General features: G+C 43.3%; 11 protein-coding genes and 4 pseudogenes across 12 annotated transcripts in view; all 15 read left to right on the plus strand.

Moving 5' to 3' along the window:
• si:ch73-233f7.1 (uncharacterized protein LOC100537710 homolog) overlaps window positions 1–5,185 on the plus strand; it is a 6,308-nt gene extending 1,123 nt beyond the window's left edge. Inside the window, exons 1-5 of one of the 2 annotated variants that reach the window (XM_057043619.1) lie at window positions 1–1,474; window positions 1,565–1,678; window positions 3,973–4,031; window positions 4,139–4,266; window positions 4,411–5,185. The exon at window positions 1–1,474 is cut by the window's left edge and continues 1,123 nt beyond it. In XM_057043619.1, coding sequence (XP_056899599.1) covers window positions 1–1,474; window positions 1,565–1,678; window positions 3,973–4,031; window positions 4,139–4,266; window positions 4,411–4,715 — 2,080 coding nt within the window. In that variant the 3' untranslated portion in view covers window positions 4,716–5,185. Of the gene's footprint in view, window positions 1,679–3,972; window positions 4,032–4,138; window positions 4,267–4,410 lie in introns of both variants that reach the window. The other variant, XM_057043618.1, reaches the window with a different exon arrangement.
• A 5,181-nt stretch (window positions 5,186–10,366) lies between these two features.
• pcdhb (protocadherin b) lies at window positions 10,367–12,951 on the plus strand. The gene has a single exon (XM_057044104.1). It carries the CDS (start codon window positions 10,471–10,473, stop codon window positions 12,934–12,936), a length of 2,466 nt encoding a protein of 821 aa, XP_056900084.1. The 5' UTR covers window positions 10,367–10,470; the 3' UTR covers window positions 12,937–12,951.
• An 83-nt stretch (window positions 12,952–13,034) lies between these two features.
• Window positions 13,035–15,736, plus strand: LOC130531893 (protocadherin alpha-C2-like). Its single transcript, XM_057044070.1, is given in 2 exon segments — window positions 13,035–15,693; window positions 15,696–15,736. Coding segments are annotated over 2 exon segments (2,493 nt in total). The 5' UTR covers window positions 13,035–13,241.
• A 2,736-nt stretch (window positions 15,737–18,472) lies between these two features.
• On the plus strand, window positions 18,473–21,706 carry LOC130531913 (protocadherin beta-15-like). The gene has a single exon (XM_057044103.1). The coding sequence runs from the start codon at window positions 19,063–19,065 to the stop codon at window positions 21,664–21,666; it is 2,604 nt and encodes an 867-aa protein (XP_056900083.1). The 5' UTR covers window positions 18,473–19,062; the 3' UTR covers window positions 21,667–21,706.
• Window positions 21,707–22,554: 848 nt separating this feature from the next.
• Window positions 22,555–32,877, plus strand: LOC130531917 (protocadherin alpha-C2-like; the record flags this gene model as incomplete). Its single annotated transcript, XM_057044105.1, has 2 exons — window positions 22,555–24,949; window positions 32,861–32,877. A coding segment is annotated over one exon (2,298 nt), but the record flags the coding sequence as incomplete, so codon positions are not given.
• LOC130531894 (protocadherin alpha-C2-like) lies at window positions 25,793–28,530 on the plus strand (annotated as a pseudogene).
• Window positions 29,522–35,141, plus strand: LOC130531914 (protocadherin beta-16-like; annotated as a pseudogene).
• A 2,188-nt stretch (window positions 35,142–37,329) lies between these two features.
• LOC130531918 (protocadherin gamma-A5-like) lies at window positions 37,330–46,176 on the plus strand (annotated as a pseudogene).
• A 1,337-nt stretch (window positions 46,177–47,513) lies between these two features.
• LOC130531646 (protocadherin gamma-A11-like) lies at window positions 47,514–50,545 on the plus strand. The gene has a single exon (XM_057043731.1). The coding sequence runs from the start codon at window positions 48,170–48,172 to the stop codon at window positions 50,528–50,530; it is 2,361 nt and encodes a 786-aa protein (XP_056899711.1). The 5' UTR covers window positions 47,514–48,169; the 3' UTR covers window positions 50,531–50,545.
• Window positions 50,546–50,972: 427 nt separating this feature from the next.
• Window positions 50,973–53,576, plus strand: LOC130531896 (protocadherin alpha-3-like). The gene is given in 2 exon segments (XM_057044071.1): window positions 50,973–52,753; window positions 52,756–53,576. Coding segments are annotated over 2 exon segments (2,421 nt in total). The 5' UTR covers window positions 50,973–51,153.
• A 626-nt stretch (window positions 53,577–54,202) lies between these two features.
• On the plus strand, window positions 54,203–56,772 carry LOC130531612 (protocadherin alpha-8-like). Its single transcript, XM_057043689.1, has one exon. The coding sequence runs from the start codon at window positions 54,376–54,378 to the stop codon at window positions 56,755–56,757; it is 2,382 nt and encodes a 793-aa protein (XP_056899669.1). The 5' UTR covers window positions 54,203–54,375; the 3' UTR covers window positions 56,758–56,772.
• A 676-nt stretch (window positions 56,773–57,448) lies between these two features.
• Window positions 57,449–60,341, plus strand: LOC130531653 (protocadherin alpha-8-like). The gene has a single exon (XM_057043738.1). The coding sequence runs from the start codon at window positions 57,903–57,905 to the stop codon at window positions 60,324–60,326; it is 2,424 nt and encodes an 807-aa protein (XP_056899718.1). The 5' UTR covers window positions 57,449–57,902; the 3' UTR covers window positions 60,327–60,341.
• Window positions 60,342–60,752: 411 nt separating this feature from the next.
• Window positions 60,753–63,322, plus strand: LOC130531652 (protocadherin alpha-8-like; annotated as a pseudogene).
• A 1,659-nt stretch (window positions 63,323–64,981) lies between these two features.
• LOC130531897 (protocadherin beta-6-like) lies at window positions 64,982–67,055 on the plus strand. Its single transcript, XM_057044072.1, has 3 exons — window positions 64,982–64,987; window positions 65,821–66,684; window positions 67,041–67,055. Exons 1-3 carry the CDS (start codon window positions 64,982–64,984, stop codon window positions 67,053–67,055), a joined length of 885 nt encoding a protein of 294 aa, XP_056900052.1.
• A 222-nt stretch (window positions 67,056–67,277) lies between these two features.
• On the plus strand, window positions 67,278–69,841 carry LOC130531711 (protocadherin alpha-8-like). Its single transcript, XM_057043821.1, has one exon. The coding sequence runs from the start codon at window positions 67,454–67,456 to the stop codon at window positions 69,824–69,826; it is 2,373 nt and encodes a 790-aa protein (XP_056899801.1). The 5' UTR covers window positions 67,278–67,453; the 3' UTR covers window positions 69,827–69,841.
• The last annotated feature ends 823 nt before the right edge of the window (window positions 69,842–70,664 follow it).

Below are 70,664 nucleotides of genomic sequence, written 5' to 3' on the forward strand. Positions count from 1 at the left end.
CGCGTTTAGCGGCCACGCACCGCTCAAGGTGCGCGAACTATTCAACGTGGACCCGTACACGGGAGAAATCCGAGTGAAAGGCGTTGTGGACTATGAGAAAGCCAGCGTGTACGAGCTGTTCGTGCAGGCTAAGGATCGGGGACCCTCGGCGGTGGCGGTGCACAGTAAAGTATTGGTCGACATCCTGGACGTGAATGACAACGCACCTGAGGTCATCCTCACATCGGTGTCCACCCCCGTCCAGGAGGACGCGCCACCGGGCACGGTGATTGCCGTGATCAGCGTCATGGATCGCGACTCGGCGGAGAACGGGAACGTTGACTGTCAAATTCCGAGCAACGTCCCCTTTCAGTTGCACTCATCTTTTAGAAATTATTACACCCTGGTGACAAGCGAGTACCTGGACAGGGAAGCGGTGCCTGAGTACAACATCACGCTGACAGCCCGAGACCTGGGCGCCCCCTCGCTCTCCACCAGGAAAACTATCCTGGTCCAAGTGTCTGACATTAACGACAATCCCCCGCGCTTCTCCCAGCCTTCATACACTGTTTATGTGACCGAGAATAATGCCCCCGGCGCTTCCATTTGCTCTGTGAGTGCGTTCGACCCCGATTCCAACCAGAACGCGTATCTGTCTTATTCCATTCTCGAGGGTCAGATTCAGGGCATGCCCGTGTCCACTTATGTCTCAATCAACTCTGACAACGGCAATATCTACGCACTGCGCTCTTTTGATTATGAGCAACTTAGAAACTTTCAGATCCTGGTGCAGGCGCAAGACGCCGGCTTCCCCCCGCTCGCCAGTAACATCACAGTCAACGTCTTTGTCTTGGACCAGAACGACAACGCGCCTGTTATTGTGTCCCCGCTGCCTAAAAACGGCTCCGTGGCCACAGAAGTGGTTCCGCGTTCAGTCGACGCTGGGTATCTTGTTGCTAAAATCACGGCGTTAGACGCGGACGCGGGGCAGAACTCCCGGCTGTCCTACCAGGTGTTGCAGGCTACAGACCCGGGGCTGTTCAGCGTCGCTCTCTACACCGGGGAAATCAGGACTATTCGCCGCGTGGTGGAAAGAGACGCGACAAGACACAGACTGGTCATAATGGTGAAAGACAATGGGCAACCACCGCTCTCTGCCACCGTCTCCATTGTCCTCACGGTGGTTGACAGCGTGCCGGAGTCGCTGTCAGATTTCGGCGACCTCACGCTGAGCCCACAGCCCCCCTCGAACCTCGCTCTGTACCTGATCGTGTCGCTGAGCACTATTTCTTTAATATTCCTGGTGGCAATAATCGTGCTGGCTGCGATCAAGTGCTACAAGGACAGGGAGACCATCAGCGGCTACAACCTGCCGCCGTTCGCCTGCTGCTGCTGCGGGGGATTTCAGCCCGAGCCGCCCCCGGAGGTGTTCAAAAAATCCAACCTCAACCTGCAAATTTCATCCGCCACCAAAGTGCCCACGAACTGCATGGAGGTGAATGGAAACAGCACTCTCTCACAATCATATTGTTATAAAGTGTGCCTGACTCCCGAATCAGCCAAAAGTGACTTCATGTTTCTGAAGCCGTGCAGCCCCGGCAGCACACCGAGGAACAACGAGGCCAAGAGCGCGGAATGCTCGTGGAACGCGCAAAGCCGCTGCTCGTCTGTGAACAATGGGGCGACTACTCCCAACGAGGTACAGTCAGAGAAGTGCAAAAACACCGTGTGCATGCTCTTGGTGTCATACATTCCAGACTGTTCGGGAGAACAGCATCTGGGCTGTGACATTCTGCCGGGAAGGTCACAGCACGCATGCCCTTCAGACTTCTACGCAACTTGAGCAAAACAAGCCCCGCGTTGCGTTCTCAGCCTCGTTGATTGCGTGAGCACGTTGCCTCGGCTGCTGTATTCCAATCATTTCATCTCATCCCAGTGCAGCCTGTGGTGATGTTTGGCACCGGGGACTCGCAATGCGAACGTGCCAGATTATTTTTTAAATTGGTATGTTAATGATGGTGTTAAAGCCTGTTTGGGGATCCTGAGTGCGTATCGCGCCTTATCACCTCCAGAGAATGAAGTGAGATATCAATTACTGCGTGAGAGGGAGGGAGAGCAATCCAAGCGGAGTCCTCTATTTGCTCTTGGTAGCGTTTTCACAGAGACACGTTTAAAAAAAGGCACGTGGAAGCGTTTTTAATAATTCATGAATTTAATTATAGTGTGTAATAAGGGTGCTCGGAGTCATTCCTCACATATGTTCCGCGCGACAAGGGAACGGGCGCCTGCCTTCGGCGCACCCACCCGAGTTTGAACAACAAGTCAAGGTTATCTACCCGTGATTGACAAGGTGGATGGCAGCTGCTGAATTCATCCTTCCTGACGCTCAGACAAATGCTGCGCGAGGAGTCGGGTCTGTGACCCGCCCGTCTCGCTCCCGCACTGACAATATAGGACAGATAACCTCGGTAACTACCCCTCAAGGGCAGGAGCGCCGCCGAACCATTCTATTACATACAATGTGGTGTATTCACAGGGGGACTGGCTGTCCATTATTGATGGAAAATGGCAAATGACCGGTTTTGGGGAGACAGGAGAGGGCGTCGATAGGGGGAGGGCGCGGGGGGGGGGGGGGAGGATGGCGGTGCAAGGACACGGCTGGACTGAGACGTGGGCCGCCTGTAGATGGGCTGTTGATGGAGAGAAAGAGGGAGGGAGAGATTCATTTTTGGTGAGGGGTGGGAGGAGGGGGTGCTGAAGAACGCGGGGGATAAGGAGAAAGGAGATTTACAGAGGAGGGATCAATGTTTTCTATAATTCTCGGAGACGGAGCAGCAGAGCGGAAATATGTTGATTCACTATTGTTTATTATCACCTTTATGTTTCCATACAACACAATGACGCCATCACACCGGGCCCCACCAGCGAGACGGGCAAATATCATGTCTCCCTCGCACACCCGCACGCGCGCGCGCACGCACGCACTTGGTTACCAGAGGGATTTCTGGGGTCACAGGGATGGTTCTGCCTGCAGATGCGCTCCTGCAGGAGAAGGTGTCCTTCCTCTCGTTAATTGGTTTCCAGAATTCGCTCGGCGGCGTCCCTCTGCGCACCCACGTGAGTCTTCCTGAGGTCGTCAGTGACACATTAAACCTTGAATTAAGCTGCAGGGGCGCCACAGAAGGAAGCGCGTGGGCTCCGCTCCATTTGACGAGGCGGAGGTGAAAAGGAGATGAAACGCAAATGCGGGCGCGGCTACGCGACGTGCATGAAGCTGTTGAGGGCTGTGTACACTTTCAAAGAGCTCAAAGTTTTCGAGGCTCTCCGAGACTTTTAATTAAAATCCTTGCTCAAGGAGCATCAGGCAGCATTAATGTAAAACGATGCACAAAATCCACAAAACAATGACGTGTGTAATTTTCTTAATTTCCTCTCCAGCGCGATTCTCCTTTGAAGATTAAAATCATATTTCGTTTCGTCCCGGTGGGGTTCTAATTGGTTCCGTGCATAGCTGGCTCAGGGTATATTTTGAAACCCGAATCTAATAATACGCTTACGACGCGCTCTCCTTGTTAACAGCTTCGTTTGAATTAACGCAGCGTGGAATGAAACGTATTAAACAGCGAACAACCACCACGCTGGTGCTCTTCCTCACTCATACTGCGGCCCCACTGGGGACAAAACACAACTCGAAACGAGAACTCAAAGATTGAGGCGGTGGCGTCCTTCTGCTAAATATCCACAAGGTGGCGTCCAAAATCCAGGCAAAAGAGCCGCGTGTGCGTGTGCGGAGGAAGAGCAGGGCGGAGGAAGAGCAGGGCGCAGGCTTCTCCTCAGGTCAATTATCCCTGATCCTCGCTGATTCAAGAGGGTGGAACGAGCCAACGCTTGATGCTGAGCCTTAATATGAAGACGGAGACGAGCTGCTCAGTAATCAGCTATATGTGCTGCTATTTTTATACAGCAGGAACTAAATATAGTTTCTCTTTGCAGCTGAAGCAGGCAAACACGGACTGGACCCTCACAAAGAACCAGAACTCTTCCATTAAAAGGTATGGTGACTTGAATAATCTAGTCCAGCTGCACCCTGAGGGGATCATTGTTTGATTAAAGCTGCACTCAGAAGGGAGGAGTCCTGATCAATGCTTCTGGTTCGCAGTTATAATTCCATCAACATGGACGGCACCCTCATGCGTAAGGCCATGCACGCGGACCCCGAGAACTACGTGACTTCCATGGCCCCCGGCCAGTACTGGACCTGGGGTACTCACATGAGAGGCATGAAAGGTGAGAGGTCAATCCTTTCTCTGTAAGCTCACAGGCCTGCGTGCTGTCGTGGCCCCCACGCGCAGGCTCGTGCACGTCCCTGCTGTCCTCATGACCAAATCAGCGTTCTGAAATAAAAGCAGCTTTATCTGTGTTGCACTACAGAGTACAAGATGTCTCCCTCCTCTAGCGGGGTCGCGTCTCGTCCTTGGACTCCAAGGTGCACTCCTCCCCCGCAGCAGCAGCAGCCACCAGTGCCCCCCCACCCTCACCCCCACCCGCCGCCCGACTACCACCACAACGTGTACATCCCCGGGACACCGTCAGGCTTCTGCACGCTGAGGCCCGCGGCCCAGCGAAGTGAGCTGGACGTGCACAATTCCTTCTCCACCTTTGGCAAGAAGCGACGCCTCCAGATGTCCCCTCAGGGGGAGGCAGCCATCATAAATAATGACCTTTACAATGACTGACCATGCTGACGGAAAGGTGGATGACTTGTGATATTCTCCTGAAGACGGCTGGAGAGCAGACGCAAAGGAAGTTAAAGTAATGAAAGAAAAAGTAAGGGAGGACTTCCTTGTGCTTCTTAAACTGAAGGGAAACAAAGAGCTGTTGGCTGTTGATGTGACGCGCTACTGTAATATGGCCAATTTCTGTTCCTGCCTACTATTAATATTATTTAGACAATCACAGAGCAGCAGTTATATCCAAAATCTAGCAGAACAAAATTCATAAATTGAGATTTATTTGCACATCCTTTGGATTTTATGTACTCGGTTTAATGACATTTGCTTTCTGTCTGTGTGACTGTGCCGCAGGAGCTTGTGTAAATACGCCCAAGTGTATGAATACTGCAACCTGATGCAGGCAGCTGTATAGAAGGGGGGGGGTCCCCAACATGTACTGTATACATTTATGAAAATAAAGTATTTTTTCCATACCCACTGTCTATGAATCATACACGAGTGACCTCCTTATGTGAAATTTAAAATCAGATTTAGTCATTCCACATGCATGAGGCAGTCAGTTTTGTGTTCATAAGTTTCTGTCACTTATTTGTGGCTGGAAAAGTTCTGTAACTCACTCTGATATGAGGCCACGAAGCTTTTCTGCCTCCGTAAGCTGTTTTCCACAGAGGGAAATAAACAGGGCGAAATGCTAACATATGCTAATTGGAATGCTTGCATATCCATTTGCCCGCAGAGAATAGTGGGGTTCATTAACTGAACAAACAGAACATCCCTCTCTCGAAATATCACTTTAATTAAGACAACGAACACAAATGCAAGCATCAAGGGACGAGGGATCAGTTCCAAATGTCACACCTGGATGCGAGCAGAGGGGCCTGTGACTCCTCTATCTTTGCCCTTTTCCATTCTACCTCTCTGGGAATTAGTTCCCAGCCATCAACAGATGCAAGCTGGCCACTGGCCAGGAGGCGACATCTTAATTAGGTCATGGTATGACTCAGATTGAACATAATTTCGTTAATAGGAAAATGGGTGTCCACAGAGAGGGTTGCAGGGTAACCTCTGTGATGAGGTGAACCACAGGGATGACGAGAGGGGAGAAGCAGCCATTTTTAGCCTGGCTTACTTTCACATGAGAGAGCAACAGGGCTCCATCTTTTCTTCATTGATTTAAATGTCAAATAGAAACTATTTATCATGAGCAAACTAATATCATGAGCAAAAGAGAGATATATAAAAACCATGAATATTGAATACGTTTTCATCTATTATGAAGTTTTGTTCAAACTATCGGTTTGTATGGTGGCATTAATTAAATTGTAATTCATATTTTTATCACGTGATCTGTGGTGAATCTCTGCTGAAATGGTACAAGCCGCCTCATTTTTGTCTACTTGCACTGTTAAACTGTGTCCACCAGAGGGCGCATTTGACAGTGTAAAATCTAATAAGTCTACGATACTGTAAAAACATTCTTCTTTTATTCTCTAAATAACGTCCACGTGTTAAAACCTGTCTTTCACCTGTATAATGGTGGAGCTATTTAAAAAATGTAACAATGTTACAATGAAGCAGAATTATGATTCCTTCTGCACGGCAGGAGAGTTAAATTAAGTCACGAAGGGGCTCCGTTTCAACACGACAGGTTCTATAATGTGGGTTCTACCTACCAAGGGTTCTCTACAGTATGTACAGAAAGACTCAATTTCAATGTACACAAGTAACTTCAGATATGTGAAATGTTGAAGAGGCTTTAATTTGACAAATAAATAAATAAATAAATAAATAAATAAATAAATAAATGCATACATACATAAATAAACAAACCTGTTATATCAAGCCAAACGTTTGTTCGTTGACGGTATAACACATTTGTCCAGCAGATGGCATCATTGAGTAAGATTATGGCGCAATGAACCGTTAATGGGAGAAAAAAAAGCTTGAATAATGAAAACTAAAACGAAAGCTGTAAAATCAAATTAATGAAATAACTCATTGTAAAGCTCCTTTTCTCATGGAGCATATGTCTAAAGTCGTCATACAGAGGACAGAAGAACAGAAAAATAATCTCATTTACAAGAGCAAGCAAAGGCTCTGTTCCTTCGGTCCACCACTAAACCTGCTGGTGTCAATGGAAAGAATCGAAGTATCTGAATGAACTTGGGCACAGAGGGATCTCTCTGTTTATCCCAATATTTGCTTCTTCAATTTCAGTCACCAGATGGTTAACGATTGATGACTGATTTGATGAGCCTGTATTGCAGGAGTTCTCTGCTGACCAGGGCGAGTGGCTTCAGAAAATAGATGGAACATGCAAAGCATGAATTGTTGATCTTATAATAGAAGAGACCGAGCACATGTGGTCTATACAGGCCCTTGACCACCAGCACTCACCGTCCTAAATGACAACTAATCTATTAGATAGAAGTGCAAAATCGAGTTTAGAAACATTAGTGATAAAACTTATACCTCTGTAGTGAAGTGGTGATTTAGGGATGTTTCTAGATGGTGTAGGTTTAGGCTGTGCACAAATGTCCAAAAGAAAACGGAGGGAAAGGAATTAAATAATTTAGTGAGGCCACTTAAAATGAGGAAAAGGTGAGCTTTGGAACAGCTGGACCCTGATCTTGCCTCCAGGGACAGCACAGAAGCTTTGACATTTTGTCTCTCAGTCATCAAAGTTGGCTAATTGATGGAATTTTAGATTTGTTTTCTCGTTCACAGAAGCCGAAGCTGCTCACAACTAGGATCATCTCTATGTAGGAGTCATCTTTACCTTTACCTCATCTTCCTCTTCATCACATCTCATTGAACCTGTGAGTGAGACGCTATTAAGCTCATTGTGCTTAGTTTTACAGCAGCAGTTACACAATGTTGCTACGATTGTTAGGCTGCTCTTTCTGTCGCTGGAGATGCAAACCTCTACGAGAGAATCCTGGAGCATAACAAGATTGTTTAGGCACTCAATCTTCCCAACACTACTCTAGACCTTGTGAGAATATTAAAAATTGCACTATTATAGCATTTAACCTTAAGTCAAATGCTCATATGGGGCCCTGCGATGAACTGGCGACTCATCCAGGGGTGGATCCTGCTTTCAACCATTGTGGAGCCTCCCAGTGACCCCGAAAGACAAAAGAAGACAAGAAAATATTAAGTCTCAGGCCACAAAATAAAGAGTTTGTAAGTGTGAGCTAATTTTCTCTTCATGGTCGCAGATGACGTCACCACCAGAGTCGACCTAATCCTCTGGTTTAGAGAGTTTAACTTTCAACTGTTGAAAGTCCAAGAGAATGTGGACGGGCCACATAGTTGACAATGATACGGAGCCCCTGTGTGAGCATCACCTACTCTGGAATGTTTGTTGTTGTTTACAAGCTACGTTACTGAGCAAAGTTAGAATATATTCAGTTCATCTTTGCAATGCACTGATTCTCCTCTCACATTTGTCTCCCCCCATGACGGCTTCTGGGAGGCACGAATACACTTAATAATTTGATATTGGCTGCAATATCTAGCATATATATAACAGCACTTTGAAACCAAGAACTCCCTCACACACAGTATGGAGGGAGAATCCAGCCAGCTCAGTTTCATACATGTTCAGTGTGCATGAAGGTGCATTCTTGCCTGTGCTTCCTGTCAAGGTCAGCAGAGCAGATTTAATGGGGCCATAAAAGTGGTCAAATACACAAGCTGCTCCAAGGTTGAGATGTCGAACCATTGGCCTGTGAACCCGTCATCAGGTCAAAATCTTCTCTGTGGCATTTTCAGGAACTCTCTGGATGTGTTGTTGTTAGTCCTGGTGGAGGTTTCCAGGCATTACTAAGCATATGAGACATGGTGACAGCAGCAGTCGGTGCTGGAGGGTGCTGTGGGACCTACTACTGTAGCAGTGCTCGTAATAAATGTTGAGATGCCTTGAAAACTTGTCATGAGTAAAACTTGCCTTATAAAATTAATGCTTCAGGGGGATTTTAGGATTTGTATTTTTCTTACACTTTAGGCTAAACTGAAACACAGTCCGTTGTTGTTTGGAATAAGGTTTAGCCTCATGCTTAACAATGAGATTCATTTTACTGTCTAACTGTCTGATGCCCCAGACAGTTAGGCCCCAGATCGGCACCAGGCCCCAGATCGGCACCAGGCCCCAGATCGGTACCAGGCCTTGGGTTGAGGGGGCTATAATTGCCACAAATATACTATATTGTGTTTTGATTCCAATTGCTTTACCACATATCATCAAGCAGATTACTATCATTAGACAGTTTTATCCTTTACTGCCTATTTATGCCAAATGACAATGTTAAGATTTGACATGGCTGAGCTGAGTTTCACGTCTGCTTGAGCAGCATGGACACTAGCAAGGAAAGCTAGGAAATAAACTGACCTCTTTAGCAAGTTTTCTTCATGAGGCTGCTGGAGAACAAGCCACAGACAACGAAAATAATGAGAAAGTAGAAAAGGAAAGAAAGTAAAGGAAAGAAATCGAAACGCAACCAAAACTATGATGACTGTCACATTTAATTCGCTTCTGGAGAGCAGCTGCTCCTAATCTGGTGAGCATAGTGTGCAGGAAATAAAGTTATGACAGTATCAAAGTTAGTTTGGCACCTGAAAACAAAACATCCCGCTCTTAATGACAAATTATTTGACTATTACGAGAGAATAATAGAGAAGAGAAAATTGGGAAACAGTTAATTCTACCAGCAGCCGAGGACATTTATTATATGGTGACACTGCAGTAAAGCTGGACAGGTTTTTCTATCCCATAATATGTTTAAGAGGAGAGTAGATGACATGGCAGATGATGTTTAAAGCCTGCTACTAGAAAGAGTAGATGCATCCCCGTTGTATGTCCTGAGAAAAGTAGGGACAGTTTTTTTGTTTGTCAGATACATCAACCAAGGTGATCCTTGGATCTGCTCACCAAAACTATGGAAGAGCAGATATACAAGGCCGACCAGGTGAACTCTGAGCTGTGTGCTGATGGAGCAGGAGGAAAGGCTATGAAATGTCTGTTCTAGCTCCCATTAAAATGATCAGTACTGTCTAAAGGGGATTTTTCAGATGATTAACTGGCTGAACAGTTTAGGATCCACTGGCTAAAGGTCCACAACAAAAGACTGATTTCATACATTAAATGATGTGAGGTTTTACAGCACAAATCACCCCCAAACTACAGCTTGTGCATAGCTTAGCTGCCAGCATCAACTGCAGAACCCCCTCCTCTCAACACATCACCCTTCTTTATATGCCTTTAACATGCTGCTCCATACTCCCCCCCCCCGCCCCCACCCAGATCTCAGCGACACCAACATTCACTGTCGTACTGTCAGGGCAGCCTCAGCCTCATCCCTCTCTCCTTATGCCTGGAATCCATCTTCTTTCAAGTTTTACTTGTTTTTTTCACCTTCAAAACTTCAGTGAAATAAATTAGAATATAAATAATAGTATGAGACATAAATTATAACAGAATTGAAAGATCTTTACAGCAGCATTTTAGTTATTCACTCGCTTCTTTATTTTTGCAATCTTTGTTGTCGCATATCAGAATAATCTGGTACTCCCATTCTACCACATCTTCTTCTCTACCACATGGTGTCGCTGTTGACCACTGCAACGTCATCCATCTCTCCGTTATAACGGCACACCCATTCACAAACGGTTCAGATCAACCTGGGACAATGGTTTTTCCTCTCTGAAGGATTATTGAAACAAAAAATCTGTATTTCTGACTCCTGCAGAGGAAACGATGCGGCTTTGGGACACAGTCTTGGTCTTGGGTGCTGTATGGCCCGCTGCTTTGTGTGTGACACGGTACTCCATAGCCGAGGAGATGGAGAGAGGGGCTGTGGTGGCCAACCTCGCTGCGGATTTGGGACTTGAACCAGGGGGACTGGCTCAACGGGAGGTAAAACTTGATATCTTCCATAATAAAAAATATCTAGATGTCAATAAAAATACAGGGGAGTTGTTTATAGTGGAGAGCATGGACAGGGAATATCTCTGTCCGACCAAAACGACGTCCTGCTTTCTGAAGCTCGATGTCATCATAGAAAGCCCATTGCGCATTTTTAACATTGAACTTGGAATAACGGACATAAATGATAATGCTCCACACTTTCGACGTGACAGAGTCGAGCTCGACGTCTCGGAATCGGCGTCGCCCGGGGAGAGATTCTCCCTCCCCAACGCGGTGGATCCAGATGTTGGCATGAATACGATTAAAACCTACTCGCTGAGCAACAGCGAACACTTCGCCATAGAAATCCAGACAGGAAGTGATGGGACACAATATGTTGATATGGTGCTCACCAAGTCTTTAGACCGAGAGCAGAAGGCTGTGCATCATTTAATTCTGACGGCCGTGGACGGAGGAGTGCCTGTGCGCTCCGGCACCGCGGATATTATTGTGAAAGTACAAGACACGAACGACAACCCTCCCCGCTTTGACAAGAAGGTTTACACGGTCAATATGACAGAAAACACGCCAGTCGGCGCCTTGGTGATGAAACTGAACGCCACTGATCTGGATGAAGGTCTGAATTCAGAGTTAGTCTACTCCTTCACGCTTTACACGTCAGAAAAGACGCAAAATGTCTTCGCGGTGAATCCAGAGACGGGCGAGATCACTGTGAAAGGCACCGTCGATTATGAAGACATGAAGTTTTACGAGCTGCACATCGAGGCCAGAGACAAAGGGACACATCCCTTATTGGGACAGTGCAAAGTGGTCATCCTCGTGACGGACATCAATGATAATTATCCCGAAATTACAATACAGTCTGTTAAAAACACGGTGGAGGAGAATATCCCAGTAGGAACCGTCATTGCGCTGGTGGCCATAAGGGACAGAGACACAGGAGAAAACGGCAAAGCAACATTAACTTTTAATCAGAACCTTCCATTTATTCTTAACCAGTCGTCGGAGAGACCAGATCATTACAGCCTTTTAGTGTCTGAACCGTTAGACCGCGAGTCAGTGCCGGATTATGACATCACACTGATTGTGACAGATGCGGGAACGCCTCCTTTATCTGACAATGAAACCATACATTTACACCTAATGGACATTAATGATAATGCTCCTCACTTCCCTCAGTCATTTTATACGATACGTGTCACTGAGAATAACGCACCGGGGGCCTTGCTCAGTTCTCTGACGGCCTTTGACCCTGACCTCCACGAGAACCAGTATTTAGTTTACTTCATCCTAGAGAAGGAGATCGCCAACACGTCCATGTCCATGTTGTTCTCCATCAACCCAGAGGACGGAAAACTTTATGGGCTGAAAACTTTTGACTATGAGATTGAGAAGGAGTTTCTTTTCCACATTGAGGCCAGAGACTCTGGTTCTCCTCCACTCAGCAGCAACGTGAGCGTCCACATCATTATTGTGGACCAGAACGACAACGCTCCGGTCATTGTGTCTCCGTGGCGTGCGCAGGGCTCTGTGGTGGAGGAAAAGATCCCCAGATCCACTGACAAAGGTTCTCTGGTTGCCAAGGTGATAGCTTTAGACGTGGACTCGGTGCACAACTCCAGGATCACCTACCAGTTACTCCAGGTGACTGACGCCACCTTGTTCAGTCTGGATCAGTACAACGGAGAGATCCGGACCATGAGGATGTTCAGCTACAGAGATCCACGCCACCAGAGACTGGTTGTTGTTGCCAAGGACAACGGGAACCCTGCTCTGTCTGCCACCGTCACCATTAAGCTGTCCACAGTGGAGACTGCTGTTAAAGCCTACTCTGACCTGACTGAGGTTCCTCTGGAATACGACATCTTCTCAGACCTGAACCTGTACCTGGTCATCGGTCTGGGCTCAGTGTCATTTCTGCTGCTCATCACCATCCTGGTCACCATCGTCATCAAGTGTCAGAAACCCAAGGCCAGCAAGGCTGCTCCTCCCTGCAGGAACAGTGTGATCAGTGAGAGAAACTCCACCATCGCTGATTCCACTCTGGTGTCCAACGATGCGTACTGGTACAGCCTGTTTCTAGCAGAGACCAGGAAAGGGAAACTGGTGGTTAGACAGCCTGTGCCAAAGGGCTCCAGGTACATCGTGTCCAGTATACCCAGAGGTACAGGAATGACCGACACTAGTGGCTCCGCTCCCTCTACTCTGCAGGTGAGCAAACAAGACACACATTTGCTTTTAGTAATATTTAAGTTTGCATCTTCAACTATTACATTCATTTTAAAATATTTGTAAGATTTGAAATGTAGATACGTTTAAAGTAAAAATATCTGTGTTCAGTATTAGTGATATACAAGGAGTGGCGCTGTTGACTATTAAAATATCAGCTCACAGAGAGGATGAATCTATGTGTGTCAGCTCCGCGGTCCTGAACGCACCAGCAGCAAATCGGCTTCGTTTCGGTCTCAATCGAGGGAAATTTTGTAGAGATTTATATCGCATTTGCTTTTGTCTGTGAAGTCATAATTGCAAGTGAGAAAACTGCTCTTCAATATCTTAATTGCGGTGAATGGATCATTAAACGGATAAATCAGAGAACAATGGGGACCACTGTAACGATGCGCCAAAACAAAAGGTACGTGGCGATCATGGCTTTATTTTCTATCGTTTACGGGACATCTGCTTCGGTGACACATTATTCAATACCAGAGGAAATGAAAGAAGGATCGGTGGTCGCAAATCTCGCCACAGATCTCGGCCTTGACGTGAAAACGCTGAATCAGAGGAAGATGCGTCTCGACATCATCGCCAATAAGAAATATCTGGATGTGAACAAAGAGACAGGAGAACTGTATGTTGTGGAGAAGATTGACAGAGAATATATTTGTCCGACGAAGACAACGACATCTTGCTATCTCAGGTTGGAAGTAATACTTGAGAATCCACTTCGTATTTTTAATATTGAAGTCGAACTACTGGATATAAACGACAACGCCCCGCAATTTCGGAGAGACGCTATTCATTTAGACATATCTGAAGCGACACCGAGGGGAGAGAGATTCTCTCTCAGTAACGCAGTTGATCCTGATGTTGGAAGTAATTCTGTAAAAACATATCAGCTCAGTGAAAATGATTATTTTAACATTGAAGTTCAGACAGGAAGAGAGGGAACCAAATTTGCCGATTTAATCTTAAAAACGACCTTAGATCGTGAGCAGCAGTCTGTCCATAATTTAATTCTGACAGCGGTAGATGGAGGGAAACCTGCTCGGTCTGGTACTGCAAGTGTGATCGTTCATGTGATGGACACAAACGATAATTCACCCACATTTGATCAAATTAATTATAATTTAGAAATAATGGAGAATTCCCCTATTGGAAGCCTGGTTATTCACCTGAATGCAACAGACTTGGATGAAGGATCAAATTCAGATTTAACATATTCATACAGTTTATACACATCAGAGAAAACACAGGAAACATTTCATTTAAATCCATCCACAGGTGAAATTACAGTTAAAGGACTATTAAACTATGAGGATTTTAAAATTTATGACATGGAGGTGATAGCCACTGACAAAGGAGTCAATAGTTTATCAGGACAGTGTACAATCAAAATTGTAGTTGAAGATATGAACGATAACCACCCAGAAATATCTATCAAGTCATTTCAGACTCCAGTCAATGAAAACATAGATGTAGACACAGTGATAGCTGTAGTTAGTGTGAGTGATAAAGACTCAGGAGATAATGGAGTGGTTGATCTGCATATTCCTGATAAAATGCCTTTTAAACTGAGGCAATCCTCTGATAACTATTATGAATTAGTGGTGTCAGAGCCGTTAGACCGTGAGAAGGTTCCAGAGTACGACATCACTTTCACAGTAACAGACAGAGGCTCTCCTCCTTTATCGGACAATGAAACCATGACGTTGGAGCTGCTGGACATTAATGATAATGTTCCTCACTTCCCTCAGTCATTTTATACGATACGTGTCACTGAGAATAACGCACCGGGGGCCTTGCTCAGTTCTCTGACTGCCTTTGACCCTGACCTCCACGAGAACCAGTATTTAGTTTACTTCATCCTAGAGAAGGAGATCGCCAACACGTCCATGTCCATGTTGTTCTCCATCAACCCAGAGGACGGAAAACTTTATGGGCTGAAAACTTTTGACTATGAGATTGAGAAGGAGTTTCTTTTCCACATTGAGGCCAGAGACTCTGGTTCTCCTCCACTCAGCAGCAACGTGAGCGTCCACATCATTATTGTGGACCAGAACGACAACGCTCCGGTCATTGTGTCTCCGTGGCGTGCGCAGGGCTCTGTGGTGGAGGAAAAGATCCCCAGATCCACTGACAAAGGTTCTCTGGTTGCCAAGGTGATAGCTTTAGACGTGGACTCGGTGCACAACTCCAGGATCACCTACCAGTTACTCCAGGTGACTGACGCCACCTTGTTCAGTCTGGATCAGTACAACGGAGAGATCCGGACCATGAGGATGTTCAGCTACAGAGATCCACGCCACCAGAGACTGGTTGTTGTTGCCAAGGACAACGGGAACCCTGCTCTGTCTGCCACCGTCACCATTAAGCTGTCCACAGTGGAGACTGCTGTTAAAGCCTACTCTGACCTGACTGAGGTTCCTCTGGAATACGACATCTTCTCAGACCTGAACCTGTACCTGGTCATCGGTCTGGGCTCAGTGTCATTTCTGCTGCTCATCACCATCCTGGTCACCATCGTCATCAAGTGTCAGAAACCCAAGGCCAGCAAGGCTGCTCCTCCCTGCAGGAACAGTGTGATCAGTGAGAGGAACTCCACCATCGCTGATTCCACTCTGGTGTCCAACGATGCGTACTGGTACAGCCTGTTTCTAGCAGAGACCAGGAAAGGGAAACTGGTGGTTAGACAGCCTGTGCCAAAGGGCTCCAGGTACATCGTGTCCAGTATACCCAGAGGTACAGGAATGACCGACACTAGTGGCTCCGCTCCCTCTACTCTGCAGGTGAGCAAACAAGACACACATTTGCTTTCAGTAATATTTAGGTTTGCATCTTCAACTATTACACTTATTTTACAATTTTAGTGTGATTTCATGTGTCGATACTTTTAAAGTAAAAATATCTGTGTTCAGTATTAGTGATATACAAGGAGTGGCGCTGTTTACTATTAAAATATCAGCTCACAGAGAGGATGAATCTATGTGTGTCAGCTCCGCGGTGCTGAACGCACCAGCAGCAAATCGGCTTCGTTTCGGTCTCAATCGAAGGAAATTTTGAAAAGATTTACATCGCATTTGCTTTTATCTTTGAAGTCATAATTGCAAGTGAAAAACTGCTCTTCAATATCTTAATTGCGGTGCATGGATCATTAAACGGATAAATCAGAGAACAATGGGGACCACTGTAACGATGCGCCAAAACAAAAGGTACGTGGCGATCATGGCTTTATTTTCTATCGTTTACGGGACATCTGCTTCTGTGACGCACTATTCAATACCAGAGGAAATGAAAGAAGGATCCGTGGTCGCAAATCTCGCCACAGATCTCGGCCTTGACGTGAAAACGCTGAATCAGAGGAAGATGCGTCTCGACATCATCGCCAATAAGAAATATCTGGATGTGAACAAAGAGACAGGAGAACTGTATGTTGCGGAGAAGATAGACAGAGAATATATTTGTCCGACAAAATCTTCAGCGTCTTGTTATTTGAAACTAGAAGTAATTCTTGACAACCCAGTACGTATTTTTAACATAGAAGTGGAAATTCTGGATATCAACGACAACGCCCCGCAGTTCCGTCGCGACATCATTCATTTAGACATATCTGAAGCGACACCGAGGGGAGAGAGATTCTCTCTCAGTAACGCAGTTGATCCTGATGTTGGAAGTAATTCTGTAAAAACATATCAACTGAGTGAAAACGAATATTTCATCATTGAGGTCCAAACCGGACGAGACAGTTCAAAATTTGCAGAATTAATTTTGAAAAAGGCTTTAGATCGTGAGCAGCAGTCTGTCCATAATTTAATTCTGACAGCGGTAGATGGAGGGAAACCTGCTCGGTCTGGTACTGCAAGTGTGATCGTTCGAGTTTTGGACACAAATGATAATTCACCTACTTTTGATAAAAGTAACTATAATTTAGAAATAATGGAAAATTCCCCTATTGGAAGCCTGGTTATTCACCTGAATGCAACAGACTTGGATGAAGGATCAAATTCAGATTTAACATATTCATACAGTTTATACACATCAGAGAAAACACAGGAAACATTTAATTTAAATCCATCCACAGGTGAAATTACAGTTAAAGGACTATTAAACTATGAGGATTTTAAAATTTATGACATGGAGGTGATAGCCACTGATAAAGGAGTCAATAGTTTATCAGGACAGTGTACAATCAAAATTGTAGTTGAAGATATGAACGATAACCACCCAGAAATATCTATCAAGTCATTTCAGACTCCAGTCAACGAAAACATAGATGTAGACACAGTGATAGCTGTAGTTAGTGTGAGTGATAAAGACTCAGGAGATAATGGAGTGGTTGATCTGCATATTCCTGATAATATGCCTTTTAAACTGAGGCAATCCTCTGATAACTATTATGAATTAGTGGTGTCAGAGCCGTTAGACCGTGAGAAGGTTCCAGAGTACGACATCACTTTCACAGTAACAGACAGAGGCTCTCCTCCTTTATCGGACAATGAAACCATGACGTTGGAGCTGCTGGACATTAATGATAATGTTCCTCACTTCCCTCAGTCATTTTATACGATACGTGTCACTGAGAATAACGCACCGGGGGCCTTGCTCAGTTCTCTGACTGCCTTTGACCCTGACCTCCACGAGAACCAGTATTTAGTTTACTTCATCCTAGAGAAGGAGATCGCCAACACGTCCATGTCCATGTTGTTCTCCATCAACCCAGAGGACGGAAAACTTTACGGGCTGAAAACTTTTGACTACGAGATTGAGAAGGAGTTTCTTTTCCACATTGAGGCCAGAGACTCTGGTTCTCCTCCACTCAGCAGCAACGTGAGCGTCCACATCATTATTGTGGACCAGAACGACAACGCTCCGGTCATTGTGTCTCCGTGGCGTGCGCAGGGCTCTGTGGTGGAGGAAAAGATCCCCAGATCCACTGACAAAGGTTCTCTGGTTGCCAAGGTGATAGCTTTAGACGTGGACTCGGTGCACAACTCCAGGATCACCTACCAGTTACTCCAGGTGACTGACGCCACCTTGTTCAGTCTGGATCAGTACAACGGAGAGATCCGGACCATGAGGATGTTCAGCTACAGAGATCCACGCCACCAGAGACTGGTTGTTGTTGCCAAGGACAACGGGAACCCTGCTCTGTCTGCCACCGTCACCATTAAGCTGTCCACAGTGGAGACTGCTGTTAAAGCCTACTCTGACCTGACTGAGGTTCCTCTGGAATACGACATCTTCTCAGACCTGAACCTGTACCTGGTCATCGGTCTGGGCTCAGTGTCATTTCTGCTGCTCATCACCATCCTGGTCACCATCGTCATCAAGTGCCAGAAACCCAAGGCCAGCAAGGCTGCTCCTCCCTGCAGGAACAGTGTGATCAGTGAGAGAAACTCCACCATCGCTGATTCCACTCTGGTGTCCAACGATGCGTACTGGTACAGCCTGTTTCTAGCAGAGACCAGGAAAGGAAAACTGGTGGTTAGACAGCCTGTGCCAAAGGGCTCCAGGTACATCGTGTCCAGTATACCCAGAGGTACAGGAATGACCGACACTAGTGGCTCTGCTCCCTCTACTCTGCAGGTATGGCAATACCTATACTACTACTGCTCATATGTCTCGATAATATTTGCAATGATGTTTAAGTAAAAGACAATTTTACGCTATAACTAATTTCTTCATTGACATATTGGAGACCAATTTCCTTTTCCTTGCAAGCAAAATAAATTACAATGATTACCCCCTTTTTTCAAATAAGTGTAATTGGAGATATAGATAATCTCTAAAACATTAGTTTTACACCAACATATTTACAGAGATGAGCAATAGAGCAACAAATGTAAGGATTTTTTGAAAATAAATAACCCCAAAAATGTGACATTGCAAACAGAATTAGTTTTCAGACAAAGTTTTGTAGTCTGTCCACCAATCTCCTCACAGTAGTCAAGGGCTGCTTCACCTTAACCATCTAAAATGATAATTCATAAATAACATCTTAAATCTTCAATATCGAATCAAATACATGTAGGCTTTAGTTATGTGACTAGTTAATCACAGTTGTCACCCTTTTGAGATATAATTTTATCGTTCACTGATTCCCTCGATGTCGACACTGAAATTTAATTCAATATATTATTTCCTTTCAACACAAGCGGCCTTAGAAATCTTTTCACGTGCAAAATCTACAAAACAGAATTCATGTCGCTGCTCTCCAGCAAAACTAACAGCGCTCCTTGGTTGCTGATGTCACTCTATCTGGACGATGATTGGACGCTGAGCAAGCAGCCGTTTCAGACGTCAAACTGCTGGTCACAGAATACAGAAACGCTGGTCTTGCAGACTTTCAATGACTTGAATCCCTCGGTGGTCGGATTTTTACTGATTGTACGTAGGAGTGTGGCAATTTTTGTGGAAGGAATTTCAAAAATGGTTCGTAAACGTCTTCCTCATTTCCAGCCGGGGTATGTTTCACTATCTCTCTTTATCTCTGTCTTTGTGAACGTGGCGGTCGCCGTCACGCATTATTCTATTCCTGAAGAAATGGAGGAAGGTTCTGTGGTGGCTAATTTAGCCACGGATTTGGGATTAGACGTGAAAACACTGAATGAGCGAAAAATACGTGTCGACGTTGTGGGTAATAAAAAATACCTCGACATCAACAAAGACACGGGAGAGTTAGTCGTCTCCGAAAGAATTGATAGAGAATTTCTATGCTCTTCGAGGACACCGACCTCGTGCTTTATCAGGTTAGACGCCACAATTGAAAATCCAGAACGAATGTTTAACATTGAGGTGGAAATTATGGACATTAATGACAACGCTCCACATTTCCGACGAGGAACGATGCATTTGGACATCTCCGAATCGAGCTCCGTGGGTGAGAGATTCTCCTTGAATAATGCTGCAGATCCAGATGTTGGAAGCAATTCCGTTAAAGATTATCACCTGAGCGCAAGTGAGCATTTTTCAATAAATATTCAGACCGGAAGGGACGGGTCAAAGTTTGCAGATTTGATTCTGACCAAAGCTTTAGACAGAGAGCTGCAGGCTGTTCACAACCTGATCCTGACTGCGGTGGACGGTGGAGTTCCCACGCGCACAGGAACAGCCAGCATCGTTGTGCGCGTACTTGACGTGAACGACAACGCCCCTTCATTTGGCAAAGACAAATATGTGGTAGATGTGATGGAGAACTCTCCAATAGGCAGCTTAGTCATCAAGCTGAACGCCACTGATCTAGACGAAGGCTCCAATTCTGACGTAGTTTATTCTTATAGTTTATACACATCAGAGAGAACGCAGCAGATATTTAATTTAAATGCAGAAAATGGTGAAATCAGGGTGAGAGAGATGATCAATTACGAAGATCTAAAACTTTATGAAATGGAGATAATTGCCAGTGATAAGGGGACTAATCTCTTAACTGGTCAGTGTAAAGTGACGATTCAGGTGACAGATATGAACGATAACCACCCAGAAATATCTATCAAGTCATTTCAAAGCCCAGTGAAAGAAAACATAGATGTAGACACAGTGATAGCTGTCGTTAGTGTGAGTGATAAAGACTCAGGAGATAATGGAGTGGTTGATCTGCATATTCCTGATAAAATGCCTTTTAAACTGAGGCAATCCTCTGATAACTATTATGAATTAGTGGTGTCAGAGCCGTTAGACCGTGAGAAGGTTCCAGAGTACGACATCACTTTCACAGTAACAGACAGAGGCTCTCCTCCTTTATCGGACAATGAAACCATGACGTTGGAGCTGCTGGACATTAATGATAATGTTCCTCACTTCCCTCAGTCATTTTATACGATACGTGTCACTGAGAATAACGCACCGGGGGCCTTGCTCAGTTCTCTGACTGCCTTTGACCCTGACCTCCACGAGAACCAGTATTTAGTTTACTTCATCCTAGAGAAGGAGATCGCCAACACGTCCATGTCCATGTTGTTCTCCATCAACCCAGAGGACGGAAATCTTTACGGGCTGAAAACTTTTGACTACGAGATTGAGAAGGAGTTTCTTTTCCACATTGAGGCCAGAGACTCTGGTTCTCCTCCACTCAGCAGCAACGTGAGCGTCCACATCATTATTGTGGACCAGAACGACAACACTCCGGTCATTGTGTCTCCGTGGCGTGCACAGGGCTCTGTGGTGGAGGAAAAGATCCCCAGATCCACTGACAAAGGTTCTCTGGTTGCCAAGGTGATAGCTTTAGACGTGGACTCGGTGCACAACTCCAGGATCACCTACCAGTTACTCCAGGTGACTGACGCCACCTTGTTCAGTCTGGATCAGTACAACGGAGAGATCCGGACCATGAGGATGTTCAGCTACAGAGATCCACGCCACCAGAGACTGGTTGTTGTTGCCAAGGACAACGGGAACCCTGCTCTGTCTGCCACCGTCACCATTAAGCTGTCCACAGTGGAGACTGCTGTTAAAGCCTACTCTGACCTGACTGAGGTTCCTCTGGAATACGACATCTTCTCAGACCTGAACCTGTACCTGGTCATCGGTCTGGGCTCAGTGTCATTTCTGCTGCTCATCACCATCCTGGTCACCATCGTCATCAAGTGTCAGAAACCCAAGGCCAGCAAGGCTGCTCCTCCCTGCAGGAACAGTGTGATCAGTGAGAGGAACTCCACCATCGCTGATTCCACTCTGGTGTCCAACGATGCGTACTGGTACAGCCTGTTTCTAGCAGAGACCAGGAAAGGAAAACTGTGGTGGTTAGACAGCCTGTGCCAAAGGGCTCCAGGTACATTGTGTCCAGTATACCCAGAGGTACAGGAATGACCGACACTAGTGGCTCTGCTCCCTCTACTCTGCAGGTATGGCAATACCTATACTACTACTGCTCATATGTCTCGATAATATTTGCAATGATGTTTATGTAAAAGACAATTTTACGCTATAACTAATTTCTTCATTGACATATTGGAGACCAATTTCCTTTTCCTTGCAAAAAATAAATTACAATGATTACCCCCTTTTTTTCAAATAAGTGTAATTGGAGATATAGATAATCTCTAAAACATTAGTTTTACACCAACATATTTACAGAGATGAGCAACAGAGCAACAAATTTAAGGATTTTTTGAAAATAAAAACCCCAAAAATGTGACATTGCAAACAGAATTAGTTTTCAGACAAAGTTTTGTAGTCTGTCCACCAATTCCTCACAGTAGTCAAGGGCTGCTTCACCTTAACCATCTAAAATGATAATTCATAAATAACATCTTAAATCTTCAATATCGAATCAAATACATGTAGGCTTTATTTTTGTGACTAGTTAATCACAGTTGTCACCCTTTTGAGATATAATTTTATAGTTCACTGATTCCCTCGATGTCGACACTGAAATTTAATTCAATATGTTATTTCCTTTCAACACAAGCGGCCTTAGAAATCTTTTCACGTGCAAAATCTACAAAACACAATTCATGTCGCTGCTCTCCAGCAAAACTGACAGCGCTCCTTGGTTGCTGATGTCACTCTATCTGGACGATGATTGGACGCTGAGCAAGCAGCCGTTTCAGACGTCAAACTGCTGGTCACAGAATACAGAAACGCTGGTCTTGCAGACTTTCAATGACTTGAATCCCTCGGTGGTCGGATTTTTACTGATTGTACGTAGGAGTGTGGCAATTTTTGTGGAAGGAATTCAAAAATGGTTCGTAACGTCTTCCTCATTTCCAGCCGGGGTATGTTTCACTATCTCTCTTTATCTCTGTCTTTGTGAACGTGGCGGTCGCCGTCACGCATTATTCTATTCCTGAAGAAATGGAGGAAGGTTCTGTGGTGGCTAATTTAGCCACGGATTTGGGATTAGACGTGAAAACCCTTCATGATAGAAAAATGCGCGTCGACGTCGTGAGCAATAAAAAATACCTCGATATCAACAAAGACACGGGAGAGCTCTTTATATTAGACCGGATCGATCGAGAGTTTCTCTGTCCATTAAAGACGGCAACGTCGTGCTTCCTGAAATTAGATGCTGCAATTGAAAATCCAATAAGGATGTTTAACATTGAGGTGGAAATTATGGACATTAATGACAACGCTCCACATTTCCGACGAGGAACGATGCATTTGGACATCTCCGAATCGAGCTCCGTGGGTGAGAGATTCTCCTTGAATAATGCTGCAGATCCAGATGTTGGAAGCAATTCCGTTAAAGATTATCACCTGAGCGCAAGTGAGCATTTTTCAATAAATATTCAGACCGGAAGGGACGGGTCAAAGTTTGCAGATTTGATTCTGACCAAAGCTTTAGACAGAGAGCTGCAGGCTGTTCACAACCTGATCCTGACTGCGGTGGACGGTGGAGTTCCCACGCGCACAGGAACAGCCAGCATCGTTGTGCGCGTACTTGACGTGAACGACAACGCCCCTTCATTTGGCAAAGACAAATATGTGGTAGATGTGATGGAGAACTCTCCAATAGGCAGCTTAGTCATCAAGCTGAACGCCACTGATCTAGACGAAGGCTCCAATTCTGACGTAGTTTATTCTTATAGTTTATACACATCAGAGAGAACGCAGCAGATATTTAATTTAAATGCAGAAAATGGTGAAATCAGGGTGAGAGAGATGATCAATTACGAAGATCTAAAACTTTATGAAATGGAGATTATTGCCAGTGATAAGGGGACTAATCTCTTAACTGGTCAGTGTAAAGTGACGATTCAGGTGACAGATATGAACGATAACCACCCAGAAATATCTATCAAGTCATTTCAAAGCCCAGTGAAAGAAAACATAGATGTAGACACAGTGATAGCTGTAGTTAGTGTGAGTGATAAAGACTCAGGAGATAATGGAGTGGTTGATCTGCATATTCCTGATAATATGCCTTTTAAACTGAGGCAATCCTCTGATAACTATTATGAATTAGTGGTGTCAGAGCCGTTAGACCGTGAGAAGGTTCCAGAGTACGACATCACTTTCACAGTAACAGACAGAGGCTCTCCTCCTTTATCGGACAATGAAACCATGACGTTGGAGCTGCTGGACATTAATGATAATGTTCCTCACTTCCCTCAGTCATTTTATACGATACGTGTCACTGAGAATAACGCACCGGGGGCCTTGCTCAGTTCTCTGACTGCCTTTGACCCTGACCTCCACGAGAACCAGTATTTAGTTTACTTCATCCTAGAGAAGGAGATCGCCAACACGTCCATGTCCATGTTATTCTCCATCAACCCAGAGGACGGAAATCTTTACGGGCTGAAAACTTTTGACTACGAGATTGAGAAGGAGTTTCTTTTCCACATTGAGGCCAGAGACTCTGGTTCTCCTCCACTCAGCAGCAACGTGAGCGTCCACATCATTATTGTGGACCAGAACGACAACGCTCCGGTCATTGTGTCTCCGTGGCGTGCACAGGGCTCTGTGGTGGAGGAAAAGATCCCCAGATCCACTGACAAAGGTTCTCTGGTTGCCAAGGTGATAGCTTTAGACGTGGACTCGGTGCACAACTCCAGGATCACCTACCAGTTACTCCAGGTGACTGACGCCACCTTGTTCAGTCTGGATCAGTACAACGGAGAGATCCGGACCATGAGGATGTTCAGCTACAGAGATCCACGCCACCAGAGACTGGTTGTTGTTGCCAAGGACAACGGGAACCCTGCTCTGTCTGCCACCGTCACCATTAAGCTGTCCACAGTGGAGACTGCTGTTAAAGCCTACTCTGACCTGACTGAGGTTCCTCTGGAATACGACATCTTCTCAGACCTGAACCTGTACCTGGTCATCGGTCTGGGCTCAGTGTCATTTCTGCTGCTCATCACCATCCTGGTCACCATCGTCATCAAGTGTCAGAAACCCAAGGCCAGCAAGGCTGCTCCTCCCTGCAGGAACAGTGTGATCAGTGAGAGGAACTCCACCATCGCTGATTCCACTCTGGTGTCCAACGATGCGTACTGGTACAGCTGTGTTTCTAGCAGAGACCAGGAAAGGAAAACTGGTGGTTAGACAGCCTGTGCCAAAGGGCTCCAGGTACATTGTGTCCAGTATACCCAGAGGTACAGGAATGACCGACACTAGTGGCTCTGCTCCCTCTACTCTGCAGGTATGGCAATACCTATACTACTACTGCTCATATGTCTAGATAATATTTGCAATGATGGTTATGTAAAAGACAATTTTACGCTATAACTAATTTCTTTATTGACATATTGGAGACCAATTTCTTTTCCTTGCAAGCAAAATAAATTACAATGATTACCCCCTTTTTTTCAAATAAGTGTAATTGGAGATATAGATAATCTCTAAAACATTAGTTTTACACCAACATATTTACAGAGATGAGCAACAGAGCAACAAATTTAAGGATTTTTTGAAAATAAATAACCCCAAAAATGTGACATTGCAAACAGAATTAGTTTTCAGACAAAGTTTTGTAGTCTGTCCACCAATCTCCTCACAGTAGTCAAGGGCTGCTTCACCTTAACCATCTAAAATGATAATTCATAAATAACATCTTAAATCTTCAATATCGAATCAAATACATGTAGGCTTTAATTTTGTGACTAGTTAATCACAGTTGTCACCCTTTTGAGATATAATTTTATCGTTCACTGATTCCCTCGATGTCGACACTGAAATTTAATTCAATATGTTATTTCCTTTCAACACAAGCGGCCTTAGAAATCTTTTCACGTGCAAAATCTACAAAACACAATTCATGTCGCTGCTCTCCAGCAAAACTGACAGCGCTCCTTGGTTGCTGATGTCACTCTATCTGGACGATGATTGGACGCTGAGCAAGCAGCCGTTTCAGACGTCAAACTGCTGGTCACAGAATATAGAGACGCTGGTCTTGCAGACTTTCAATGACTTGAATCCCTCGGTGGTCGGATTTTTACTGATTGTACGTAGGAGTGTGGCAATTTTTGTGGAAGGAATTTCAAAAATGGTTCGTAAACGTCTTCCTCATTTCCAGCCGGGGTATGTTTCACTATCTCTCTTTATCTCTGTCTTTGTGAACGTGGTGGTCGCCGTCACGCATTATTCTATTCCTGAAGAAATGGAGGAAGGTTCTGTGGTGGCTAATTTAGCCACGGATTTGGGATTAGACGTGAAAACACTGAATGAGCGAAAAATACGTGTCGACGTTGTGGGTAATAAAAAATACCTCGACATCAACAAAGACACGGGAGAATTAGTCGTCTCCGAAAGAATTGATAGAGAATTTCTATGCCCTTCGAGGACGACGACCTCGTGCTTTATCAGGTTAGACGCCACAATTGAAAATCCAGAACGAATGTTTAACATTGAGGTGGAAATTATGGACATTAATGACAACGCTCCACATTTCCGACGAGGAACGATGCATTTGGACATCTCCGAATCGAGCTCCGTGGGTGAGAGATTCTCCTTGAATAATGCTGCAGATCCAGATGTTGGAAGCAATTCCGTTAAAGATTATCACCTGAGCGCAAGTGAGCATTTTTCAATAAATATTCAGACCGGAAGGGACGGGACCAAATTTGCAGATTTGATTCTGACCAAAGCTTTAGACAGAGAGCTGCAGGCTGTTCACAACCTGATCCTGACTGCGGTGGACGGTGGAGTTCCCACGCGCACAGGAACAGCCAGCATCGTTGTGCGCGTACTTGACGTGAACGACAACGCCCCTTCATTTGGCAAAGACAAATATGTGGTAGATGATGATGGAGAACTCTCCAATAGGCAGCTTAGTCATCAAGCTGAACGCCACTGATCTAGACGAAGGCTCCAATTCTGACGTAGTTTATTCTTATAGTTTATACACATCAGAGAGAACGCAGCAGATATTTAATTTAAATGCAGAAAATGGTGAAATCAGGGTGAGAGAGATGATCAATTACGAAGATCTAAAACTTTATGAAATGGAGATAATTGCCAGTGATAAGGGGACTAATCTCTTAACTGGTCAGTGTAAAGTGACGATTCAGGTGACAGATATGAACGATAACCACCCAGAAATATCTATCAAGTCATTTCAAAGCCCAGTGAAAGAAAACATAGATGTAGACACAGTGATAGCTGTAGTTAGTGTGAGTGATAAAGACTCAGGTGATAATGGAGTGGTTGATCTGCATATTCCTGATAAAATGCCTTTTAAACTGAGGCAATCCTCTGATAACTATTATGAATTAGTGGTGTCAGAGCCGTTAGACCGTGAGAAGGTTCCAGAGTACGACATCACTTTCACAGTAACAGACAGAGGCTCTCCTCCTTTATCGGACAATGAAACCATGACGTTGGAGCTGCTGGACATTAATGATAATGTTCCTCACTTCCCTCAGTCATTTTATACGATACGTGTCACTGAGAATAACGCACCGGGGGCCTTGCTCAGTTCTCTGACTGCCTTTGACCCTGACCTCCACGAGAACCAGTATTTAGTTTACTTCATCCTAGAGAAGGAGATCGCCAACACGTCCATGTCCATGTTGTTCTCCATCAACCCAGAGGACGGAAAACTTTATGGGCTGAAAACTTTTGACTATGAGATTGAGAAGGAGTTTCTTTTCCACATTGAGGCCAGAGACTCTGGTTCTCCTCCACTCAGCAGCAACGTGAGCGTCCACATCATTATTGTGGACCAGAACGACAACGCTCCGGTCATTGTGTCTCCGTGGCGTGCGCAGGGCTCTGTGGTGGAGGAAAAGATCCCCAGGTCCACTGACAAAGGTTCTCTGGTTGCCAAGGTGATAGCTTTAGACGTGGACTCGGTGCACAACTCCAGGATCACCTACCAGTTACTCCAGGTGACTGACGCCACTTGTTCAGTCTGGATCAGTACAACGGAGAGATCCGGACCATGAGGATGTTCAGCTACAGAGATCCACGCCACCAGAGACTGGTTGTTGTTGCCAAGGACAACGGGAACCCTGCTCTGTCTGCCACCGTCACCATTAAGCTGTCCACAGTGGAGACTGCTGTTAAAGCCTACTCTGACCTGACTGAGGTTCCTCTGGAATACGACATCTTCTCAGACCTGAACCTGTACCTGGTCATCGGTCTGGGCTCAGTGTCATTTCTGCTGCTCATCACCATCCTGGTCACCATCGTCATCAAGTGTCAGAAACCAAGGCCAGCAAGGCTGCTCCTCCCTGCAGGAACAGTGTGATCAGTGAGAGGAACTCCACCATTGCTGATTCCACTCTGGTGTCCAACGATGCGTACTGGTACAGCCTGTTTCTAGCAGAGACCAGGAAAGGAAAACTGGTGGTTAGACAGCCTGTGCCAAAGGGCTCCAGGTACATTGTGTCCAGTATACCCAGAGGTACAGGAATGACCGACACTAGTGGCTCCGCTCCCTCTACTCTGCAGGTATGGAAATAAATCCAATCCTCTGTTTTCTATCTTTTTATATTGGCAATTTTGGACGTGTGATCTAGAGGAAGCAGTGATTTTCGCTCCTTCTTGGCCTTCATATAAGTATGCACTTCAATTTTAAATTGTAATTTATTTTTGCTTGAAAAGAAAATCCAGTAACTCAATCTTAAACATAATTTTTGCCCCGTCTTTGGTAATAATAATGACTTTAAATTTAGCTGCAGAGTGTATAAGCAAACATTTAATCTGTATAAGTATTCACAACTCAGAGGGACTTTATTTCTAATTCAAACATGATATTTGTGCCTTAAACAGTAAATTTAAATAAATTCATTTTCACTCATTATATACATGTACATTAAATCCCTTTCACTCTAAAATCAGTTGCATTTATATATTTTCACACTACTTTAACTCAAATTACGTTTACTATCATCATAAGCAAGCAACAAGCGCCCTGACCTTTCAAAAGTGTTCACTCTGTGTTTCTTTGGTTTTATCTGGGTGGTTTAGAATGCAAAAATGCACCTATAGGCACATAAATGTGATCAACCTATATTTAAAATGCTTCACTGCTGTATTTAAGCCTAAATCTTTGTCTTATTAATTTATTCTGAAATAAACACAAGATCAATCAGAGTACACCTATTAAACCATGAAGCATGGACGATTTCAGCTTTTAAATCTAATTTGTTATGACAAATCTGGAAAGGTAATTGGAATAAAATGTTTCATACCTGTAAAAAATAGCTTTATTTCAATTAAAGTGTTATAAAGTCAGCAATTGAATGAAAAGGTGAAACACCAAAAACCCCTTGCAATGTCTGAAATATTCATTAGGTGCTGCAGTTTCAGAATTTTTATATATATATCATTTTAACGTACTGAATTGAAAAGATCATCATCTTCAGGTTTCAGTCTCTGTTTTGCCCGCAGTTGATGCTCCTATATTTTACCTAAAAATTGAGTCACGCACTGACGTGGCTTCTGTACCCCAGTTTTCCTGCTCGGTTTGCTCAGGCGTCACACCTGCTCAGAGTTTCCCCTGTTAAATAGTTTCTTTACAGTCTCAGTGGACTTTTCTGATTTCCATTTAGCTTCATATCTGCGTCTCACTTCACATCTGCAAACTTTACACTATTTACACAATTGTAACAATCGCGGAACATCACAAAATTTCCGTCTGCTTAAAAGCTCTTCAGCTGCGTAAAATACCACATCGAAAAGATAACGCGCCTTTGGTCTGAAATTCACAGCAGGCCTGCTCCTGTGGTCGGAGAGATGGGCGGTGGCTGTGTTTGGAACCGTTGTGTAAAAATCTTCACTGTTGTCTTCTGTTTGGAACACATGTCGCAACTTGTACTGGGGAGTTGGCATAAGAGGGGGTGTTACGTCATGGCTGACGCTGCTTGCATTCCTTTGCACAGACTGGCTGGAACTCATTATTAGGAAATAAAAAATGCATTTCAAGATTTTGTAAAAGTTGTTTCGATCCTAAAAAAAAGTTGTAAAGACTGGAACCACACAACGTTCGTCGCTGCTCCCCCAAAAAATAACAACATGTGAGGTCACCGATCACCAAGACATTTGATTGGATGAAGCGCGGTCGGATATTCGTCACTCTTGGGCTGTCCGTGAAAGATCTCCTTACTCTTCGTTCATCTGTACTAGCTACAGAACGGCTTCAAGCAGACGTCTTATCACAAAAAGGAAACCTTACAATGGCTCTTCAGGTCAGATTGTCATGCGGGGGACGGTGCAATTGCCTTCTTCTGTTCTTTTCCGTCATCTCGACGGCGGTGGTCGCCGTCACGCATTATTCTATTCCTGAAGAAATGGAGGAAGGTTCTGTGGTGGCTAATTTAGCCACGGATTTGGGATTAGACGTGAAGACGCTGAGGGGAAGAAAAATGCGTGTCGATGTTGTGGGGAACAAAAAATACCTAGACATAAACAAGGAAACGGGCGAGCTCTTTATTCTTGAGAGGATCGATAGAGAATTGTTGTGCCCTCTAAAAACGACAACACACTGCTTTTTGAAATTAGATGCCACGATTGAAAATCCAGTACGAATGTTTAACATTGAGGTGGAAATTATGGACATTAATGACAACGCTCCACATTTCCGACGAGGAACGATGCATTTGGACATCTCCGAATCGAGCTCCGTGGGTGAGAGATTCTCCTTGAATAATGCTGCAGATCCAGATGTTGGAAGCAATTCCGTTAAAGATTATCACCTGAGCGCAAGTGAGCATTTTTCAATAAATATTCAGACCGGAAGGGACGGGACCAAGTTTGCAGATTTGATTCTGACCAAAGCTTTAGACAGAGAGCTGCAGGCTGTTCACAACCTAATCCTGACTGCGGTGGACGGTGGAGTTCCCACGCGCACAGGAACAGCCAGCATCGTTGTGCGCGTACTTGACGTGAACGACAACGCCCCTTCATTTGGCAAAGACAAATATGTGGTAGATGTGATGGAGAACTCTCCAATAGGCAGCTTAGTCATCAAACTGAACGCCACTGATCTAGACGAAGGCTCCAATTCTGACGTAGTTTATTCTTATAGTTTATACACATCAGAGAGAACGCAGCAGATATTTAATTTAAATGCAGAAAATGGTGAAATCAGGGTGAGAGAGATGATCAATTACGAAGATCTAAAACTTTATGAAATGGAGATTATTGCCAGTGATAAGGGGACTAATCTCTTAACTGGTCAGTGTAAAGTGACGATTCAGGTGACAGATATGAACGATAACCACCCAGAAATATCGATCAAGTCATTTCAGACTCCAGTCAACGAAAACATAGATGTAGACACAGTGATAGCTGTAGTTAGTGTGAGTGATAAAGACTCAGGTGATAATGGAGTGGTTGATCTGCATATTCCTGATGATATGCCTTTTAAACTGAGGCAATCCTCTGATAACTATTATGAATTAGTGGTGTCAGAGCCGTTAGACCGTGAGAAGGTTCCAGAGTACGACATCACTTTCACAGTAACAGACAGAGGCTCTCCTCCTTTATCGGACAATGAGACCATGACGTTGGAGCTGCTGGACATCAATGATAACGCTCCTCACTTCCCTCAGTCATTTTATACGATACGTGTCACTGAGAACGCACCGGGGGCCTTGCTCAGTTCTCTGACTGCCTTTGACCCTGACCTCCACGAGAACCAGTATTTAGTTTACTTCATCCTAGAGAAGGAGATCGCCAACACGTCCATGTCCATGTTGTTCTCCATCAACCCAGAGGACGGAAATCTTTACGCACTGAAAACTTTTGACTATGAGATTGAGAAGGAGTTTCTTTTCCACATTGAGGCCAGAGACTCTGGTTCTCCTCCACTCAGCAGCAACGTGAGCGTCCACATCATTATTGTGGACCAGAACGACAACGCTCCGGTCATTGTGTCTCCGTGGCGTGCGCAGGGCTCTGTGGTGGAGGAAAAGATCCCCAGATCCACCGACAAAGGCTCTCTGGTTGCCAAGGTGATAGCTTTAGACGTGGACTCGGTGCACAACTCCAGGATCACCTACCAGTTACTCCAGGTGACTGACGCCACCTTGTTCAGTCTGGATCAGTACAACGGAGAGATCCGGACCATGAGGATGTTCAGCTACAGAGATCCACGCCACCAGAGACTGGTTGTTGTTGCCAAGGACAACGGGAACCCTGCTCTGTCTGCCACCGTCACCATTAAGCTGTCCACAGTGGAGACTGCTGTTAAAGCCTACTCTGACCTGACTGAGGTTCCTCTGGAATACGACATCTTCTCAGACCTGAACCTGTACCTGGTCATCGGTCTGGGCTCAGTGTCATTTCTGCTGCTCATCACCATCCTGGTCACCATCGTCATCAAGTGTCAGAACCCAAGGCCAGCAAGGCTGCTCCTCCCTGCAGGAACAGTGTGATCAGTGAGAGAAACTCCACCATCGCTGATTCCACTCTGGTGTCCAACGATGCGTACTGGTACAGCCTGTTTCTAGCAGAGACCAGGAAAGGAAAACTGGTGGTTAGACAGCCTGTGCCAAAGGGCTCCAGGTACATCGTGTCCAGTATACCCAGAGGTACAGGAATGACCGACACTAGTGGCTCCGCTCCCTCTACTCTGCAGGTAGAAATACTTGTGTAATGCAAATTAATCCTGATATATTTTCTTCAAACAATAAAAACAACAGTGACACAGTGGATCATCACATGCTTATAGCAATAGCAAATTTACACATTTTATTATGAGTCACTTAAACCAGATGATGGTGGTTTTCCTTTTGTATCATTTTAGTTTCTAAGTTATATTTTTTGTTCTATCTATCTATCTATCTATCTATCTATATCTATCTCTATCTGTCTGTCTGTCTGTCTGTCTGTCTGTCTGTCTGTCTGTCTGTCTGTCTGTCTGTCTGTCTGTCTGTCTGTCTGTCTGTCTGTCTGTCTGGTAAGTATGATTTTAAAGAAATAAATCTGTCGCCAGTTGACACTAACCTCTTTCTCATCTTTTCTGCTGTATTTTCCAGTATTAACAGTTTAAACTACTTCAACACTGATGTTTTGACCATAACAAATTTTCAACATTAAATCCCTCTTGTGTTTGCAAAGATCTGACCATTGAAATACCTGTTTTGTTTCTCTCCCCACTCTAAAGTACCCTAAATGAAGGAAGTCCACTCTACAGCTGGAGGTATGCAGGAGTCTCTCCCCCCCACTGAGGATTAATTTCAGTCACTGTTTACAGAACTTTAGGTTTTAGTTCATGTGCTTGTGTGCTTGTAGTTGGAAACAAAAATATATTTGTTATTACATTTTGTCTTGGTTTGTTTTTAGGGATTTTTTCCTGATGACCAGAGTCATCTGCTTAGATGATAGCATATACTGGAAATTACCTCTGATAACCCCATAATCACATCAGTCTCATTCCTAATACTCACTAAGCATCTATTTTCCCATTTTTTTCAGTTTGACAGAAGAGAAACCTTTTTTATTGACTCCATGATTATGTAAATCTCTGACATTTATAATTAATAATACACAGGGACACACGGAATCTCAACAAAAATATATTGACCTTAGCTCACCCTCTCTGAAGATCAGTCATGACAGATTTTTAAGCCAATTATATCATTTTATTTAACCTTTTGCATGTGCACCCCTTGCTGACCAACATTTGCCCTGTTTTTAATGTTTATAAAATAGAAACAATCAAGTATCCTTTGGTTTGGATAAAATTGTTATATTATTTTCTTCCACTGCCTTCACAAACAATTATTTTTTGCTAGTTTCCAGGCAGATATCATGTAAAGAATGACCCAATTCCTAATGCAGGAAAGGTGCAAAGTGAAACCAGCCACCCAGTTACCTAGCAACCACTCTCCTTTAGTAATAGTGGAGCATGATATTCATTGATAGATCCCTGCTGCCTCACCTCTATGTTCCAGGATACCTTCCAATCTCTCTCTTCTGCCTGAAGCCCGTCTGAATGACAGACGTCGGATGCATGCGATTTGTCGAGCCTGGCCAGTCACAGGACTGCGTGTGCCTCCATTTAACTGCATCTATTTCTCTGATTCACAGGCATCCACCAGCAGCAGCGGCAGCAGCAGCAGCAGCAGCAATTCCAAATAAGGCCCCACCTTCAGCTGCAGCCTGGAGTGACTGACAGAGAGGGGAACCTCATGCCGCATCTACCCTGCGTGATCTCGTATCTGCTCCTCCGTAACACCCAATGGACCCGTGGTGTCTCCTTCATTTTTAGAGAATATAAAAAAGCCAATCACCAATATGTTTCTCTCTGTACGGCGTGCATGATCAGACTGCATGGCTTCAACCATACTACAGACTTCATGAAGAACTTCTGAAAGCACAAAATCTAAAAGATGCAGACTGAAAAGGGGGGGGAAAGGTATGTATATAAAAAGAAGCCTGGATGAGGACTAAAATGCACACGGGATTATTGATGCCTTTAAGAGTCTCTTTCCCCTCTTTAAATATGAAACATGTGGAATGATGTTTTAAATTCCCGAGGTTTGTCCAGCTCCATAAGAAACACCATCAATGCGTAAAAAAATACACTTATCAAAGCGAAACAGCACAAATAACTAAATGTTTGTAGCACCATCATATAGTATTGCGGTATGAGGCAAAAGGTAGTGTGCATTTTATAAATGTGGTAGTTTTTTGTAGGTTTGTTTGTAATCTGTGCTTTGTATACAAAATAGGCCGATGGTATGTCTGAGAGAGGATGTAGAGAGGTTGTGTTACACATCAGGTCAGATAAAAGTGTGTCTTCATCTTATTTGCCTTTCAGTTTGCATGACTCATCTTAAGATCTCTGACAGATTTCATGACAGGATGTTTTTCTTCACTTTTGCCTCACTCGGGTGCTTCATGCCTTCTGTATATATAATACAGTGAAATCTCCTTTTTCCTCATCTTCAGCATTTCCGGAGGTTCAAGATGAACCTTCTGAGCAGAACATGAGGGCTTAGTTGTTATTCTCTGATACTGTATCAACCCTGTTGTTGACTTCACTCCATCAAAACAGTGCTTCTATTTATGACTCCTGTATAAACAATACGTATTGCCATATGTAACACTTACATTACAGTATAGATATGTCTGTTTGTCTGTACTTTGAAATATCTTTTTTGTCGATATTATCTTGGGGTTTTGAAAGTGAACAAAAGTCCAGTGCCATCAGATTTCTGAGCCACCAAGTGTCATCACATGATATTAACGCAGAACGCACTGAATTACTTATAACACATTTTAATGGTTTACAGGCAAACATACACAGTATAAGTGCTTTTGTACAGTGGTACTTTTATGGCTCAGTATGTGGTAACCTGTATAATATGGGCTCATCTGTATGCTCTGATGTGTGTGACCTATCAAATACTGAAACATAATAAATCAACAAGACTCATGAAGTACTGTCTGAATAATTGGGATCAAAAGATCAGGAGAAGGAACATGAGAAATGGGAGGAATAACCCTGTGGTCATGACTGATCATGGTTGTGGAGCCCCAAGCGTGGCTCCAGCAGATCCCAGGAGTAGCATATGAGCTCTCTGCCCTGAAGAGTGCAGTGAAGATACTGCACAGGGCCCTCAAGCTCAGAGGCTTAATCATAAGATCATATCAAAAGCTGACAAAGTATATTAAGAATATGGCCATACATATCAGATGTTAGGAGGCCTAGAAGCATTTTTATTGTGACAGCATTGTTATTGTTCCAAGAACACAAATACAAATTGAACACAAATCTGCTACTTGAATATCACAAAAAATAATCCTGATCAAGACATTATAGTATGAGTCATTCAAATTATTATTTCAAAATACACAACATAAAGCTAGAAATTTGTGAACTGCGTTTATTGCTGCTCTGTCTTCATGCGCGTTACAACTCTATGAATCAAATGGTTATATTTATACAAGTAATAATTACACATGCATTTGATTGATTTTTATTTTGTGCTGTTCCTGTTTCCTAACTTGAGACCTTTAGAAAGGTTAATATTTTATCACCTTAAATCCTTATTAGGGGGGACAGGCTCCAGTTTGGAGTAACATCTGCTCAGTATGACCTCATCTCCCCAGAGATATGAGGTCATTTTGAGAAGCAGAGCCAACAATTAGATGAAATGTATTTAAATTTATTCAACATCCTATAAACGCACACACATAAATCTTAATGGCATTCTCATTCTTTTGAGAATTGAGAGTTAAAAAAATGTATCCTTGAAGCCTGAGGAGAGATGCCTGCTGCACTAATCTGTAACTGACACAACAAAGCAGCAGTAGAAAAATACGATTCTTCAGCCACCTGCTGGCTAATGCATTTAGAAAATATGAACGTATTTGATTAAATGCATCTTCCCAGTTTCTTTTCATGTTTTGCGGGGGCTCATTCCAGCACCAGACCGCGTGTGAGCAGCTAACGGTCTTTGTCTGCAGTGGTCGCAGCCTCAGCTCCCGTCTCCATGTTTCCTCCTTTTTCAGAGACCGTCTCGCTTTCAGCACCGTGGACAGCGACGTGCACAGAGGAGGAGCCGTGTCGCCATGGAGACGAGCTGTCTCCTCGCCAGAGCGCATGCAGGATGTCGTGAAACATCCCGCATCAACCCCACTCACCATCAGCACCACTACCACCACCACACAGGGCTGTTTCAATAAACGCCACATGCCGCTGATATGCGACAAAAATAAGACAAAAATAGCATTTTTATCCCGTCTCTCAAGTGATGGTGATGTATAGAAAGTTATTCAAATCAAGCCGCGTGGATTAGGTGCAGAAGGGTGTGTGAAGGACGCAGACAGAAACGGGAGGGACTGGTACAGAATGCGACAGCGTTCGTGCACGCGCACGCAGAAGCACAAGGCGTGTTAAAGGGGGCGAGCGTGTGAGGTTCCAGTATGCAGGTCACTGCATTGAGCCTGATTCCGGCACGGTTTTTTCCGAATGTTTTTTATGTTAGGGTAACGTTAGCATCTTGTCAGCTACAGCTGCTCCGTGTTCAGGCTTTTGCAGGACGCGGAGAGCAACTAGAAATGAACAAAGGAGACTCGCGGAGGCTGAAATTGTATTTTTCCCCACGAGTGGTCGCTGTACACTTCAGCATTGGGAGGGTGGTTGTGGGAGTGTGCTGAGCAGATCACGCAGCTCGGACATTGAGCAGTTTGGCCCACAAACACGAAGAACAATATTTCGTTCCTCTGTATTCTTTTGAAACCACGAATTCAATTATAAATCGAGGAAAACAAACTATAACTAATGTTTATTTTGCAGTTTTTAAATCAATTTCATTTAATATTCAACAAGAAGTAAGAGAAAGAGACTGATTTGATTTTTTTAAAAAATTTGAGAGTCTTCTATGTATACAGGGCTGATTCTCAAGATAATTTCTTTTAAGTAAAAATCTTAGCGTTTTTCCAATTATCTCAGGAATTAGATGCCGTGGGCTTGATCCAGGTCTGATAATATTTCACTCCCTGGTATTTGTCTTTCGCTAAGTTAAAACGTTGACTGCACCATCCTCACAATGACAATAGGCGGCGCTATTGGACCATCTGTGGTTGAATTCTGGGTGGTTTCTCACATACTCATCCTCAAGAAAGAAACCGATCGGTCAGGACGCGGCTCCAGTGAGATATGGCTCGAGAGCATATTTATTCTTGTTTATAAGCTGTCTGAAAACACTGGTTTTATTAGAGAATTGCTGATGGATTTTATGTGCGGATTATAATCGTTTTTGTAAGACAATGGCGATCACTGGTCTCATGCGCGTGTGGATTCATTTTTGCCTGATCGTGATTCTTTTGGAAGGGATCTCTGCCCAAATACGCTATTCCATTCAGGAGGAGCTAAAGGTTGGCACGGCGGTGGGAAATATAGCCAAAGATCTCGGACTGGATCTGGGTAGACTGGCGGAGAGAAATCTGCGTGTGCTGTCGGGGACAAAGCAGGATCTGTTCAAGGTAAACCCAAGCGACGGAGTCCTGTCTGTGAACCGAGAGTAGACCGCGAGGAGCTGTGCGCAAAGATGGCCTTGTGCGTCGCAAACCTAAAAGCAGTGGTTGAAAATCCCCTCGAGATGCATCAAGTTGTAGTCGAAATACTCGATGTAAACGATAACTCGCCCAAATTTCCCGAGGAAAACTACACTTTAGAGGTGTTGGAGTCAGCCACGGTTGGCTCTAGGTTTCAAATTGAAGGAGCGCACGATTTAGATGTCGGGGTTAATTCCATACAATCCTACAAGCTGAACAATAACCAGTATTTTCGAGTGGAAACTGAGGAATTTGGAGAGGATGGAAAGGTCCCATTTTTGATATTACAGCGACATTTAGATAGAGAACAAACAGTTCAACACTTGTTAAAAGTAACGGCTCAAGACGGGGGCAAACCAATAAAATCTGGCAATATAAACATCACAATTATTGTATCTGACATAAATGACAACCCTCCGGTGTGTGATAAACCAAAATATTCCGTTACAGTGAAAGAAAATGCCCCTGAAGGGACTTTTTTGCTGGCAGTAAACGCAGTTGACCCAGACGAAGGCATGAACAGTGAGATTGAATACTCACTAAGGAGTAAAATGAGAGGAATCCATTCGGAACCCTTTGATTTAAATAGTAAAACTGGCAAATTAACAGTGAAGGCGGGCCTTGATTATGAGGAAAAGCAAGTTTATGAGATTAAAGTACTGGCTGCAGACAAAGGGGCCTTTTCTCTGTCCACACACTGCAACGTGGTTGTCAGAGTGGAAGACGTAAACGACAACCCACCTGAAATAGAAATCACATCACTTTCGAGCCGCATTCCAGAGGACGCACCTCCTGGCACCGTGGTGGCTTTGATGGGAGTGACGGACCAAGACTCAGGCATGAACGGTCAGGTGGTGTGCAGCGTGCCCACTCATTTACCATTTGACCTAAAGCCATCTCCTGACGGACACTCCTACTCCTTGGTTACCAAAGAGTACCTGGACAAAGAAAGTACACAAATGTATGATATTACAATAACAGCAAAGGACTTAGGGAGCCCTGTTCTCTCATCCACAAAGCTGATACATGTGGATGTGATAGATGTTAATGATAATCGTCCAGGGTTCAGTGAAAGTCCATGAGGATGTTCAGCTACAGAGATCCACGCCACCAGAGACTGGTTGTTGTTGCCAAGGACAACGGGAACCCTGCTCTGTCTGCCACCGTCACCATTAAGCTGTCCACAGTGGAGACTGCTGTTAAAGCCTACTCTGACCTGACTGAGGTTCCTCTGGAATACGACATCTTCTCAGACCTGAACCTGTACCTGGTCATCGGTCTGGGCTCAGTGTCATTTCTGCTGCTCATCACCATCCTGGTCACCATCGTCATCAAGTGTCAGAAACCCAAGGCCAGCAAGGCTGCTCCTCCCTGCAGGAACAGTGTGATCAGTGAGAGAAACTCCACCATCGCTGATTCCACTCTGGTGTCCAACGATGCGTACTGGTACAGCCTGTTTCTAGCAGAGACCAGGAAAGGAAAACTGGTGGTTAGACAGCCTGTGCCAAAGGGCTCCAGGTACATCGTGTCCAGTATACCCAGAGGTACAGGAATGACCGACACTAGTGGCTCCGCTCCCTCTACTCTGCAGGTATGGAAATAAATCCAATCCTCTGTTTTCTTCTTTTTATATTGGCAATTTTGGACCTGTGATCTAGAGGAAGCCGTGATTTTCGCTCCTTCTTGGCCTTCATATAAGTATGCACTTCAATTTTAAATTATAATTTATTTTTGCTTGAAAAGAAAATCCAGTAACTCAATCTTAAACATAATTTTTGCCCCATCTTTGGTAATAATAATGACTTTAAATTTAGCTGCAGAGTGTATAAGCAAACATTTAATCTGTATAAGTATTCACAACTCAGAGGGACTTTATTTCTAATTCAAACATGATATTTGTGCCTTAAACAGTAAATTTAAATAAATTCTTTTTCACTCATTATATACATGTACATTAAATCCCTTTCACTCTAAAATCAGTTGCATTTATATATTTTCACACTACTTTAACTCAAATTACGTTTACTATCATCATAAGCAAGCAACAAGCGCCCTGACCTTTCAAAAGTGTTCACTCTGTGTTTCTTTGGTTTTATCTGGGTGGTTTAGAATGCAAAAATGCACCTATAGGCACATAAATGTGATCAACCTATATTTAAAATGCTTCACTGCTGTATTTAAGCCTAAATCTTTGTCATATTAATTTATTCTGAAATAAACACAAGATCAATCAGAGTACACCTATTAAACCACGAAACATGGATGATTTCAGCTTTTAAATCTAATTTGTTATGACAAATCTGGAAAGGTAATTGGAATAAAATGATTCATACCTGTAAAAAATAGCTTTATTTCAAATAAAGTGTTATAAGGTCAGCAATTGAATGAAAAGGTGAAACACCAAAACCCCTTGCAATGTCTGAAATATTCATTAGGTGCTGCAGTTTCAGAATTTTTATATATATACATCATTTTAACGTACTGATTTGAAAAGATCATCATCTTCAGGTTTCAGTCTCTGTTTTGCCCGCAGTTGATGCTCCTATATTTTACCTATAAATTGAGTCACGCACTGACGTGGCTTCTGTACCCCAGTTTTCCTGCTCGGTTTGCTCAGGCGTCACACCTGCTCAGAGTTTCCCCTGTTAAATAGTTTCTTTACAGTCTCAGTGGACTTTTCTGATTTCCATTTAGCTTCATATCTGCGTCTCACTTCACATCTGCAAACTTTACACTATTTACACAATTGTAACAATCGCGGAACATCACAAAATTTCCGTCTGCTTAAAAGCTCTTCAGCTGCGTAAAATACCACATCGAAAAGATAACGCGCCTTTGGTCTGAAATTCACAGCAGGCCTGCTCCTGTGGTCGGAGAGATGGGCGGTGGCTGTTTTTGGAACCGTTGTGTAAAAATCTTCACTGTTGTCTTCTGTTTGGAATACATGTCGCAACTTGTACTGGGGAGTTGGCATAAGAGGGGGTGTTACGTCATGGCTGACGCTGCTTGCATTCCTTTGCACAGACTGGCTGGAACTCATTATTAGGAAATAAAAAATGCATTTCAAGATTTTGTAAAAGTTGTTTCGATCGTAAAAAAAAGTTGTAAAGACTGGAACCACACAACGTTCGTCGCTGCTCCCCCCAAAAAATAACAACATGTGAGGTCACCGATCACCAAGACATTTGATTGGATGAAGCGCGGTCGGATCTTCGTCACTCTTGGGCTGTCCGTGAAAGATCTCCTTACTCTTCGTTCATCTGTACTAGCTACAGAACGGCTTCAAGCAGACGTCTTATCACAAAAAGGAAACCTTACAATGGCTCTTCAGGTCAGATTGTCATGCGGGGGACGGTGCAATTGCCTTCTTCTGTTCTTTTCCGTCATCGCGACGGCGGTGGTCGCCGTCACGCATTATTCTATTCCTGAAGAAATGGAGGAAGGTTCTGTGGTGGCTAATTTAGCCACGGATTTGGGATTAGACGTGAAGACGCTGAGGGGAAGAAAAATGCGTGTCGATGTTGTGGGGAACAAAAAATACCTAGACATAAACAAGGAAACGGGCGAGCTCTTTATTCTTGAGAGGATCGATAGAGAATTGTTGTGCCCTCTAAAAACGACAACACACTGCTTTTTGAAATTAGATGCCACGATTGAAAATCCAGTACGAATGTTTAACATTGAGGTGGAAATTATGGACATTAATGACAACGCTCCACATTTCCGACGAGGAACGATGCATTTGGACATCTCCGAATCGAGCTCCGTGGGTGAGAGATTCTCCTTGAATAATGCTGCAGATCCAGATGTTGGAAGCAATTCCGTTAAAGATTATCACCTGAGCGCAAGTGAGCATTTTTCAATAAATATTCAGACCGGACGGGACGGGACCAAGTTTGCAGATTTGATTCTGACCAAAGCTTTAGACAGAGAGCTGCAGGCTGTTCACAACCTGATCCTGACTGCGGTGGACGGTGGAGTTCCCACGCGCACAGGAACAGCCAGCATCGTTGTGCGCGTACTTGACGTGAACGACAACGCCCCTTCATTTGGCAAAGACAAATATGTGGTAGATGTGATGGAGAACTCTCCAATAGGCAGCTTAGTCATCAAGCTGAACGCCACTGATCTAGACGAAGGCTCCAATTCTGACGTAGTTTATTCTTATAGTTTATACACATCAGAGAGAACGCAGCAGATATTTAATTTAAATGCAGAAAATGGTGAAATCAGGGTGAGAGAGATGATCAATTACGAAGATCTAAAACTTTATGAAATGGAGATTATTGCCAGTGATAAGGGGACTAATCTCTTAACTGGTCAGTGTAAAGTGACGATTCAGGTGACAGATATGAACGATAACCACCCAGAAATATCGATCAAGTCATTTCAGACTCCAGTCAATGAAAACATAGATGTAGACACAGTGATAGCTGTAGTTAGTGTGAGTGATAAAGACTCAGGAGATAATGGAGTGGTTGATCTGCATATTCCTGATAATATGCCTTTTAAACTGAGGCAATCCTCTGATAACTATTATGAATTAGTGGTGTCAGAGCCGTTAGACCGTGAGAAGGTTCCAGAGTACGACATCACTTTCACAGTAACAGACAGAGGCTCTCCTCCTTTATCGGACAATGAAACCATGACGTTGGAGCTGCTGGACATTAATGATAATGCTCCTCACTTCCCTCAGTCATTTTATACGATACGTGTCACTGAGAATAACGCACCGGGGGCCTTGCTCAGTTCTCTGACTGCCTTTGACCCTGACCTCCACGAGAACCAGTATTTAGTTTACTTCATCCTAGAGAAGGAGATCGCCAACACGTCCATGTCCATGTTGTTCTCCATCAACCCAGAGAATGGAAATCTTTACGCACTGAAAACTTTTGACTACGAGATTGAGAAGGAGTTTCTTTTCCACATTGAGGCCAGAGACTCTGGTTCTCCTCCACTCAGCAGCAACGTGAGCGTCCACATCATTATTGTGGACCAGAACGACAACGCTCCGGTCATTGTGTCTCCGTGGCGTGCGCAGGGCTCTGTGGTGGAGGAAAAGATCCCCAGATCCACTGACAAAGGTTCTCTGGTTGCCAAGGTGAAAGCTTTAGACGTGGACTCGTCTAACAGGAATGACCGACACTAGTGGCTCCGCTCCCTCTACTCTGCAGGTAGAAATACTTGTGTAATGCAAATTAATCCTGATATATTTTCTTCAAACAATAAAAACAACAGTGACACAGTGGATCATCACATACTTATAGCAATAGCAAATTTACACATTTTATTATGAGTCACTTAAACCAGATGATGGTGGTTTTCCTTTTGTATCATTTTAGTTTCTAAGTTATATTTTTTGTTCTATCTATCTATCTATCTATCTATCTATCTATCTATCTATCTATCTATCATCTATCTATCTATCTATCTATCTATCTATCTGTCTGTCTGTCTGTCTGTCTGTCTGTCTGTCTGTCTGTCTGTCTGTCTGTCTGTCTGTCTGTCGTCTGTCTGTCTGTCTGTCTGTCTGTCTGTCTGGTAAGTATGATTTTAAAGAAATAAATCTGTCGCCAGTTGACACTAACCTCTTTCTCATCTTTTCTGCTGTATTTTCCAGTATTAACAGTTTAAACTACTTCAACACTGATGTTTTGACCATAACAAATTTTCAACATTAAATCCCTCTTGTGTTTGCAAAGATCTGACCATTGAAATACCTGTTTTGTTTCTCTCCCCACTCTAAAGTACCCTAAATGAAGGAAGTCCACTCTACAGCTGGAGGTATGCAGGAGTCTCTCCCCCCCACTGAGGATTAATTTCAGTCACTGTTTACAGAACTTTAGGTTTTAGTTTATGTGCTTGTGTGCTTGTAGTTGGAAACAAAATATATTTGTTATTACATTTTGTCTTGGTTTGTTTTTAGGGATTTTTTCCTGATGACCAGAGTCATCTGCTTAGATGATAGCATATACTGGAAATTACCTCTGATAACCCCATAATCACATCAGTCTCATTCCTAATACTCACTAAGCATCTATTTTCCCATTTTTTTAACTCAGTTTGACAGAAGAGAAACCTTTTATTGACTCCATGATTATGTAAATCTCTGACATTTATAATTAATAATACACAGGCACACACGGAATCTCAACAAAAACATATTGACCTTAGCTCACCCTCTCTGAAGATCAGTCATGACAGATTTGTTAAGCCAATTATATCATCTTATTTAATCTTTTGCATGTGCACCCCTTGCTGACCAACATTTGCCCTGTTTTTAATGTTTATAAAATAGAAACAATCAAGTATCCTTTGGTTTGGATACAATTTTTATATTATTTTCTTCCACTGCCTTCACAAACACAGTTATTTTCTGTTTGTTTCCAGGCAGATATCATGAAAAGAATGACCCAATTCCTAATGCAGGAAAGGTGCAAAGTGAAACCAGCCACCCAGTTACCTAGCAACCACTCTCCTTTAGTAATAGTGGAGCATGATATTCATTGATAGATCCCTGCTGCCTCACCTCTATGTTCCAGGATACCTTCCAATCTCTCTCTTCTGCCTGAAGCCCCTGTCTGAATGACAGACGTCGGATGCATGCGATTTGTCGAGCCTGGCCAGTCACAGGACTGCGTGTGCCTCCATTTAACTGCATCTATTTCTCTGATTCACAGGCATCCACCAGCAGCAGCGGCAGCAGCAGCAGCAGCAGCAATTCCAAATAAGGCCCCACCTTCAGCTGCAGCCTGGAGTGACTGACAGAGAGGGGAACCTCATGTCGCATCTACCCTGCGTGATCTCGTATCTGCTCCTCCGTAACACCCAATGGACCCGTGGTGTCTCCTTCATTTTTAGAGAATATAAAAAAGCCAATCACCAATATGTTTCTCTCTGTACGGCGTGCATGATCAGACTGCATGGCTTCAACCATACTACAGACTTCATGAAGAACTTCTGAAAGCACAAAATCTAAAAGATGCAGACTGAAAAGGGGGGGGGAGGTATGTATATAAAAAGAAGCCTGGATGAGGACTAAAATGCACACGGGATTATTGATGCCTTTAAGAGTCTCTTTCCCCTCTTTAAAAGTGAAACATGTGGGATGATGTTTTAAATTCCTGAGGTTTGTCCGGCTCCATAAGAAACACCATCAATGCGTAAAAAAATACACTTATCAAAGCAAAACAGCACAAATAACTAAATGTTTGTAGCACCATCATATAGTATTGCGGTATGAGGCAAAAGGTAGTGTGCATTTTATAAATGTGGTACTTTTTTGTAGGTTTGTTTGTAATCTGTGCTTTGTATACAAAATAGGCCGATGGTATGTCTGAGAGAGGATGTAGAGAGGTTGTGTTACACATCAGGTCAGATAAAAGTGTGTCTTCATCTTATTTGCCTTTCAGTTTGCATGACTCATCTTAAGATCTCTGACAGATTTCATGACAGGATGTTTTTCTTCAGTTTTGCCTCACTCGGGTGCTTCATGCCTTCTGTATATATAATACAGTGAAATCTCCTTTTTCCTCATCTTCAGCATTTCCGGAGGTTCAAGATGAACCTTCTGAGCAGAACATGAGGGTTTAGTTGTTATTCTCTGATACTGTATCAACCCTGTTGTTGACTTCACTCCATCAAAACAGTGCTTCTATTTATGACTCCTGTATAAACAATACGTATTGCCATATGTAACACTTACATTACAGTATAGATATGTCTGTTTGTCTGTACTTTGAAATATCTTTTTTGTCGATATTATCTTGGGGTTTTGAAAGTGAACAAAAAGTCCAGTGCCATCAGATTTCTGAGCCACCAAGTGTCATCACATGATATTAACGCAGAACGCACTGAATTACTTATAACACATTTTAATGGTTTACAGGTAAACATACACAGTATAAGTGCTTTTATGGCTCAGTATGTGGTAACCTGTATAATATGGGCTCATCTGTATGCTCTGATGTGTGTGACCTATCAAATACTGAAACATAATAAATCAACTCATGAAGACTCATGAAGTACTGTCTGAATAATTGGGATCAAAAGATCAGGAGAAGGAACATGAGAAATGGGAGGAATAACAGGGTCTGAGAGAGCAGTTAGACAGGATGTGGGGAAGTGTCAAAATCAGCAACCCTGTGGTCATGACTGATCATGGTTGTGGAGCCCCAAGCGTGGCTCCAGCAGATCCCAGGAGTAGCATATGAGATCTCTGCCCTGAAGAGTGCAGTGAAGATACTGCACAGGGCCCCTTAAGCTCAGAGGCTTAATCATAAGATCATATCAAAAGCTGACAAAGTATATTAAGAATATGGCCATACATATCAGATGTTCGGAGGCCTAGAAGCATTTTTATTGTGACAGCATTGTATTGTTCCAAGAACACAAATACAAATTGAACACAAATCTGCTACTTGAATATCACAAAAAATAATCCTGATCAAGACATTATAGTATGAGTCATTCAAATTATTATTTCAAAATACACAACATAAAGCTAGAAATTTGTGAACTGCGTTTATTGCTGCTCTGTCTTCATGCGCGTTACAACTCTATGAATCAAATGGTTATATTTATACAAGTAATAATTACACATGCATTTGATCCTGTTTCCTAACTTGAGACCTTTAGAAAGGTTAATATTTTATCACCTTAAATCCTTATTAGGGGGGACAGGCTCCAGTTTGGAGTAACATCTGCTCAGTATGACCTCATCTCCCCAGAGATATGAGGTCATTTTGAGAAGCAGAGCCAACAATTAGATGAAATGTATTTAAATTTATTCAACATCCTATAAACGCACACACATAAATCTTAATGGCATTCTCATTCTTTTGAGAATTGAGAGTTAAAAAAATGTATCCTTGAAGCCTGAGGAGAGATGCCTGCTGCACTAATCTGTAACTGACACAAAAGCAGCAGTAGAAAAATACGATTCTTCAGCCACCTGCTGGCTAATGCATTTAGAAAATATGAACGTATTTGATTAAATGCATCTTCCCGGTTTCTTTTCATGTTTTGCGGGGGCTCATTCCAGCACCAGACCGCGTGTGAGCAGCTAACGGTCTTTGTCTGCAGTGGTCGCAGCCTCAGCTCCCGTCTCCATGTTTCCTCCCTTTTCAGAGACCGTCTCGCTTTCAGCACCGTGGACAGCGACGTGCACAGAGGAGGAGCCGTGTCGCCATGGAGACGAGCTGTCTCCTCGCCAGAGCGCATGCAGGATGTCGTGAAACATCCCGCATCAACCCCACCACCCACTCACCATCAGCACCACTACCACCACCACACAGGGCTGTTTCAATAAACGCCACATGCCGCTGATATGCGACAAAAATAAGACAAGAATAGCATTTTTATCCCGTCTCTCAAGTGATGGTGATGTATAGAAAGTTATTCAAATCAAGCCGCGTGGATTAGGTGCAGAAGGGTGTGTGAAGGACGCAGACAGAAACGGGAGGGACTGGTACAGAATGCGACAGCGTTCGTGCACGCGCACGCAGAAGCACAATGCAGTCAAGGCGTGTTAAAGGGGGCGAGCGTGTGAGGTTCCAGTATGTAGGTCAGGCATTGAGCCTGATTCCGGCACGGTTTTTTCCGAATGTTTTTTATGTTAGGGTAACGTTAGCATCTTGTCAGCTACAGCTGCTCCGTGTTCAGGCTTTTGCAGGACGCGGAGAGCAACTAGAAATGAACAAAGGAGACTCGCGGAGGCTGAAATTGTATTTTTCCCCACGAGTGGTCGCTGTACACTTCAGCATTGGGAGGGTGGTTGTGGGAGTGTGCTGAGCAGATCACGCAGCTCGGACATTGAGCAGTTTGGCCCACAAACACGAAGAACAATATTTCGTTCCTCTGTATTCTTTTGAAACCACTAATTCAATTATAAATCGAGGAAAACAAACTATAACTAATGTTTATTTTGCAGTTTTTAAATCTATTTCATTTAATATTCAACATGAAGTAAGAGAAAGAGACTGATTTGATTTTTTTAAATTTTTTTGAGAGTCTTCTATGTATACAGGGCTGATTCTCAAGATAATTTCTTTTAAGTAAAAATCTTAGCGTTTTTCCAATTATCTCAGGAATTAGATGCCGTGGGCTTGATCCAGGTCTGATAATATTTCACTCCCTGGTATTTGTCTTTTGCTAAGTTAAAACGTTGACTGCACCATCCTCACAATGACAATAGACGGCGCTATTGGACCATCTGTGGTTGAATTCTGGGTGGTTTCTCACATACTCATCCTCAAGAAAGAAACCGATCGGTCAGGACGCGGCTCCAGTGAGATATGGCTCGAGAGCATATTTATTCTTGTTTATAAGCTGTCTGAAAACACTGGTTTTATTAGAGAATTGCTGATGGATTTTATGTGCGGATTATAATCGTTTTTGTAAGACAATGGCGATCACTGGTCTCATGCGCGTGTGGATTCATTTTTGCCTGATCGTGATTCTTTTGGAAGGGATCTCTGCCCAAATACGCTATTCCCTTCAGGAGGAGCTAAAGGTTGGCACGGCGGTGGGAAATATAGCCAAAGATCTCGGACTGGATCTGGGTAGACTGGCGGAGAGAAATCTGCGTGTGCTGTCGGGGACAAAGCAGGATCTGTTCAAGGTAAACCCAAGCGACGGAGTCCTGTCTGTGAACCGGAGAGTAGACCGCGAGGAGCTGTGCGCAAAGATGGCCTTGTGCGTCGCAAACCTAAAAGCAGTGGTTGAAAATCCCCTCGAGATGCATCAAGTTGTAGTCGAAATACTCGATGTAAACGATAACTCGCCCAAATTTCCCGAGGAAAACTACACTTTAGAGGTGCTGGAGTCAGCCACGGTTGGCTCTAGGTTTCAAATTGAAGGAGCGCACGATTTAGATGTCGGGGTTAATTCCATACAATCCTACAAGCTGAACAATAACCAGTATTTCCGAGTGGAAACTGAGGAATTTGGAGAGGATGGAAAGGTCCCATTTTTGATATTACAGCGACATTTAGATAGAGAACAAACAGTTCAACACTTGTTAAAAGTAACGGCTCAAGACGGGGGCAAACCAATAAAATCTGGCAATATAAACATCACAATTATTGTATCTGACATAAATGACAACCCTCCGGTGTGTGATAAACCAAAATATTCCGTTACAGTGAAAGAAAATGCCCCTGAAGGGACTTTTTTGCTGGCAGTAAACGCAGTTGACCCAGACGAAGGCATGAACAGTGAGATTGAATACTCACTAAGGAGTAAAATGAGAGGAATCCATTCGGAACCCTTTGATTTAAATAGTAAAACTGGCAAATTAACAGTGAAGGCGGGCCTTGATTATGAGGAAAAGCAAGTTTATGAGATTAAAGTACTGGCTGCAGACAAAGGGGCCGTTTCTCTGTCCACACACTGCAACGTGGTTGTCAGAGTGGAAGACGTAAACGACAACCCACCTGAAATAGAAATCACATCACTTTCGAGCCGCATTCCAGAGGACGCACCTCCTGGCACCGTGGTGGCTTTGATGGGAGTGACGGACCAAGACTCAGGCATGAACGGTCAGGTGGTGTGCAGCGTGCCCACTCATTTACCATTTGACCTAAAGCCATCTCCTGACGGACACTCCTACTCCTTGGTTACCAAAGAGTACCTGGACAAAGAAAGTACACAAATGTATGATATTACAATAACAGCGAAGGACTTAGGGAGCCCTGCTCTCTCATCCACAAAGCTGATACATGTGGATGTGATAGATGTTAATGATAATCGTCCAGGGTTCAGTGAAAGTCCATATACTTTTTATGTGCCTGAAAACAACAAGGCAGGAAGTTCAGTATTTTCAGTGATCGCAGCCGATGCAGACAGTGGCCAAAACGCTGTAGTCTCATATTCACTCATACGCAACCAAGAGCTCTCAATAACATCATTTTTAAATATAAATGAAGCCAATGGGACAATTTCAGCTCTGAAAAGTTTTGACTTTGAGACACTAAAAACGTTCCAGTTCCAAGTGGTTGCCTCAGATTCTGGAAGTCCGTCACTGAGCAGCAACGTGACAGTGAACGTGTTCATTCTGGATCAGAACGACAACGCTCCAGTCATCCTGTATCCAGTCAGCTCCAACGGTTCTGCTGAAGGTGTGGAGGAGATTCCCCGCAATGTGAACGCAGGACACTTGGTGACTAAAGTCAGAGCCTATGATGCTGATATAGGATATAACGGCTGGTTGTTGTTCTCACTGCAGCAAGTTAGTGACCACAGTCTCTTTGGTTTGGACCGCTACACAGGACAGATCAGAACACTGCGCTCATTCACAGAGACAGACGAGGCTGAGCATAAACTGGTCATACTGGTCAAAGACAATGGCAACGTTTCCCTGTCAGCAACAGCTACTGTGATGGTCAAACTGGTGGAGCCCAAAGAGGCTTTTGCTGCTTCTGACCTTCAGAGTTCTGCAAAGGACGATGAGGACAGTCACGTGACTTTTTATCTGATCATCACTTTGGGCTCCGTGTCAGTTCTCTTCATCATCAGCATCATCGTCCTGATTGCAATGCAGTGCTCCAAATCTCCAGACTACACTTCTAAATATCTGCCAGAGACTAATTATGATGGGACACTGTGCCACAGCATCCAGTACAGATCAGGAGACAAACGCTACATGTTAGTTGGACCCAGGATGAGTATAGGATCTACTATAGTACCAGGCAGCCACGCTAATACACTGGTGCTCCCTGACAGGAGGAGAAACAATGAGGAGGTAAGAGTCATGTTTGACATTTAAATAAATGAAAATAAAGTTAAATTAAATAAATGTCTGAGTGAGTAGCATGTATGTGATTGTTTCATGCTCAGTATTATGTTTCTTTGAAATGCTGGTGTCTTTGGTGCCAAGCTTGGTTTTCTGTCGCATTTTCTTCTTTGTGTGATACATTTAACAATCTTAGCAGTATGGTAAGGTGTGTGTGTGTGTGTGTGTGTGTGTGTGTGGGTGTGTGGGTGTGTCGGGTGGGTGGTTGTTGGGGGTAATCACGTTACGATATATTTTTTTTCAGTAAATTTGCCCAAATAGTGAACAATTACAATTAAAAACAAATCTGTGTGTTGCGTTGCTATGTTGCTCGTGTTGCTGAATTAATTGACAATAGAGTTCTGGTAGATTCCCGAGTGTTGGCCACATGGCGTCAGTGTGGACTCATGGATGTGTTGCTGACAAGCCCTTCCCATCTCTGGATCATATTTGAAGGTGTTTTTCAGGCGGAGCATCTATGATGCGATGCTTCTAATGAAATAGCTGCTTTTCTCTCATTTGAGAATCGTCTCATGGATCCTATTTGGGAAATTTAATTCTCATTTGGACTATTGTTTGCACGTTATCAAAGATTTCTAATTATTTTAAGCTCCACAATGACACGAGGACAAAGACGCCGGCTGAATAGCCGCTCGGTTGCCGTTATTGTGCTGCTCTGCTTTGTTGAGCGGATCTTGGCTCAGTTACGTTATTCTCTTCCTGAAGAAATACAAGTAGGACATCCTGTCGGAAATGTGGCCAAGGATTTAGGGCTCGACATCAGTTCTCTGGCAGCCAGACGGTTTCGCATTGTTCCCGGACCGAACCATCACCTGTTTCAGTTAAACCACAATAACGGGATGCTGTCCGTCGGGAAAAAAATAGACCGCGAGGAGCTCTGCGATGGAACCAAGGTGTGCTTAGTTAATCTCAAAATTGTTGTTGAAAGTCCACTGGAAATACACTATGTTGGAGTTGAAATAGCGGATGTGAACGACCATGCACCAACGTTCCCAGAGAGCGAGCAGCGCCTGGAAATAGCCGAGCACACTCCTCCCGGGACGCGCTTCCAGATTCATGCAGCGAGAGACCCCGATGTCGGCACTCTCACAGTTCGATCGTATAAGCTGAGCCAGAATGATTGTTTTGAGATTGAAATCAGAGATACGGAGGAAGACAAGATTCCGTTTCTCGTGCTGAAAAAGCCTTTGGACAGGGAGCAAAAAGCGCAGCACAATTTGACGTTAACGGCTCTCGATGGGGGGAATCCGTCAAAATCCGGGAGCTTAAGTTTAACCATCGAAGTGTTAGATACAAACGATAATCGGCCTGTTTTCAGCAAAGACATATATACCGTGTCACTGGATGAAAATGCACCGAAGGGGACTCTTGTGGTGCAGTTAAACGCGACAGATCTAGATGAAGGTTTGAATGGCGAAATTGAATATTCATTTGGAAAAACGCAAAAGAAAAAAGTGCAAGACACGTTTGAACTCGACGGGTTGACAGGTGAGATTAGAGTCAAAGGACAAGTGGATTTTGAGGACACTGAGATTTATAGATTAGACATACAGGCCTCTGATAAAGGTCAGCCACCGTGGACAGCCGAAAGTAGAGTCGTGATCAAAATAAGGGATGTTAATGACAACCAGCCAGAGGTTGAAATTACATCATTGTCTACTTCAGTTCCAGAAGATGCAAAGCACGGCACTGTTATTTCTTTAATCAGTATCAGGGACAGGGACTCTGGACTCAATGGAAAAGTTATTTGTAAAATAACTGGTGATGTCCCCTTTGATTTGACCCCATCTATTGAGGAAAACATGTACTCCCTTGTGACTAAAGGCCGCTTAGATCGAGAAGCTGTGTCTCATTATGATATTGTGATTACAGCTACAGACTGTGGTGAGCCCCAGCTCTCCACTGTGAAATCTCTCACTGTTTTTGTTTCTGATGTAAATGACAATAGACCCATTTTTAATCAGAACCCATTTGAACTTTATTTGGTGGAAAATAATGCCCAAGGTGCATCGATATTCTCTCTAAGTGCTGCTGATGATGATCTGAATGAAAATGCAATCGTGAACTACAATATTGTCAGAGGCGATGGGCTGCAAAATGACTTGACATCTTTCCTCAATATCAATTCAGAGAACGGGCAAATTTCAGCTCTCAAAAGTTTTGACTTTGAGACCCTAAAAACGTTCCAGTTCCAAGTGTTGCCTCAGATTCTGGAAGTCCGTCACTGAGCAGCAACGTGACAGTGAACGTGTTCATTCTGGATCAGAACGACAACGCTCCAGTCATCCTGTATCCAGTCAGCTCCAACGGTTCTGCTGAAGGTGTGGAGGAGATTCCCCGCAATGTGAACGCAGGACACTTGGTGACTAAAGTCAGAGCCTATGATGCTGATATAGGATATAACGGCTGGTTGTTGTTCTCACTGCAGCAAGTTAGTGACCACAGTCTCTTTGGTTTGGACCGCTACACAGGACAGATCAGAACACTGCGCTCATTCACAGAGACAGACGAGGCTGAGCATAAACTGGTCATACTGGTCAAAGACAATGGCAACGTTTCCCTGTCAGCAACAGCTACTGTGATGGTCAAACTGGTGGAGCCCAAAGAGGCTTTTGCTGCTTCTGACCTTCAAAGTTCTGCAAAGGACGATGAGGACAGTCACGTGACTTTTTATCTGATGATCACTTTGGGCTCCGTGTCAGTTCTCTTCATCATCAGCATCATCGTCCTGATTGCAATGCAGTGCTCCAAATCTCCAGACTACACTTCTAAATATCTGCCAGAGACTAATTATGATGGGACACTGTGCCACAGCATCCAGTACAGATCAGGAGACAAACGCTACATGTTAGTTGGACCCAGGATGAGTATAGGATCTACTATAGTACCAGGCAGCCACGCTAATACGCTGGTGCTCCCTGACAGGAGGAGAAACAATGAGGAGGTAAGTGATCTAAACCATCACACTTTGTCTTTAACTTTGTCTCATCACTTGCTTTTGAAATTAGATTTATGGTAATGTTCTAAATTATATTTGGAACATTGTGTAATGATTTTGCTTTTCATGTAAACTATAAAAGTACTGTTTATGTGTTTATAAGCTGTTGATGTTTTGGAAATGGGGTTATAGTCCATTTATTCAGACTGAATGTTGAATTTTGTTAATGGTGTTGATTATCACATGTATAGTTTATACTGACTCCTTTGGTGGTAAAACAAACATACAAACACACACACACATGAACACTCACACACAGACTCTCATACACAGACACACACACACAGACACACACACACACACACACACACACACACACACACACACATTTACATTCAAATAAAATTCTCAGACTCAAACAATTCAATACTTTTCATAGCAGGAAGTGTAGTCTGATGTATTCTGAATGCGGAATAAATTCTTTATTTCTCACAATTTAGAGGGTTTTAGAATCAATATGCAGTTTAATAATAATGTTTGCTCAGAACATTGATATGGGTGATTGAAATTTAACCCTCAACCATTACAACATACATGCAGCACTTTTACGCTCTATTTTTATTACGTCGTATGAATGTTAGAAGCATGTCACACCACACGGTGTCAGTGTCATATCAGCTTGTACTGTTCGTCCCTCCCTGTTGAGGGAGGTTTTGTTCTCATGAGCAGAGGCAGCATCGCAACAAAATCGAGGGATGCTTTGTTGTTCGGGGCACAGATACACCGACATCACCTCAAACATTTTGATATTGTATTTTGGTAATCAGGCCCCTTTTTGTGTGGAGGACCTCTGAGTGGATATACTTATCGAACAGGAAAGATGGGAGCTGGAGGACAACGACGGAGAACACTGTCCTTGTGTCTGGTCCTGCGTTTCTCGGTTCTGCTTAGCTGTGTGGATTGGCTGTCCGCTCAAGTAAAATATTCGGTGCCAGAGGAGGTAAAGGTGGGATCAGTTGTTGGAAATGTTGCCAAAGATCTGGGACTGGACATCAGTACTCTGGAGGAACGACGCTTTCGTATTGTTTCGGGAACAAAGGAGGTTGATTTCGAAGTAAATCAGAATAACGGCGTTTTGTCTGTGCGTAAAAACCTTGACCGGGAGGGGCTTTGTGAAACAGTGGTTCCCTGTTTAATGAACCTTAAAATTGTAGCAGAAAACCCCATGGAAATACATTATGTGACCGTAGAAATAATAGATGTAAATGATAATTCGCCGACCTTTCAGGAAGACGAAAAAATACTGGAAATATCAGAGTCCACGGTTCCTGGCAAGCGTTTCCAGCTGCCGTCCGCGCACGACCCAGATGTTAGCGCAAACACACTTCGCGTCTACAGATTAAATCAGAACGAGTACTTCAACATTCAGATTCGAGAGAGAGCAGAGGACAGAATACCGTTCCTGGTTTTGCAGAGGTCGCTGGATCGGGAAAAACTCCGCGAGCACCATTTAATCCTGACAGCGGTTGATGGTGGAAATCCGCCGAGATCGGGAACACTCAACGTCACGGTGATCGTTCTGGATTCAAACGATAACCACCCCATATTCAGCCAAGAGGTCTATTCTGCAGATATACCCGAAAACGTAGCTGCGGGCACGAGCGTGATTAACGTAAAGGCAACCGATTTGGATGAAGGAGCAAATGGAGAGATTGAATATTTGTTCGGCGGTCAGCTGGATCGGAAGATATACGATATATTTGACTTAAATAAAGAGACGGGTGAAATAAAAGTGAAAGGGGAAATTGATTTTGAAAAGGTGGAAATCTTTAAATTGGACGTGCACGCCACTGACAAAGGCCAACCTCCTATGAGCACGGACTGCACGGTCATAATAAAAGTGCTGGACCAGAACGACAACACGCCTCAAATTGAAGTGACCTCTCTGTCGACCAGGGTATCAGAAGACTCCAAATCTGGAACTGTTATTTCTCTTATCAGCATCGCAGACCGGGATGCTGGTTTAAACGGTAAAGTCATTTGCAGCCTTTCTGACAACGTGCCGTTTGATTTAAAGCCATCATATCAGGATAATATGTATTCTTTAATTCTGAAACAACCTTTGGATCGAGAACTGGTTTCTTACTATGACATCACAATAACGGCGACAGACTGTGGTCAGCCAGCTCTGTCTGCCTCCAGAACTTTTCGTATTGACGTTTCAGACGTGAACGACAATGCTCCTGAATATTCACAGAATCCGATCGAGCTGTACCTGGTAGAGAATAACGTTCCCGGAAACCAGATTTTTTCCGTGACTGCCTCGGATAAAGATTTGAATGAAAATGCTGCTGTAAGTTATCATATAATAAGAGAGGAAAGTAGCTTCGGGAAATATACAGGATTTTTAAATATCAATTCTGAAAATGGACAAATTTCAGCTCTCAAAAGTTTTGACTTTGAGACCCTTAAAACATTCCAGTTCCAAGTTGTTGCTTCAGATTCTGGAAGTCCGTCACTGAGCAGCAACGTGACAGTGAACGTGTTCATTCTGGATCAGAACGACAACGCTCCAGTCATCCTGTATCCAGTCAGCTCCAACGGTTCTGCTGAAGGTGTGGAGGAGATTCCCCGCAATGTGAACGCAGGACACTTGGTGACTAAAGTCAGAGCCTATGATGCTGATATAGGATATAACGGCTGGTTGTTGTTCTCACTGCAGCAAGTTAGTGACCACAGTCTCTTTGGTTTGGACCGCTACACAGGACAGATCAGAACACTGCGCTCATTCACAGAGACAGACGAGGCTGAGCATAAACTGGTCATACTGGTCAAAGACAATGGCAACGTTTCCCTGTCAGCAACAGCTACTGTGATGGTCAAACTGGTGGAGCCCAAAGAGGCTTTTGCTGCTTCTGACCTTCAAAGTTCTGCAAAGGACGATGAGGACAGTCACGTGACTTTTTATCTGATCATCACTTTGGGCTCCGTGTCAGTTCTCTTCATCATCAGCATCATCGTCCTGATTGCAATGCAGTGCTCCAAATCTCCAGACTACACTTCTAAATATCTGCCAGAGACTAATTATGATGGGACACTGTGCCACAGCATCCAGTACAGATCAGGAGACAAACGCTACATGTTAGTTGGACCCAGGATGAGTATAGGATCTACTATAGTACCAGGCAGCCACGCTAATACGCTGGTGCTCCCTGACAGGAGGAGAAACAATGAGGAGGTAAGCGTTCAAATTACTTTTTGATGGTTTTTCTGTATGCCCCAGTCTCTTGTTAACAGTTAGAACCACCACGATAAATGTGTTTGTTCTGTTTCTTCATAAGAGTTTAATCTGCTCTGGCATCTGTCTTTGCAATTGCTAGTATAAACGTTGCCTATTGGAACATAGATATTTTGGCTTCCTTTTTGTTTCCAACCATTGATTTTAATGAATTGTGTGACTTGGTTTTTAACATATCTGTGGTAAATCTTTGCAAATCAAATCAATCTTTATTTATATAGCGTCTTATACAATCAAAATTGCTTCAAGGCGCTTTCCAGAATCCCAGGGCCTAACCCCAGACAAGCAACAAGATGCATGAACAAGTAAAACAGATAGACAGTCAAATCAAAGCAGTATAATGAAATCATGTAAATGTCCGAAAAGGGTTAGGAACAAAAATAATTTACTCCATTCTGCCCCTTCTCCATAAATTATTGATAATAGTTATTTATGCTGCTTTAAAATTAGTAATTTCTGTTCTAATATACATACACACACGCACGCACACACACACACACACACACACACACACACACACACACATACACACTCTTTTTTTCCATTACAGTTCTTAATTATGCTGGCAAAATGTAAACCAAAATTGGCAAACAAAACGAAAATAAACAATGACCATATGATGACATTCAATAACCCTCAATTACCCTCATCCTTATGAAAAATATGTTTATGTTTTTTTTAATCAGTGCTCTGTGATTACAAATAGCTGGTGTGCATCAGCAATCACTTTTATGAGCAAACCTTCACCCTTCCAGGAACACGCTTAAACGATACAACATATTATATTGTCCATCTTTTTTGATGGCGGCAACAAATCAATTTATAACTCGACCCACGTACTCTCACAACGAGCATATTATTGTTGTTGTTGTTGTTGGTGTTGTTTTTCTTAATATATTTTTACCCATTTCCGGCCGTTCACAAAGTTCTCCTCTGGGTGTCACTGTAATATCGAGTCTCCATCGTCCCCCCACCAGAAAAAGCTTTTGTTTCCAACCTCACAGATCAGAAACTCGACTGATCCCGAAGGCAGACGGATGTGACCGGATGTTTTGTGCATACACACATTTTAACCGCTGATAAACACCTTGGTGTGTTTACGCAGTTGGATGAATATGGGGAGCAAAAACCGATTTCGATCAAGTGACCGGTGGATGATTTTTCACGTCCTTTTTCTGCTGCTGTGTGGGAAGCGAGCTTGGGCTGATTTGCGTTATTCGGTTCCGGAGGAGATGAAAGAATCCACCGTTGTTGGCAACGTTGCAAAGGATCTTGGTCTCGAAAAATCCTCTCTGGCTGATCGGCGTTTCCGTGTTGTATCAGGATCTAAAGACGGTTTCTTTGAAGTAAATCCGGACAATGGTGCTTTACAGATTCGCAGGAAGATCGACAGGGAGGAGACATGTCAGGGAAGTGGCGCATGCCTGATGGAGCTGAAAATTGTTGTAGAAAATCCACTGGAGATGCATCATATTGTTGTCGAAATCACCGATGTCAATGATCACTCGCCCAGGTTTTCTGAAAAGGAGCAGCGATTTCAGATAGCAGAGCAGACCTCTCCGGGGACGCGGTTCAAATTGCAGGCGGCCCGGGATCCAGATTCTGGGGTGAACGCAATCCGCACTTACACACTATCATCAAATGATCACTTTGATTTAGGAACAAGCCAAGGTGAGGAGGACAAAACACCATTTTTAGTGCTGAAGAAATCTTTAGACCGAGAGAAAAGTAAACAACACTCGCTACTTGTTACAGCGGTTGATGGAGGCAAACCTCCGAGATCAGGAACGCTGAACATTTCCGTCATTGTTCTTGATAATAATGATAATCTTCCCGTGTTTATTAAGGATACGTATCAAATTGAAATCAATGAGAATGTCCCTGCTGGTACTACAATAACAACAGTGAAAGCGATAGATCCAGACGAAGGGACTAATGGAGAAGTGGAGTATACTCTAGGCGAGGCTCCAACACGTAAGATCTATGATATATTTGAAATAGATGGTGTCAGTGGACGTATCATTCTGAAGGGAGTCTTGGATTTTGAGGAAAATAGTATTTATAAACTTGATATTGAGGCGTCGGACAAAGGGACACCTCCTTTAACTGGAGGGTGCAGAGTTATTGTAAAGATTAAAGATGTTAACGACAATCCTCCAGAAATAGAAGTGACATCACTGTCAAACACTGTCCCTGAAGATTCAAAGCCTGGAACTGTTATTTCTCTGATCAGTGTGAGTGATAAAGACTCTGGTGTCAACGGAAAAATTATTTTACGCATCAACACGGGTGTTCCATTTGCATTAAAACCTTCCTATAAGGAGAACATATATTCAATTGTAACTACAGAGTTTTTAGACAGAGAGATGATTTCTGATTATGAAATAATTATACACGCTATTGACTGTGGAGAACCCCCCTTATCTACGACACAAACCTTAAACATTCATATATCAGATGTAAACGATAATTGCCCACATTTTATACAAAATCCATTTCGTTTTTATTTATCAGAGAACAACATTGCTGGAAAGCCGATATTCTCTGTCACTGCCACTGACAAGGATGCCAATGAAAATGCAGCAATTTCTTTTAATATTGTGAGAGGTGGGAGTGAACATGAGGTAGCGTCCTTTATAAATATCAATTCAGAGAATGGACAAATTTCAGCTTTGAAAAGTTTTGACTTTGAGACACTAAAAACGTTCAAGTTCCAAGTTGTTGCCTCAGATTCTGGAAGTCCGTCACTGAGCAGCAACGTGACAGTGAACGTGTTCATTCTGGATCAGAACGACAACGCTCCAGTCATCCTGTATCCAGTCAGCTCCAACGGTTCTGCTGAAGGTGTGGAGGAGATTCCCCGCAATGTGAACGCAGGACACTTGGTGACTAAAGTCAGAGCCTATGATGCTGATATAGGATATAACGGCTGGTTGTTGTTCTCCCTGCAGCAAGTTAGTGACCACAGTCTCTTTGGTTTGGACCGCTACACAGGACAGATCAGAACACTGCGCTCATTCACAGAGACAGACGAGGCTGAGCATAAACTGGTCATACTGGTCAAAGACAATGGCAACGTTTCCCTGTCAGCAACAGCTACTGTGATGGTCAAACTGGTGGAGCCCAAAGAGGCTTTTGCTGCTTCTGACCTTCAGAGTTCTGCAAAGGACGATGAGGACAGTCACGTGACTTTTTATCTGATGATCACTTTGGGCTCCGTGTCAGTTCTCTTCATCATCAGCATCATCGTCCTGATTGCAATGCAGTGCTCCAAATCTCCAGACTACACTTCTAAATATCTGCCAGAGACTAATTATGATGGAACACTGTGCCACAGCATCCAGTACAGATCAGGAGACAAACGCTACATGTTAGTTGGACCCAGGATGAGTATAGGATCTACTATAGTACCAGGCAGCCACGCTAATACGCTGGTGCTCCCTGACAGGAGGAGAAACAATGAGGAGGTAAGAGTCGAAGATTACATTCATTTTTTATTAATACTCAATTTATCTTACAATCTTATCAAATAACAATGTCACTTAAAAAAATCCACAAAGTTTGGTCATCTCTAACTTTCATAATGGCATCTTTAATCAATGCAATGTGGCTGTTGACTGATGTGTTTTTCTTTTTTGTAACTTTTGTGATTCTGAAGTTGCACCATTCATCTTTATGCTTTCGGGTGCTATGGTCCTGGACCATGGAATTATATTTTCTTATCTAAAGATTGCTTGAATGGAGTGATTGTCATAAAAAACGCTGTGTATGAAAAAACAAATGTTTGGTGTTCTGGTGAGAAGAGGCATTTTTATGATATTTAGCTGGATTTGGATAATTATTAGCTGTACACCAGACATGAAGATAGTAGTCCACTGGGTGTCAGTGTTACAGTAGATATAAAAAGGCTGTACCCAAAATCGACTCTGCCTCCTTTTAATAGGATTCTGTGGTTTTCGTCTCCACCTCTCAGAGGGTGGCTGCATGGCGGATCATGAGCTGCGCTTTTACGCACAAACGGATTTTTTTCCCTGAAATTTTAATCCATAACAACTGATGTTTTTGTAAACAGACTTCCTTTGTGGACGTTGTTCCGAGTGTGCACACCACAAAATACAAAGGAAAAGGAGGTACAACGATGGGTTGGTCGCGTTCTCTTCTTTTTTCTCTGCTGCTCTGCTCAGCCCAGCACACCTTTGCCCAGATAAAATACTCGACAGCAGAAGAAGTTAAACTGGGCACCACAGTGGGAAATGTTGCCAAGGATCTGGGCCTGGATGTGAGTAATTTAATGAGCAGACGTTTTCGCATTGTTTCTGGAGGTCAGGAGGCGCTGTTTGAGGTAAACCCGAACAATGGAGCGCTCTATGTTCACAAGAACCTCGACCGAGAGCTGCTATGCGACACAAACAGCGTTTGTGTGATAGATCTGAAAATAGTCGTTGAAAATCCCCTGGAAATCCACTATGTCGCAGTGGAAATCACGGATGCTAACGACCACGCGCCTGCCTTTATCGAAAAAGAAAAGATAATAGAAATCGCGGAAAACACCTTACAAGGAGCGCGGTTTCAGTTACCTGGCGCCCGTGATCCCGACATCGCCATCAATTCTGTCCAACGCTATAAACTTAGTCACAACGAGAATTTTCACCTTGAAATTCGAGAGAGGGGAGAAGATAAAATCCCTTTTTTAGTTCTGCAGAGGAACTTGGACAGGGAGCAAAAGATGAACCACAGTTTGATTTTAACTGCTGTGGATGGCGGAACCCCGCAAAAGTCAGCAAATCTCAACATTACCGTAAATGTTCTTGATATAAACGATAACAGACCTATGTTTTCAAAGGAGGTTTATTCTGTGATATTACAAGAAAATGCTGCTTTAGATACAGTTGTAATGAAGGTCAAGGCAACCGACTTAGACGAGGGGAGTAACGGGGATGTCGAATATGTAATCGGGGGCGATATTACCACTAACGCGCAGGGGCTGTTTAGTTTAGATAAAAACACCGGAGAAATCCGACTTAAAGGGAAAATCGACTATGAGACGACCGATGTTTTCAAGTTAGACGTCCAAGCCTCTGACAAGGGTCAGCCGCCGATGACGACAGACTGTAGAGTTATAATTAAAATCCAGGATGTCAATGATAACGAGCCGCACATTGAGGTGACATCGATAACAAGCATGGTGCCAGAGGATTCAAAACACGGCACTGTGGTCGCTCTGATCAGTGTGACAGACAGTGATTCTGGTCTGAATGGAAAAGTCACCTGCAGTCTGTCGGGGAGCGTACCGTTTGAATTAAAACCGTCATTCAAAGAAAACATGTATTCCTTAGTGACAAAAGAATCTTTGGACAGGGAAAGCGTGTCTCATTATGATATTTTAATAACAGCGAGAGACTACGGTGATCCCCCTCTTTCCACGTTAAAAACATTGAGTATTCAGGTGTCAGATGTGAATGATAATGTCCCACAATTCTCTTCAAGGACACTGGAACTATATTTGACGGAGAACAACACTCCTGGAGAGTCAATATTTTCCGTGAGTGCATCTGATAACGACTCAAACGATAATGCTGTTGTGTGCTATCATATAATGAGAGGAGGAGGTGTTCAGAATGATATGGCAGCATTCCTGAATATTAACTCGGAGAACGGACAAATTTCAGCTCTCAAAAGTTTTGACTTTGAAACTCTAAAAACGTTCCAGTTCCAAGTTGTTGCCTCAGATTCTGGAAGTCCGTCACTGAGCAGCAACGTGACAGTGAAGGTGTTCATTCTGGATCAGAACGACAACGCTCCAGTCATCCTGTATCCAGTCAGCTCCAACGGTTCTGCTGAAGGTGTGGAGGAGATTCCCCGCAATGTGAACGCAGGACACTTGGTGACTAAAGTCAGAGCCTATGATGCTGATATAGGATATAACGGCTGGTTGTTGTTCTCACTGCAGCAAGTTAGTGACCACAGTCTCTTTGGTTTGGACCGCTACACAGGACAGATCAGAACACTGCGCTCATTCACAGAGACAGACGAGGCTGAGCATAAACTGGTCATACTGGTCAAAGACAATGGCAACGTTTCCCTGTCAGCAACAGCTACTGTCATGGTCAAACTGGTGGAGCCCAAAGAGGCTTTTGCTGCTTCTGACCTTCAAGTTCTGCAAAGGACGATGAGGACAGTCACGTGACTTTTTATCTGATGATCACTTTGGGCTCCGTGTCAGTTCTCTTCATCATCAGCATCATCGTCCTGATTGCAATGCAGTGCTCCAAATCTCCAGACTACACTTCTAAATATCTGCCAGAGACTAATTATGATGGGACACTGTGCCACAGCATCCAGTACAGATCAGGAGACAAACGCTACATGTTAGTTGGACCCAGGATGAGTATAGGATCTACTATAGTACCAGGCAGCCACGCTAATACGCTGGTGCTCCCTGACAGGAGGAGAAACAATGAGGAGGTAAGAGATTTGTAGTTAAATGTTTTTCTGATTACTCAGATGTGTACCATGTTGATGAATGTTATTTATGATGGAAAAAGAGAGGAGATTGTTGGGTCTGAATTTTACCCAGTTCTCAAACTAGAAAATTGACCTTCAGTCCTCTTTGTGCTGCTTACCTACAGATTTATCTTCCAGGAAAAACACATAAAAAATAAAAAAAAATAATGAAAACATGTCAGCATAAATAACTATTGAAAGCAGTATTATTATCATTCCTAGTTTCTCACAGCTCCATACTTGATTCATTTATATCATGTTTGGCAAATGCTGGTAAATATTTTTAAGTAAAACCCTTTGAATCATAACACTCAGTACCTTAACCAAGGTAGTTTTCTGTGTTAACTAGAGTGTTTTTCTTCTCTTTTGAAGCTATTTTGCCTTCTATCCAGAAGGCTTCTTCAGTACTTTATGTACAGGTCTTAACAATGATTGCAGTTATCCTTTTTCTTATTGAAGAGTTTATTTTATTTGTTAGTTCTTGCGCTGTTTTCTCTTCATGACAAATGAATATAGATTTTTTAAAAGGGTAAACTGAGATCCATTTGCTTTCCATGGTGCTGAAATTCTTGGAATCCAATCAGAGAAAATCTCTCTCTGGTCAGTCAACAATTCTTTTTTTTACTTCTCACTATCTTGTACTGCAGTGTCTACAATTCTAAAAACAGAGGTAAATAATTAATAATACACGTAGAACTGCCCATTATAGTCTGAAAATACTGAAATGACGGGTTGTTTTTACGAGTATAATAACGGGCATCTTTTTAATATAATTGTGTTCTTGGCAACTGTGAACCACGTGGTTTCTCCCCCTCTTGGTGTCACTGTTACATCAAAAGTGCCATAAACGGGAACCAGACCCTCCTCGCTGAAGGCTTTGTTCGGTAGCTCACAGCTGAGGATGCACTCGATTTCATTCTGAGCCTCGGTGAGTCCGGGACCTCTATTTCCTATATGCGATATTGAAAAGGTCGGAATTACACAATCCGATTGTTGCTGACACAGGCTCGTGTGTGGATGCGTTTGGGAATCACGATGGGAAATAAAACACGTCGCTTTGGATCCCGTTCCTGCTTTTTCCTTTTTCCTTTTTCCGTCCTGCTGATTTTCGGGAAGGCTGTGGCTGAACTGCGGTATTCAATTCCAGAGGAGACGAGAGAAGGAACCGCTGTTGGAAATGTCGCTAAAGATCTTGGAATGGATAGAACATCGCTGGCTGATCGGGGATTGCGCGTTGTTTCTGGATCTAAGGAGGCTTTTTTCGACGTGGACGCGGACACTGGTGCGTTAAAGGTCCGTAAGAAAATCGACAGAGAGGAGACGTGTCCGGGCAGAAGTGCGTGTTTGATTGAGCTTAAGATTCTTGTTGAAAACCCTCTGGAAATACATTATGTTGTTGTAGAAATCACCGATATTAATGATCACTCACCTAGTTTTCCTGAAACTGAACAAAGGATTCAAATTGCAGAGCAAACATCATCGGGGGCTCGATTTCAGCTGCGTGTTGCCCGCGATCCGGACTCCGGCGTGAATTCCATCCGTACATATTTAATATCAGCAAATGATCATTTTGATATCGAGACGAGTCAAACCGATGAAGATAAATAAAATCCACTTTTGTTGCTAAAGAAACAATTAGATAGAGAGGAAAAACAGAAGCACTCGTTAGTTGTGACAGCGGTTGATGGAGGTAAACCTCAAAGATCTGGAACATTAAATGTTTCCATTATTGTTCTTGATAATAATGATAATAGACCCCAATTACTAAGGAAACATATCAAGTAGAAATTTTCGAAAATGTTCCCGTTGGGACAACTGTACTAAAGTGAGTGAGTGCAATAGATCCAGATGAAGGAGCTAATGGAGAAATAGAGTACAGTCTGAGCGAGGCCATACATCAAAAAATCTCCAATTTGTTCGAATTAGATAGTTTGACTGGACAGATTAAACTGAAGGGAATGTTGGATTATGAAGAATCAGAAACATATAAATTAGATATTGAGGCGTCGGACAAAGGGACACCTCCACTAACGAGTCGTTGCAGAGTTATTGTAAAGGTAAAAGATGTTAATGACAATCCTCCAGAAATAGAAGTGACATCACTGTCAAACACTGTCCCTGAAGATTCAAAGCCTGGAACTGTTATTTCTCTGATCAGTGTGAGTGTGATAAAGACTCTGGCGTCAACGGCAAAATTATTTCCCGCATCACTTCAGACGTACCTTTTGAGCTGAAACCTTCCTATAAGGAGAACACTTACTCTATCGTCACAAAGGCATTTTTGGATCGGGAAATGACATCACACTATGAAATAATAATACAGGCTGTTGACTGTGGTGAGCCGCCTTTGTCTACTGTTAGAAGTATTCAGGTTCAGGTATCGGATATAAATGACAACAGTCCCAGATTTATCCAGAATCCTTTACAGTTTTATCTGGTGGAAAATAATGTTGCTGGAGCTTCAATATTTTCTGTTAGTGCAACAGACAATGACGTGAGTGAGAACGCTGTGATCAGTTATAGTATCGCAAGGTTAAACGATGTGACGTCATTCTTGAACGTAAACTCAGAGAACGGACACAAATTTCAGCTCTAAAAAGTTTTGACTTTGAAACTCTAAAAACGTTCCAGTTCCAAGTGGTTGCCTCAGATTCTGGAAGTCCGTCACTGAGCAGCAACGTGACAGTGAAGGTGTTCATTCTGGATCAGAACGACAACGCTCCAGTCATCCTGTATCCAGTCAGCTCCAACGGTTCTGCTGAAGGTGTGGAGGAGATTCCCCGCAATGTGAACGCAGGACACTTGGTGACTAAAGTCAGAGCCTATGATGCTGATATAGGATATAACGGCTGGTTGTTGTTCTCACTGCAGCAAGTTAGTGACCACAGTCTCTTTGGTTTGGACCGCTACACAGGACAGATCAGAACACTGCGCTCATTCACAGAGACAGACGAGGCTGAGCATAAACTGGTCATACTGGTCAAAGACAATGGCAACGTTTCCCTGTCAGCAACAGCTACTGTGATGGTCAAACTGGTGGAGCCCAAAGAGGCTTTTGCTGCTTCTGACCTTCAAAGTTCTGCAAAGGACGATGAGGACAGTCACGTGACTTTTTATCTGATGATCACTTTGGGCTCCGTGTCAGTTCTCTTCATCATCAGCATCATCGTCCTGATTGCAATGCAGTGCTCCAAATCTCCAGACTACACTTCTAAATATCTGCCAGAGACTAATTATGATGGGACACTGTGCCACAGCATCCAGTACAGATCAGGAGACAAACGCTACATGTTAGTTGGACCCAGGATGAGTATAGGATCTACTATAGTACCAGGCAGCCACGCTAATACGCTGGTGCTCCCTGACAGGAGGAGAAACAATGAGGAGGTAAGAGACTGTGAACTTTTATTCGTTCTTCTATTTACTAATGTCACCAGTGAAACACATAATACTATTTTTTTTAGTCAAGGTATTTAATAATGTGTGTATCATTTCTTTCAGTAATTAGGGGGATCATTTTTAAATAGATCTGAATTCAATTTGTTTGTTAATATTTTAGCAAAAAGTTCTATGTATTGGTTTTTAAAAAAAATAGATTATAAATATTTGTTATTACATGTGATCACTGTTCGAACCAGGCCAGACTAATGTCTGTACTGAACAGTTGCTGCAGGTGTTGTGTTAACTTGTACAAGCACAGTTATTTCTTAGGTCAGTCGGGCGCGGTTTCTCTCTCCCTGCAGCACTTTGAACCTTGAGCAGTCTGAGGCTGGAGTTCTGTCCTTGGTGCTGAAACACGTCCGGCTGGCATTCATAAAATAATCCCAGCCATGAAGTTTTTTTTTTAGAAAACCAGTTTGATGCAGGCTATACTACTATTCAGTGATTAGTTTTATATTTGCTCATATATTCGTTCATGTAAATGAGACGTTCTCCGTTTTCTTTACCACTGGGTGTCACTCTTACACCGGCAACTTAGTCCACGGTGTCCCTCCCCTTAAAAACCTTTGTTTGCTGAACAGACTCGAGTCTGTATTTGGTTCAGACAGAATCAGAGTGTAGTAGAATTTCGCTGCTTCAAATTATGCGTTAATTAGCGGGTTGGACGTTCATTTCTTTTGTGTTTTGCTCACCGTCATCCGTGTGTTGCTGGATAATGATGAAGATCGTCAGAGAAAACCATCGACGGGGGGTTCGTCGGATTTCTTTTTATTTGGCTCTAGTGCTGCTGTTCGGGGAGCAGGCTTCGGCTCAGATACGGTACTCTGTTCCAGAGGAGGTTCGAGTGGGAACTGTGGTGGGAAATGTGGCAAAGGATCTCGGCCTTGATAGCGGTTCTTTGACTGATCGACGGTTCCGCGCTGTGTCTGGAAACGAGGAGGCTATTTTTGAGGTGAACCAGAATAACGGGGCTCTGTTCGTGCGCAAGCACATCGACAGGGAGCAGCTCTGTCAGGGCAGCGGCGCTTGTGTAATGGAGCTGAAAATCCTGGTGGAGAATCCTTTGGAGATACACTACATAAATGTGGAAATTACCGATGTGAACGATCATTCTCCTACATTTCCCGAGAAGGAACAGACGTTTGAAATCGCTGAGCACACATTACCAGGAAGGAGATTTCAGTTGCACACTGCTCGTGATCCTGATGCTGGAATTAATTCGATTCGAACCTACACGGTGACCGCAAACGAACATTTTGAAATAAGTGTACGACAAAGTGATGCTGGAAAGATTCCATTTCTAGTGCTTAAGAAATTGCTAGATCGAGAACATAAAGATAAACACACGCTAATAGTTACAGCTGTAGACGGAGGAAAACCTCCGAGATCAGGGGCGTTAAATGTTACCATTATTGTTCTTGATATTAATGATAACCGTCCGACATTTACTCAAGAGATGTATCAAATTTCTATGAAAGAAAATATAAAAATTGGCACCTCTATATTTAGTCTGAATGCAACAGATCCCGATGAAGGAATTAATGGAGAAATTGAATACAGATTTGGAAAAACTGTGAAAAAATCAGTCTTTGACATTTTTGAACTGGACAAATTAACTGGAGATATTAAAATAAAGGGATTAGTGGACTATGAGCAAAATGACATGTATGAACTCGATATTGAGGCATCAGATAAAGGAGCACCACCATTATCGGGTGAGTGTAGAATTGTTATTAAGATTTTAGACGTCAACGACAATCCACCGGAAATAGAGGTGACGTCACTGTCCAATACTGTACCTGAAGGTTCAAAGCCTGGAACTGTTATTTCTCTGATCAGTGTGAAGGATAAAGACTCTGGAGTCAATGCAAAAATAATTTCCCAAATTTTGAATGATGTCCCATTTGAATTAAAGCCTTCATACAAAGAAAACACATACTCTGTTGTCAGCAGGGGACCCCTAGACAGAGAGGAGGTGTCCAGTTATGAAATATTGATTAAAGCCTTTGATTGTGGAGAACCTCCCCTGTCAGCTCTAAAAACACTGAACATTTATTTATCAGATGTTAACGACAACAGCCCACATTTTGAACAAAGTGCTTTATTTTTTTATCTGGAGGAAAATAATATTCCAGGAAAAACAATATTCTCCGTGAATGCAAAGGACAATGATATTAATGAAAATGCAGAGATTACCTATGACATTCTGAGAGACGTCAGTCATAATGACATACTTTCTTTTCTAAATATCAATTCAAAAACTGGACAAATTTCAGCTCTGAAAAGTTTTGACTTTGAAACTTTGAAAACGTTCCAGTTCCAAGTTGTTGCCTCAGATTCTGGAAGTCCGTCACTGAGCAGCAACGTGACAGTGAACGTGTTCATTCTGGATCAGAACGACAACGCTCCAGTCATCCTGTATCCAGTCAGCTCCAACGGTTCTGCTGAAGGTGTGGAGGAGATTCCCCGCAATGTGAACGCAGGACACTTGGTGACTAAAGTCAGAGCCTATGATGCTGATATAGGATATAACGGCTGGTTGTTGTTCTCACTGCAGCAAGTTAGTGACCACAGTCTCTTTGGTTTGGACCGCTACACAGGACAGATCAGAACACTGCGCTCATTCACAGAGACAGACGAGGCTGAGCATAAACTGGTCATACTGGTCAAAGACAATGGCAACGTTTCCCTGTCAGCAACAGCTACTGTCATGGTCAAACTGGTGGAGCCCAAAGAGGCTTTTGCTGCTTCTGACCTTCAAAGTTCTGCAAAGGACGATGAGGACAGTCACGTGACTTTTTATCTGATCATCACTTTGGGCTCCGTGTCAGTTCTCTTCATCATCAGCATCATCGTCCTGATTGCAATGCAGTGCTCCAAATCTCCAGACTACACTTCTAAATATCTGCCAGAGACTAATTATGATGGGACACTGTGCCACAGCATCCAGTACAGATCAGGAGACAAACGCTACATGTTAGTTGGACCCAGGATGAGTATAGGATCTACTATAGTACCAGGCAGCCACGCTAATACACTGGTGCTCCCTGACAGGAGGAGAAACAATGAGGAGGTAAGAGATTTGTAGTTAAATGTTTTTCTGATTGCTCAGATGTGTACCATGTTGATGAATGTTATTTATGATGGAGAAAGAGAGGAGATTGTTGGGTCTGAATTTTAGCCAGTTCTCAAACTAGAAAATTGACCTTCAGTCCCTCTTTGTGCTGCTTACCTACAGATTTCTCTGACAGGAAAAAAAACATAAAAAACAACAAAAATGTTATAATAGAATGTATTATTCTCAAATAATTATTGAAAGCAGTATTATCAATTCCTTGTTTCTCACGGCTCCATACTTGATTAATTTATATCATGTTTGGCAAAAGCTGCTAAATATAAAGTCAAACTCTTTTGAATCATAACACTCAGTACACAGGTCGTAACAATGATTACAGTTATCCTGTTTCTCATTGAAGAGTTTTCTTTTATTTGTTACTTTTGGTGCTGTTTTCTCTTTATAATAGATGAATATAGATTTTTTAAAAGGGTAAACTGAGATCCATTTGCTTTCCATGGTGCTGAAATTCTTGGAATCCAGTCAGAGAAAATCTCTCGTCTGGTCAGTCAACAATTCTTTTTTACTTCTCACTATCTTGTACTGCAGTGTCTACAATTCTAGAAACAGAGGTAAATAATTAATAATACACGTAGAACTGCCCGTTATAGCCTGAAAACACTGAAATGACGGGTTGTTTTTACGAGTATAATAACGGGCATCTTTTTAATTAATTGTGTTCTTGGCAACTGTGAACCACGTGGTTTCTCCCCCTCTTGGTGTCACTGTTACATCAAAAGTGCCATAAACGGGAACCAGACCCTCCTCACTGAAGGCTTTGTTCGGTAGCTCACAGCTGAGGATGCACTTG

This window comes from Takifugu flavidus, chromosome 9 (genome assembly GCF_003711565.1).
Source record: "Takifugu flavidus isolate HTHZ2018 chromosome 9, ASM371156v2, whole genome shotgun sequence".
NCBI classification, from domain to species: Eukaryota; Metazoa; Chordata; class Actinopteri; order Tetraodontiformes; family Tetraodontidae; genus Takifugu; species Takifugu flavidus.

Excerpts from the sequence above, each read along its gene's own strand:
- pcdhb (XM_057044104.1), top strand. The coding sequence starts at position 10,471 with ATGCGGCTTTGGGACACAGTCTTGGTCTTGGGTGCTGTATGGCCCGCT.
- LOC130531913 (XM_057044103.1), top strand. The coding sequence starts at position 19,063 with ATGTCGCTGCTCTCCAGCAAAACTAACAGCGCTCCTTGGTTGCTGATG.
- LOC130531646 (XM_057043731.1), top strand. The coding sequence starts at position 48,170 with ATGGCGATCACTGGTCTCATGCGCGTGTGGATTCATTTTTGCCTGATC.
- LOC130531612 (XM_057043689.1), top strand. The coding sequence starts at position 54,376 with ATGGGAGCTGGAGGACAACGACGGAGAACACTGTCCTTGTGTCTGGTC.
- LOC130531653 (XM_057043738.1), top strand. The coding sequence starts at position 57,903 with ATGAATATGGGGAGCAAAAACCGATTTCGATCAAGTGACCGGTGGATG.
- LOC130531711 (XM_057043821.1), top strand. The coding sequence starts at position 67,454 with ATGATGAAGATCGTCAGAGAAAACCATCGACGGGGGGTTCGTCGGATT.